Genomic DNA, 60,948 nt, shown 5'->3' with positions numbered 1-60,948 from the left:
TGCTATTGAATTGCTTTGAGCGGATTTCCTTTCACGTCTTATTGGGGATGGAGGCAGATATTCAAAACCCTTGCACCTAAAACTGAGACTATCTGCAGGGCACAATAGCACTATGGGTTTGTGAGAAAGATAGGGATTTATCTATAAATTGGGCAAATTGACCCTTTAACAAATACAGTGTACCTAATGAGGTCTTGACCTGATTAAAATGTATAGAAACAACCCAGTCAAGGTGATGTATTTGAAATGGTCAACAATCTGAAGTGCACCTGAACTCACATCCTTGTGTTTTCACATGGTTTGGTGTGGGGCCGGTGAGATTTCGTCTCAATAAGCGCCTCAGCAGCATGTTCTTCCTGGTGCACTCTGACATGACCGCCAAGCAGACTGTAAACACAGGACTTCCAGGTCTGGGCTCGTTCCCAGCCAGCGGTTATATAAGCCTATGCACCTAGATAGACTCTTGACTTGAACTCCGTCCAAGGTACAAACTGCTCCCACCAGTGTTTGGGAGTGTTAAATGTATATTTGTATGTGTGTATGCTCCAGGAGCCTCTTCCAAATAGCCCTGAGTTATTTAGATGGTGTTGCTGAGTACAAATCTGCAGCCTAATAAAACCTGGAAGGACTATTGTAAAGATATTCCAGATTCAAACAAGATTTAGGCCTTTTATGGTTGACAGATGTGGCATGTGCAAAGATATATTGAGTTCACTTCTGACCCCTTAAAAAAAAAAAAAAAATCAATGTCTCCCTCATCAACATCACAGCTTTTGACCTCAGTGTGTTGTGAACTGTAGTGATTTTTCCTTCTCATACTATTTAATACCCCAAATATTTTAGATCTACATCATCCTCGCTACAAAAATAGAAAGGAGGTAATATAAACTTTACAAGATATAAGGCTATGAATGATGTGTTATAATATTTCTACAAAACAGCCAATATGTTGGCTGAGTTCATTGTCTGCAGTGAAGTCATCCTGCTGGCTCAGTGTAACTCTATAAAAAAACAAACCAAAAAAAAAAAAAAAACACAACAAATCACAACAACAGAGTTCTTTTGACTTTTTATTGGCCTTGACACTGTGGAAAAGTTGACCCAAGCAACTTTAATAACAGGTTCTATACTTTCCAAAAGCTCACAGCCACCATTTGGTGAATTGCAAACAGGTTCAAGTAGCACAATTAGTTGTAGTACAATCTGAACGGGTTGGACGGAACCTGTACTGTGCAAATAGTGTTAACATTTCTATTAAATACAGAACCGTTGTTGTTTACAGCCAAATATTCAGTGATCCTCCGTTTTGAATCTAGAGTACAAACATGTACGAGGTATAACATCAAAATGTTGATAAGTAGTGTTTTATGACGACCACAATTCAAACAAAAATATAAAGCTTCCTTGTTATCAGTAGCATTTAATGGATACTCTATTACACTGGATGGTAGTGACATTTCACAACATAAAAATCAAAGGTGGGCTGGTGTGACAGGTGAAAAGCCTCAGTGTTGTGTGTGTAGGTTATTCCTCCACTATTTGAGCCAGTGAGACAGGGTACGAGCTACTGGGATGCTAACAGATAGGACACCACGGACAGTGCGGCTGCCTCGATGGCGAACAGGTGGTGGTCTTCCACGTGCGGGCAGCTGCTCCTCATGAACTCGGCCAGGCAGAGCAGGTACTCCAGGTTGTGGCCCGTCTTTCCTCTGCACACAGCGATCTGGGTGCCGATCACCTCAGGGCTGGCCGGCCCCAGGTAGAGGGGGTTGTCGGTGGTAGCGATGTACAGCAGCGCCTGGACCGGTGGCTGGTTCTCCCCCTCGGGGAAGAAATCCACCATTTTGGTGATGTAGCCGCCGCAGACCGTCTCGCGCACGTTGAGGTACTTCAGGGACTCCTCCACTTGAGAGCCTACCACCTCGAACGCAACACCCCACGTCCTCGCCTATGAGAAGAGGAAGAAAACACGTCATTATTACGCAGTGGGGATTACACAGTTTCCTTAAACATGGAAAGTCCGCTGTTGTCTCAATGGAATCACTTGCAAGCCAATCAGAAGAGAGCTTTACACTTACGTCATCATCCTCAATCAGCGTCACCACTCTTCCGGGCTGCAGAGGGAGGAAGAGAAATGGGTTACGTCACGGACAACGCCTGAAGCAGCAAACACAGCAGCTAGCTGCGCTCATACACTGACACAACTGTGGCAACACCAGCAAACCAAAAATGTAGTGACAAAGTAAACCAAACCAGCAGGTATCTCACCAATTCGTCGTTCCCTCGGTGGAAGTTGTCTCCGTGCCAGAAACGCCTCTTGTAGCCTTGAACGTAACCGACCTTGCGCCTTTGGTACTTGAAGTCAGGCTTCCACACCAGTGACCCGTACCCGAAGATCCACAGGCTGGTCTTCCCGGCGATTATGTCTTGAGGCTTCATTTTAGATCGATAGTGTTTGACGACGTTCAGATGGATCGATGGATAAACGTTACTCTTTCAGCGTCGATGCTGTTAGCTAAGGCGACTAGCTAGCTAGCGTTAGCTTCCTCCGGTCCAGGAGCAGCGGGACCGGCTGGCTCGCAGGTATACCGCGGACGGTATTTGAGCCCAACTGCTTGGCAGTTGCGAAGATGGAATTGCGCACTTTATTTTGCCTTGCACGATGCATTGCCGTTGCATTAGAGGTGCCGCATTATGCCTTAAAAATCCATGGCAGCCGCTTTGGCTTTGATATCAATGGGGGGAAAAAAATCAAAAACCGTTCCGGCCAGCTGCTCCGCCAGCCGGTGACGTTACGAATAAAAAACTAAGAAATGAAAAGATCGAGGTCTGACTGATGATGTTGCCTTGCTGTTGGTCTTCTCCCTGTCCGGGTAGGACGGTGATTTGAAGCTGTTCCTCGATAACATGGCGAAGCGGAGCTCACGTATTTATACAGTCATGGGCAGGTGGGCGGGTCCCTGCTTGTGTTTTTGACCAATCATATTTAAGGAAAACTTGTGCTCAACGCATTTTACCCAATCAGATTTCTGTGCGCCAAATAAGGCGGGACTTTAAACCAAACCGATTTCACCATTGGCTGAAACTTTACTGGAGCCGCAGACCCGTTTTTCAAAGTGATTGGCCGATTAACTGTCACTCAAACAGACTCGATTTGTGATTGGCCGCTTGGGCTGTCACTCTCGGTATATATTTCCATAGGGTTCAGACCTAATATGGCTGATGCAACTTCCCGCAGCATTTCAGGGCCTTAGCAGCAACCAGGCAACATACCAAGGCATTGCATCAGATTTGATCCAGGAGAGGGGCCTAGATCAGGCGATGTATTGTATTTCACAAGATAAAGATCGAAGAAAATAAAGGAAAACAACTGTTGTTAAACATAACATACATTTAATAAATAATTCTTCAAGGATAACTTGACATAAACACAGCGTGGGTGGGAATCACTCTTGACTCGTGAGTAAGTAAGTAAGCACCCGTGATTTGGGCTGTGATTTAGTCTCACAGCTCAAAGATCCCACGGCACTGACGTCAGAAGACACTCATCTCAGCCCTCTGGAGCCATGCAGACAACTTGTTTACAGGAGGTGGACAGGTACTTTTCTTTTCACATTTGTTTGTATTGTGCATAATCACGTTATTTGTTGGCACTTCCAGCAGGCAGGTCAGTTTGACAGGCCTCGTGATTTGTTCAACAGCAGGTCGGCCTGTTATGATTAGAAACGTTGTAAACATGGACTTAAGTCCCTTTTTATACACATAACTTAACAAACATCCTGCTCTGGCAGTCAAATGCAGGTTCACAGAAGGAACGGCTGATTTCTTAGTGAAATACCCAACCCAGGTTTAGAGTGTGTGTGTGCACACTCTAAACCTGGGTTGGGTACATAAATGCCCACAACTCCTGCTGGATCTGATATACTGTAATAGCAGAGGCTCATCTGTGCTCAATAGATAGATTATCTATAAATAGCTGGCATTATCTGCCTTGATAAGAGGCCAGACAACTGTATCAGCTCTTCATAAACCTAAAGCACCACACAATCCAGGCCTTTGAGTGAGCCAGTGTCATGCACAAGCTTCCATCCCATTATGCCGTGGCCTTTCATGTCCATCCACTCCTCGAGCCTGCTGCTACAGTATCTGTGGGCTGCTCTAAGCATGGGCCACTAAAGGCTTCACTAAGCCACACGGACTGCACTGCCTGTAATCTAATCTAGTGCACTCCTGCAATGTTTTGACTAGTGGATTTATCAAAGATTCACCTGTCTGTTTGCCTTTGTTGTCCCACTTGTTTCTGCTTCTTTTTCTGGCACATAAGATATGAAGTACATGCAGGCATACAAGCTATTGGCCTGGTGTAAGAGGAGGAGCAGCACTGCATATATGGCTCCTGCAGCGGTGCAGGCGGAGGCTTTTTTTTGAGTATGACGTAAACATTCTTTAGAGGGTCAGGAGCTTGTGGTTGGGTGACCGGGGGGCAGGTCAGTGGCATCTAAAAGTAGATCCCACAGAATGTGACTGCACTTGCAAGAAAACATCCACAATGCAGGTTTGTTTATGCTTCAGATTCAGTCTCAAATTCCTCCTGCAGGTTTGGGTGCCATCACGCATTTTAAATTTATGGTTGAATTCAATCTAACACAAATCAGAATAAGCCTGTTTCGTACAGTGTTCTTAGGTTATGTGCTGCCATTTTAATTATGTTGCTATAAACTTGAACTCGAGTGTACCTGGGGTTTTATTCTGACATGCACTGACCACTCGTTTCCTGTGCGTGGGTTTCTTACTGACACCTAGTGTTAATTATTGAGACGACTACAAGTGCAGGGCAAGCTTACACACCGCTGTAGGAGCGTAATCTGCCTACACATGCATGTACAAAAACATGCATGGTTAGTAGCCAAATGAGGCTTTAAATCAAGAGACAAAGAGTTTCAGCTACGAAAGAAAACTTCCACATTCCTCACGAAGAGACAGGAAGATTTGAATTTCAAATCTGCTTCCTGATTCTCCATTCATGACATCAGTATCACAGATCTTCCCTCTTCCTTCTTCAGAATAAATAATGCTGATTAGCGTGTTTGTCTGCGCTCACACTTGTTTTGAGGTTGTTTCCTGAAAACCGGAGTCATCTGTGTGAGCGAGGGGCAGACAGAAGAAAGCGATGCGTGAGAAAAGACGTTGGCCTGCGCCGGCATGTTCTGCATTTTTTAATCAGGGAGGAAACAGGAACTGATGTCACTGGGTCACAAACAGGATGCTGTGATTATAACACAATGAAAATGCCTGGCCATGCTATGGAGACCCAGAGGCCAAAGAGCAAAGTCCTAGCATGTGTTTGCCACTGCGATCAAGTGTGAATGAGGGTGTGTGTCTGCTTATAGGTGTGAGTATGATGATGGTGGGAAGAAACTCCAAGTACTATCAGGCTGGGTCAGGTAGCAGACCAAAGCATGGGGGCTTTAACTGGATGATTAATCGTTGTGATAACATGCATGTTTTTCTCGAGCCAGGCCGGAAGCACCCTTTTCCAAACTTTTTTTTTTTCACGTACACACAAGCGCTCAGATGAGGATGCCCAGGTCAACAGGCCAACAGGATGCGTGTGAGGGAAAAGCCATCCAGATTCTCTGCCGAGTGTTGATTGCTGCTGATTAGGGGGTGTTGACTGTTGCAGGATTTCTGTTAACTGGAAGCAGAAGAGGTTTGAATTTGATAATGCGGATGACACTTTTCCTAAAATGAATTTTCAGACGTGCTGGAAGGACTTTTAAGGCCGAGCCATGGGCGATATCTTCAAAGGAAATCTTCTATACCAGGTTGCTCTGATAACTGGACTTCTCTAAAACAGAGATCTTGTTATTTATGTGGATTCCTAGCAGATCCGCTGGCTTCCATCTGGTTTCCCCTCCCCACTGGTGACAGCCCCAGTGCCAGGCCCTCTCCCCAGCTTTGTTTGCAGGAGTGGATAGTACAGAACTGGGGGATTGAAATATTGCTCTTAACCTTGAAGGGGAGGCAGGCAGTTGGGGAGCCTGTAAGTGTGTTTTTTTTTATGGGAGGAGGTCTGTGCACTGCGTGTGTGTCATGCACACGGGGCGAGAGGCCTGGCATATGCTGCTGTTTTTATGGCACTACAGACTCACTCCGTGATCCCCCCACGGCATCTGTTTGGTTGGGCGTGTGTGTGTGTGTGTATGTGTGCGAGCATTATGAAGGGTGGAGTGTGGGGGGGCGTTCCCCTTTGCCCTGCGCCTGGCTTTGTTTTGCCATTTCTAGCTTGAGGGGGTGGTATCCGTGGAAACGGATTTGAATTTCAAGCCAATTTAGGGCCGGAGAGAGAACGAGGGGTGGGTGAGTGGGGTGGGAGCCAAAGGCGTTTCCAGGAATTACTCAAAGTAGTGATGCTATAGTCAGGGGGGGCTTTATGCCTCTACCTAATGTCCAAAACATTAAACATGATGTGTGAATGCAGGAGATCAGCTGGATTTCATATCCATAAACCTGCTCACAATTTAAAAGGTCAAGATGAGCGATACGCGTGTAGAGTACAGGATGACATTTTTAAGGTTAAACAACCTCCCTCTTAAATCAAACCCATGTAAAAAAAATAAATGCAAGACACATTTGATCATCATTTGTACTCAGTTTCATTATTTGAAAACACCTCAAAAATAATTTCCTTTTCCATGTACTGACATCAAATTAAAAACAGTTTTCAAGGAAGTTTTATTCTTCAGAAGTTTGGTCCTTATAAATATGCATTATATACAAAATAATATTATAAAACATATAAAGAGCAGTGTGTCATATTTAAATTAAACTCTGGAAATAATCATTTAAAAAAATTACATTATTGGTTCTGTATTTTTGAAATTTATTATAGGCAGGCAGTGGTGTGACAGTCTTTTCTCCTTGTTTTGAGTCTCTTTGTTTTTCTCAGTTGGGTTGCATAAAAAAAGCACTTTTCTATGCAAACTTTTCCTTTCTCTTGGATCATGCTGGCACAGCTCTGACTATTGCGCTCCTGTGGTTTTCTCTTCAAATCCCTGTTGATTAAAAAGTATTTTCCCCCGATTTATTTTTGTAGTGCAAATGATCCAAGAACAAGAACAGACAAGGGCACAAATTTAGCATTCAAACCCCCTCTTTTAAGGCTTCTAGTGAATTTGGGCTGCATACAATCTTCACCGTTGCATGGAAAAGTCCAACCGGCCATTTTCACGTGATTGACAGTTGAAGATTAGTTTCAGACATTCATAAACTCTCAGTGTTTGTGAGGTTGGATTGTGACAGTGGGTGAGTTCACTCGTCTCAACCCTGAGTCTTGCATAGCAGGCGAAGATGGCAGGAGCGTGTGTGTGTGTGTGTGTGTGTGGGAGGGAGGGGGCAGATTTGAAGGGGTCAAATCTTAGGCACCTTTTTTACAGATTGGTTGGCTCTCAAAGTCATCATGATTATCACACAAGGCCGGGTCAGATATGAGGGGGAATAATGGTCCATCTTCACCTCCTTCCACTGTCCAGGATGGCCGAGATTATAAATTAATATTTCGCCGATGCTCTGTCAGTCTTCACACCTTGTGTAGTCAGTCTATTCGCCAGTCTGCTTAACCATTGTCACAACTGAGAGAGGTCCTTCACTGTACATGTTTTGCATACAAACACTTGGTCAACATAAAGTTTCTCAGTTCTGTTCATGTTTTTTTTTTTGCAGAGCAGAGGTTTCTGCCCTCTCCAGTTCTCAAGTGTTCCAGAGCAGCAGTGGACATCTTAAACAATCTCCAGTCTCTTCTCAGCATTTGTAAACAATCCAGAATATTAGATTCTGCCTCGATTGTGTCTTTTCCCTCGTTCCCTCGCTTTCAGACCCCTCACATTTTATACCTGTGGGAAAAAAGGGAGAGGAAAACCAATTGAAGTAGAAATACAACAAAATAAAATAACGTAATAATTCCAAAAGCTAATAACTCTCAAGTATTTTCACAGGGCTTTTTGAACTGTTGCAGGTCACATGCTTGACTATCAACATTATATTTTCCTTGGCAATAAACATCTTAAAAATTCCACTAAATGCCACAGCAGTAAAACATAGCACCTTGGAGACCAAGCAGCGCCAAACATGTGTGAGGAATCAGTTTAAGTTCGAACTTTAGGTCATCACATGGCCAAGATAAAGAATATCCAGTGTAATTTACAGAGACCAACAATGCAGTAGACTGGGCTTTCCCCATCTCAGGTCCAAATACCAGAGCACAGACTTTCTACATGTAGCGCCATCCCCTGTCATAAATGTTGTTGCACTGGTGAGGGATGGCACACCTGGGAGGATATGATCCATTTTGAGGGGAGGATCTGCAGAAATGCTGATGAAGATGTTATTTTTTGGCTTACCTCAGTTGCTATGACGCATTCCCTCCTCTCTTCTGCTATAACAAATACCGACTGGTACATGGAGTCTCTTGAGGAACATATTGTTGATATCCTACACTCTGGCTTTTCACTGCAAAACACAAATCACAAAACTTTGTGTTAATACAAACTAGAAGCACATGGCGGAGCTATGCGTTAAGAGTGCACATACACAGTACACGGTGTGTAGGACAGCAATTGTCAAATATATATAAACAGATGGGGCTCATTGTAGAGTTCAAACAACTGAACTGAGGCCGTGCGTGAGTGAGAACACCCGTTAACACTAATTTCGGCTCCAAATATACATTCATGTATCAACACAATAAATAGCGGAGATGTACACACATTATCATACGTCAACATTACAGTTTAGTACAAGCAGAGTGAATATGGATCTTCTTACCTGTACATTCTACTCAAAGGCATTTTGTCTTCTAAACATTTGTCATAAAGAAGACTTTTATCCTCTTGTGACTTTTCATCCTTGAACTCTTTTGATTTAGAGTTGTAAGAGTCCAAGTGATAGTTTTTGTGGATAAAGTTCGATTTCTCTTCACAGTCCACCTCCAGGCCGATTTTCTGGTTGGTGTTTTTCAGCTGGGACGCTGGGATCACGTTGTCTCTCTGAACATTAGACAGGTTGTTCATAGTCTCTGTGTCTCCCCTCTCTCTCTGGGCCTGCCTGTGGATGTGCCTCAAAGCCAAGCCCACCATACACAACAGCACTAGCAGCGCCACCAGCCCCACAGCCAGAGACACTGCCGCCCACTGGAAGCCGTCTTGAATCTCTCCGGGGGAGGTGACGGCGGCGAAGAACTCGCAGCGAGGCCCGGTGAAGCCTGACGTGCAGATGCAGGTTGCTGGAGGCTTGCCAGGGCCACCGCCCCCAGTGCAGAGACCCCCATTGAGGCAGGGGTGAACGGCGCACTCGTCCAGGATTTTGTCGCAGTTGTGTCCGCTGTAGCCTGTGGGACAGGCGCAGGCGTAGTCGATGATTCGGTCTTGGCAGGTGCCACCGTTGAGGCAGGGGTTGCCGGCACACTCATTGATGTTGATTTCGCAACGCTGGCCGGTAAATCCTGCGAGGCAGCTACACACACGCATGCCACTGTGGATCCGACACAGACCACCTAGAGAAGAGGAGAGGAGGACGGTTAGTACCCACAGCTAACATTACATCCAAAATGACAGGCATTTCAAAATCAGAGAGAAGATGATCTCTATAAGCTTTCCCATGAGGCCCCTTCAGTTCACATATCTCCATCAAATCCACAGTGTGACCACAACACTGTATTGTTCTCCAAACACAGGCCGATCCCAGGGCCCTCCATGTTTACAAGAAGACAGAAATCGAGCTGCGCTGGATATTTGTCCCCTTTCATCAACAACCGCAGTGAGCTGTGGCGACATTTACAAGCTGCTGCTCTGAGCTGCCGAGTGTTTATATGGAGGACAATAGACACCAAGTTCCCACCAATTCCTGTTGTTCCACACTGCTTCCAGTTGCAGGAATTTGAAGGGGGGAGAAAGAGCGAGGGGAAGTTCAGAAAGGGGGGGCAAAGAGGGGAGGAAGACTGTACCATTAGCGCAGGGAAGCGACGTGCACTTGTCCACTCTCTTCTCGCAGTTGAGTCCGGTGTAGCCGCGGGGACACTCGCACATGTAGCTGCGGCCATTGTCCTTCTCCCAGCATTTGCCACTGTGGAAACAGGGGGAGTCGGCGCACGTCAGCAGGCTGTGCAAACAGTGGGGGCCCTCAAAACCTGGGGGACATGTGCACTTGTAGCCACTTTCCAAATTCTGGGGAAATGGAAAAAGAGAGGAAAAGTTAACAAATGTCAGACAGTCAGAACCCGGAGAAAGTGTGCACGTAAAGATGCATCTGTTTCCAGCTTACTGTGCATATGCCTCCATTCCTGCAGGGGTTGCTGTCACACTCCTGCATCTCCAGCTCACAGTTGACCCCTGTGAAACCAGGCAGGCAGGTGCAGGTGTAGCTGCCCTGTCCTGTGTTCATACAGGTGGCGCCATTAACGCAGGGATGGTGATGGGTGCAGAAGTTCAGGTCTGAGGGAGAGAAGAGTGTTTGTTTACAGGGCGCCTTCAGGGAAAAGAAAGAAAGAAAGGAAAGAAAGAAAGAAAAAAACCATGGATGTGCACAAAGCTATGAATGGAACACTTCAGAGGAAACCTAATTTACTAATGCTTTCAAGTTAATTCAAATGAAAACAGTGCGCAAGTAATATGAGAACATCTTTTAAAAAGGAACAGCAGCAGTGGTCCAAGTTGTCTGGTGTACCTTGGTCACATAATAGGCCTCCCCAGCCCTCCTGACAGTTACACTGCCACGGCAGCTGGCAGGTACCGTGCTTACAGGCCGGGTACTTCTTACACTCGTCACAGAACGTGCCTTGCCAGCCGTCTCTGCATCTGCAAAACAACAAAATAGAACCTCCGATTAAACACTCATTCCTCGTATTGTAGATCTTACAGTGGCCATGAATAACATATCTGAATCCGATACTTAAAACTGCTGATTTCTGTTCTATTACACATGCAATCAGTCTACTTCAGATGAAATGAGAGCAGACAGCTATGGTTTATAGCCCTGTCATGGATTAGCTGATGATAACATTAAGAAATCGGTCATCAATCATGTAGCAAGACATTAATAGCTGCAACACAGTTGAATACAATCATTTAATCCTCATATAAAAAATCTAAATTGTGTGACATTGTGCATCCGCACCTATAATTCCAATCTTTTTTTTCCCTATCATGACAAATGAGGTTTTTTTTGTATAGCCAAGAGTAATGATATAGGCATTGTCTACAGTACAAACAATGTGAATGCAGTAACTACAGGATAAACACAGATCAGTGGTGTGGGGGTTTGGGGGGGTATGTACATAAATATGGTGAAATACAGGTGAAATGTTGCTCTAAAGACTTCTGGCTGCAAGCCAACAGTCAGAGCATGTTTTCTTGTTTCCCATGAATATCTATTTCTTAGCCCAGTGTGCAGCAAACCGTGAGATTTTGGGACTTCAAATGTACTTTTAGGGTTCCAACATTTTTTCGCTGAGGGAGCAGAGGCATGGGCGCAGCTTTACGGTATTGGGTATCTAAAGGGTTTAACCTCAATTCGGGTCAGTTTTAGCGGTGGGAATGATGGATTTGTGTCTAAAAAGAGGGCAAAATAGGATTCAGGAGGAATTTCTCACAGCGAGAGGGTGAGTGTGACTTATCCTTGCTGGTGAGTGAGTGAGAGAGACAGAGTAGTGACAAGAAAGGGACATGGGAAGCAGAGAAGTCAGAGAGTGACGCAGGGAATGAAACGTTGTTGATTTAGTGAACTTCAACCTTTCTAGGAAGCGAGAACAGGCTGCGTGAATCCTCAAAGGATGGAATATCCCTCTCTGATTAGTTGCTATATACACAATTTACCGTAGACGGAGTTGAAAATGGATTTTAGAGAAACCCAACCAAAGCTCTCTGCGCAGATGTCCCATATGCGTTCCTTCCTACACAACAGCCATCACCTACTCCAACACTTCATGATTATTAATACTCACACACACTCGCCGGGTTTGGAGCAGTTTCCGTTCCTCTCGCTGCAGCCCTCCAGACAGATAGCTAAAGGAAAAAGACAAACACAAACACAGTCAGTCTGCTGCTCTTTTTCTTTTTTGCATTACAGCGCCTGAACACAACACTCAGTACTAACTTTAATACTCCACCATACTGTTAAAGGACCTTTAAAATAACACTGCAGGAGCCCCTCGCATCCCCCTTTTCTTGAAATAGCCCAACTGTGAGCTTGTATGTTGAAGTACATGAGGCCTCAATCTGTCTCAACTTTCCTCAAGAGCCTCCATTTGATCCAAACCTGTCCACCGCACCCCCAGCTGCCGCGCGGGGGTGGGGGAGTGGTGGTGGTGGGTGGGGGGGATCGGTTGAGGGTTTGTTTGTCCTGTTTTAAGTGTACCGGTCTTGCATGACACTGATTCGCAGGACAACATATCAGGCGACTGGCGGTAAGCGGCCGGTTTAGTCCAGAACAGATGCTTGCTCTCAATAGCAGACAGCTGTCACTATTGTTGTTTGTGGTCTGCCAGAACCATATTTGCAGCTGCTACTACCGCGCGCCCAACAATGGAGGGGACTAAACATCGGTGGCGCGTGGCGGATAATAATGCCGCGATTAACCTTGGCGCGTGCAGTCGGCCGGGCTCCTCCCATCACCCCCCGCGTGCGGATTAAGTTACCGGGCACGCGCGGTACAGTATTTAATGAAGGCACACAATTTTTTTATTATTATTATTTTTTTTTCTTTTCGGACAGTTTCCCGGTTCTAATTTGGATTTCACGAAATTCACCAAATGCACACCTGCATGAGGTAACTTTAATAATGACAAGTTCAAGGAAATGGTCGAGTAGCCATTACAGCTGTGCTCATTAGTCATTTACTTCCTGTTTAATTAGGATGATTTTGACCATTACTGCTTACCTCTGTTTATGTAAAAATTTATTTATTCTCCTTTTATTGTGCTTAAAAACTGGGTTTCGTCAACCTCCTAAGACGTGCAGGCCCCAATGACCAAACTTGTTTAAACTGATGTATGGGAGTGTGAGAGAAAGGGGAAATTATAGTGTCTGAAAGATGCCCAATCTGTCTTTCTCATGTATATTTTCTGTAGTCACAGACGATTGATGTGTCTGTAATTGCAACACGTGAGCCCATCTGGTTAGAATTTGGCGCCACAGTCAAAATAGCACATGCCAATTTCTCTTTCACCACCAAGTGACACGGATGACAGATCCACTGTCACCCATGTGGTCACATATCCAGCACATGGTAACTATTACTCTCACGGTGCCTCCTTCCAATCTACTCTTTGATTAATTTGTTTTGGTGAAAAGGGCTCTTGGTATTGTGGAGCCAAATGGCAGCGGGCCTCCTCGTAGGCCCATTCAGAGCTGTCCAAAACATGGGTGTGTTGGTCTATGATTTGGCCAAGTGGGTTTGCACAAGTATAATGTGCCTGTTGTCATGCTAAGCCGTCTGTCCCTCAACCCATATCCAATGAGTGTTCACAAACCCGCAGCCAATTACACATCAGAATTATATGATTACAGATCATGTGTGGCGAATATATCTGAAAAATGCATTCTACACCAAAATTGCCTGTCAGACTTGCCAGATATCATCATGTCATGTCTTGTTACGGTGCTCAACATCTTATGGCCTGATTGATGATGATCTTACAGCTTAATAACTCATCAAATCTGGGACTTATCTCTTTTTTTCTCTCTCCAAGATCTAAAAGGGCAGAGGTCAAACACCATGAGGAGACTTCACAGAAGTAGAAGGCCTTTTAAGGTAAGGACTGTGCTCCCAATCACACAAGGAGTTCCTATCATCTCAGGCTTCATAGCTAGGCCAAAACTGATTTCACTGTCTATAAGTCAAGGTGAACATCTGGATGAGAGCAACACTGAACAACAAAACTCTATGAACTGCTAAAAGAGAGCAAGGCCAGACTGCTGATGTACAGTAACTGAGCCAAATAGAAGATATTTAGTTAACTGCTTACGTTCTTCGCAGTATTTCCCCTTCCAGCCAGTCAGACAGGACAGCTGCCCATCGCGGTTGCAGGTGTAGTGGCCAAATCGGTCGTCCCTCGGCGTGCACTTCTTGGAACAACTTTCTCCGTAGTAACTTTCGTTGCAGATGAACCGGTACGAATATCTTAGCTCTGTCTGTTTTCCAGGCTGCGTAAACTGAAACCAATCAGTCCCTACACCCAGCTGTCTTCGGATGGCAAAAAAGCTAATCAAAAAGTCTGGGTTGGTGTTATCTGAAAGAGGACAAGAGAGAAGGAGGAGGAAGTCAGAATTATAGGCCATCTGAAGGTAGTTTATGTCCTGGGATGATTATGGTTTTTATGTCAAGAACTGCATCATAAAATGGCTTGAAGGTTCAAAAGCCATCGACTTTCACTTTAATAATCTTCCCAGTACCAAGCTGCATCCCTTATCAAATCCCATACAGCTTAGATGAAAGATAAACTCAGGTTGAAATTTCCTCTTTCTTTTCCGTCAGCAAAAACATTCCCAGGCCCAGTCCCCTCTTCCAAAGGGCGGAACAGAGTAAGGTGTAAAATACAGGAAGATGTAGTCAGGGGTTTTTGGCAGGCACTGCGTATTCTCACCAAAGCCCACAGCTCTTTCCCACGCCAAAAATAAACCAGAGGAAGTTCAATTGTATTGGGTATAAGAATGAAAAAGGTGTTCTGAAGTTCATAACAAAGGAGTGAATAGGCGTGAAAATGTGTGAAATCGTGAACAATTAAAAAGCGGTGAGAGAAGAGCATGTTGAGTGACTGAGCTGCAATTAATAACCCGAATTCAACTCTTTTTATGTGCATGTATTTGTGCAAAAAGGGGAAACTGGTTGGAGAGCCTGGTGTGTTAAATGTACAGACAGAGCTCCCTCCTGTGGTAAAAAATGTTGCACTTACCTACAGGTAGATTTCCATAAGGTGAATGCCAGGCTTCAATTATTAATGAAAATGACCCCTGAGGAGGAAACACATGCAGGTAATTAATATGCATTGTGCCACTCTTTTTTTTTTTTTTTTGTTTTTTTTACAGAGCACAAGATTTGGGGAGGATTGCTTACATCTTTCAGTTTCTATTATATGTGACTGACTGCTGATTTTTTTCTAAAAAGAGCAATTTTAATCACACATTGCATGGCTTTCTGGATTTTGAAATGAACGACGTGGTAGCAGTCCAATCTGTTTGTGGACAGAGCATTACCTAATGATATGGATTAGATGAACGGACCAATAACCGGTGCGCTCCCAAAATGCATAGCAGTTCCCTGAAACAACATAATAGCGGTCGCTGTAATAACACAAGTAAAGTGGAGGCACTGCTCCACGCTCTTACCGGCCAGCCGTACTTGAACGGTATTTGAATCGGTCTAGGTAAAGTGCCACTGTCCTTGGCGCTGAAAGAGTTTGTCCCCAGCACTGCTGTCATTGTACTTCCAAAGATGCAGTCACCTGGCGAGACCACAGCCTGATAGTTCTTCAAGCAAATTCTAAAATAAGTCCTGCAGTTGGGTTTGCACGCGTTTCCGTTTGCCAGCAAACCTTTGTGATTTTTAAATTCGTGGAGATCGAGCTCAAAAACACCGGATCCAAATACCTAAAAGAGAAGGAAATATCATTTAGGAAAACGTCGGTGCGGATACATACAGCTTACTCATTCAAAAACATGAAATAAGTGGCTCTCCGTTTGTTTTCGCCGAGGTCTCAGGACCACCGAGGAGATGCATTATCCTCCCTCATACCTGTGATATCAACGTGGTGCTGAATGCGATGGTAAAGGTGAACCAGGCTGCCATCCTTCTCGCTTCTCCAGGGCAGCCGCGTCACCAGCCAATAAAGCAGCAAAGCCTTCCCACTCCAAAGTATTTACACCAAGGTAAACAAATGGGGAAAAAAATATCTCTTAAACACGTATAAATCCTTCTTCACTCCCAGGGAGCTCTCCCGTAGCTCCTTGTGGGTGTGCGTCAAGAGCGTCCACAGAAAGCCAATCTCCAAGTTATCCAAAGGTGAGGGAAGACCAATATCCACAGCCGTGCTTCTTTCTGTCAGCAGGCGTCCCCTCCACGCGTGGTACTGTACTCCACAATGGTCACTCTGCTGTGTGTGCGCGGCTCAGAGCTTGTTTTGGTGCTGAACTTGGTGCGTCAGTGCGCTACGAACGTTCACCACTCGCCTTATTACTCGTGAATGAACCTTAGTGTGTCTCCTCCCAGATATATAGACTTGCACTGCGCTGCTCATTACATAAACCGTCAATCACTACACTGACACCGCCCACCTTACATATTCAACCCCCTTCCCTTCCAACCCAACAACAATTATCCAGATTTAATACCCACTGGCACAGCGCTGACTGACCACCATGGATACTGGGCGATTATTAACAAGCCCTAACATCTGTTGACTTATTTTTAGCGCACAATGCGCCGGACGCACATTCACACATTATGGACAGTGAGTGGGGACAATGAAGGAGAGCCGAAACTTGGAGAATAGAAAGCAAGAATTCAATTACTGCCATACTCCTTGCACCCTTTTGCCCTCGGTTCCACTCAATTGCACGCCTAATTAGCCCTCACTACAGCCGTGCGCACTATTTCCTCTCAGACCCGTCATTCCTCGGTGGGGTCATGTGTGTCTCTCCCTCGGGCTGTATCCCAAACAATGAAGCCAGAAATGCGATTAAAAGTGGGAAAAAAAAAATCTCCCCATCATTTGTTTAATTGCTGTTGGCGTTGAAATTCACTGTTTTACTATTTCTTTTTTTTAGGGCATTTAGAGGCAAAACAGATCCATAACCCAGACCAGATCCAACGTGAACAGAAAATGTTCTAATGTACCAAACTTACTGTCAATTATGTATTTTTTTTCGTTAATATCTAATTCTCTCGAAGACCATTACTAGACAAAATGGTTCCTTTTACGCACGGACACGCAGGCCTTACAGTGTGCCCAAGCTCACATTTTATTCCCAACATATTTTGGGTGTGTTTCAGCTCGTTGGTGGCGTGTGCCCCTTCATGCCCACCCATGCGTTTTACGGTTTAGAGGCAGCGTGCCTCCTATTGTTGCGGCGCGTGTCCCTCTCCCGCCCTCATGCGGGTGTAATGTGCGGGACGGGACACATAACTATTCAGCTGTATGCAAATGAGCTCTCTCTCTCTCTCTCTCTCTCTCTCTCTCCCTCTCTCTAACACTCACACTCACACACACGCGCGCACACACACACAATCACCTGCATCTGTAAAATTGGTTTATCCCTCCCTGTAGCCTTTAACAGCTAATAGGAATGACACAGGGTCTGCGCGCTGTCAGGTTCCCAGGATTGAGATAAAAGATTTAATTTGATGGCCTGAAATTGACAGTGGTGATGCGCGCGTCTCATAAACTGGCATCTACTCTCTCCCTAAATCAATTTGCCGCGAAGAAAGATAGGAAAAATAACTCTACACACTCACAAATATTGAAGCGTGCTATTAAAGCCTTTAGAATACACAAAGTGAGTTATAGAGTTTCTCTGTGCACTCTATTAAATGAATTAATTTTATTTTACGCACAAATGAATATAAGGCGGAACAGTCCAAAAGAAAATAGTCGCTAAATAAATAAAAGTAACGAAATTCCATTTGAATAAATACGATAACATACATGCTGTGGTGAGGGGTTTGGATTGTATGAATAATCGCTTTTTACTCAGTGTTTTTCCCCTGTGAACATGGGCTGTTTTTGATAATCTGATTGGTTGTATTTGTTATTCGATCGCCCGTGTCTCTCTCATTTACCATCTGGTGGGAGACTGGCAGCCCGACGCACCGTTTTGTATCGTCTGTTCACGGAGGGGACAAGCCAATTTTCTCCAACCTGTTCATCTAGATTCTGTTTGGCATCAGTGGTGCGTTTGTGAAGAAGAACTACAGTAATCCCGTAATAACATTCAGAAAGGATGTACTATTTCCCATGTTGTAGAAAGTGGAAATATCACAGAACCTGATACTGTGCAGCAACACCATTTGCCCACAGCTATGACACATGAAGTGGATACAGTAGCTTCTGTAAAATATGATAATTAGGTCTCTGAAGACATCATTACACTGAATAAAACTGTTATTGCTGTTAGTGTTATGAACTGTACAATTAAAAGAATATGAAAAACACCACTCTATTTAAGTGAGAGAACTGAACCACTTTAGTACAACCTAACCTTTTTCAGTCAGTCATGTGACTGATAGCTGCCTGCTGCAATTAGAATCTATTAAAGTTTTAGAATAAAGACAGTTCAAACAGACATGCAAACTATATGAATTATCCACAAACTAATGGGTGATAAAGATGCTCAGAAAGTGGCTGTAAAACTGATAACCGTTTTTCCATGTGAGATTTTTCCCTTGAACTCTGCATGATCTCTGAATGTTTGCCTTTCATCTGTTGTTTTTCGTATGGTAGCTGTGCACTGCTGAGAGTGAAAATGGCTAGCATCTATATTTATTCAGTGTTTATACGAGGCAGACGTAGTGGATTGGCTGAATGCTTGTCATATTGACACACCTGTTGTGTCTCCAATGGGTCCACAGAGACACAATGGCGTTGGCTCGGCGGGGCTGTATGCCACGCAGCTCCTCTCTGTGTCTATATGCCCTCGGCTGCTAATTCTGTTACTTGTTGACTTTACGGTGTTGATGATTCTTTGTGATTTAATGGAACGGCGTCTCATAACAAAAACAGAATCTTTGGTTGTTGGTAAAGCGCAGTCTCATTTGCACAGTCTGAGTGCTAAACAGCAACATTATTCATCTGCACTTATTGTGTTTGTTTTTTACCCTGGACGGCCGACTTGATTCCAGGTTCGCTCCCATTATTGCTCTGCCTGCCCTGCCCAGTAATGGTTTTTAATGGTGAATATAGCTTATCTCCTTTTATAACTACATCTCCAGTCCAGCTACCATTAAACTACCATAAAAAAGACTGACAACTGCAGTTTATAGTAGGTTCAACAGGTGAGCGCAGCTGATAACACAAAACCCTCCTCAGTATGAGGAATAGGAAATGACATGTGAGCCGTATGTTCTTTTCCACGCACGCTGGCTATACTTTGTCATAATGCTGTCAATGTCAGATGGCCTCTGCTTTTATTTTACTGCTTGTGCTGGACACACATCTCACATGTTGATTTACCATAACGGCCCATTCATTTTTAGAGAACTATGTGTTTTGTCAAAAGGAAAAAGAAAAGGGTTTCGATTAAAGTAGTTGAAAGTCATTTATTTGAATAAAAGCGTGGAAAAATCAAAAGAAAGCAAACTTCAAAACACAAAGTTTAGATACGTGTCATGTGGTGTCTATAGTCCCAAACGTTTCCAATGGAGGAGCTGAGGCAGAGCTGAGCTGCTGTCAACAGATGCTTTCTGTGGTTTTATTTATAACATGCCTTGCTGAAAAAGCATTGTATTATTACACTCTTATGCAATGCCAGGCAGCAACTGGAGCCTTCAACAAACCAACTGCTCTGGTGCGGCTCATACCGAGGCTATCTGGACCCATTCACTAAACCACAAGCTGGGACCCTGCATATATTAAGATGTTGCATCAAAGCTCTTTGATTCCCAGCAACACAGCGGGGCCAGACTGACCAGACTTTAGTTCGTACACAAGTCTTTATCCAAACACTTTGATGTTTGTGTGTGTGCGTGTGTGTATAGGCTTGCATGTAGGTGTCATGGAAAGATGAAGAAAGCATCTCGTTTTATGCCTCCTCTGCTTCCCCTCGCCTCGTACTCCTCAAAAGCAGTGTGTTTGCAGGTCCGCTTCAGATTGTTTCGTCTGTTCGAGGGATGCCTTTCACATTGTTTGTGGATTTGAGGAGAGAGAAAGCCACGGTTCCTGTTCTCACCATTCTGGCTCGTTCTCACGAATAAACTGATCTTCTGACAAGGAAGCATAAACAGATTGATTGGTCAGACAGCGGACATGAGAACATCTATTGTTGTCAGAGGAATGTGGAGAATGCTGCTGTATTAAATATGAAGCAAGAATGCCGCCATGTCGTCAGCCTCCCATTTTATCACCTGCGTTTTATGAGTCATCCAAAAGCTACTGTAGATTTACAACGTAACTTCAAATTAAGCATAAAGATTCAGAGAAATATGCTTTTGGATATGGCCATCTTTCATTGCCATGTCAATTATGATAAGGTAAAAGTTAAACCAGGTAAAGGAGATGGTCAGCCTCAAGACTAGAGGGAGCAGCATCATCCAAACATGATAAATATTCAGTAAAGTAGGTCCCAGAAATGGTTTAGCTGGCAGGGGGTCCAGGAAGCAGGTAAACAATGAGAAAGAGTCTCATAATTTGTGGGAACAAGGACTATCGACGCCTTAGTGATCATTCAATTCTCAGTCTGTAGAATTAACTTACAACAAAGAGCTTATTTTGATATCATCTATTATTCTGCAAAGATGTAAAAATGATCAGATACCTACCAACTCTGGTTGTCTGTCTTTGGAGTTGTTACTTCTTTGAGGCAAAATCCTTCACAAAGAGATCAAACTACAGCAAATTTTCTAACAGCAAAATGAATTGAAAAAATGCCAAAAAAGTTTGTTTAAATAATTTCTCCTTTATAGTACACATGTTACTTCTCTAGACATAGTTAAACTAATTTCATGCAGACCAAAAGCCATAACACGTTCATATTTAGGCTTTTAGGCTGAGAGGACGAAAGTGACAGTCTCTGCTTTTATCAGGTAACACATGGAATCGTTTGAACACTTTTTACATGTCTTCACTGCAAACAGGACTTGGATGAATGTTATGGAAAAGTACCAGAAGCTCAGCAGGTGAAATAGATTTAGACTTCACATCATTGGAATATGACAGCGGATTGAGTTTGCTCTATATACTACATGTCCGTGCATTCAGTCATATTTATCTGACCCCAGTAAGCCGGCTGATGGGCCACCTGTTACATTGATCAGGAGGCCCCGGCCATACTTGCTCTCCTTAATGCAGCTTATGTTTGAAGTCCAGCTGGGCTTTACCGTAAAAGTAATATAATTCTTGATTTAAGTGAAGGGAAGCCAATATGTTGTAGCAGATTGACAGTGACGTCGGCAGTAAGACCAGAGGAGGAAGGTAGATTTATGACCTGCTCCTCGGAGGCTCAGGTTCAGTTCCCGGCCGTACGCTGGGTCCCTCTGAGCCACACCTGAAAGAGCTCCTTTTAGGAAGTCACCGGTGACCTACATAAAAGAAAGTCAGAGAAAATCACTCATCAGGTTGGAGTCTCTCTGGATTTCTCATTTGCTTCAGTTGCAGGTGAAGGAAATGACCTGCAGAGGTCGAGTAGTTAAGATTTGTTAGTCGCTTTGATGTGGAAGTTAAATATTGTAAAGTGTTCTAAAACCTGAAGTCCTTTATGCTGTATTTGATCTGATAAAAGTATGTTTCTGGTCTTCTGTTGGGGAACCCAAAAGAAAACAGCTAAAATATAGTCTAGATAAATCCATGAATTGGTATTTTAATACAAATAGTCGTGACTATCACCTGCTGCATATTAAAGCAAGTAACAATTCCTAATTCCAATTGTTTCCTATTAGGAAGGAGCATAATGCCCCTTAAATCTCATCAGTCTGGCATGACAATGTTCTCCCCCATGCTCTGTTTTGGAACTTTACTTTTCTTTCTCTGACTTTTTAGTGTTTACTACAAACAGCGTTGCACCAGCACTGACCTGGCCTTTTGACGAGTACACTTTCAACACACACCAGCAGGGTTGTTTAGCGGTGCCGCAAACTACAGGGAGGGTGTCGTCATCGTCACTCATCGAAACTCACCTTTTTCTGAGAACATCATGACCTGGAGGAGGAGGGGTGTTGAGGTCAGCTTTACTAAATCCACCTGGGGTACGTGTGGGTAGTACAAAGCACAATAAGGGTCGGGTAAGAATTAAACATGTCCTGGTTGCCTGGCTATAAATAATGCATTAGATTTGAGTGTTATTGAAGAGGGGCTTTGCAGAATTCACTAAGCCCACTTTTAGTGACAATCAAACCAACCACAAAGCACTCACGGGTGTAGTGAATTGTTATAAGACCTGCACTCCATTTTTAGGGGTTGAAATTTAACTGAATGTTTCAATTGCAATCTATTTGAAATATAAAAAAAAAAGTATTTTCTGAAAAGTGGTTAAAGGGAGAAATGGGAAAACCCCTTTAAATTGGATGCAGCATGTGGGTCAGTTAATGACATTTAGGAGGGGCTGTATCATGGGACCCAGGTGGAAATGATTCAGAAGTCAGACACACATGCTGTGAATGCTGACATAATCTCAGAGTATATAGATTGTATAAATTTGCTGCCTTCACCACACTTCAACTGCTGTAGCCATGGTAACGTGGGCTATATAGGCTAAATTTAGTGACAGCAGCTCCTGAAGTTGATAAAAGCGTTGAATATCATTCACCGTGAACAGAGCACCTTCATTGTCCATTCAGATAAGTGGAAGGACTCGCACTACTCTCTGATAATGAATGCTCAGGATGAATTTATGAGCATGTTGTTCAGGATCAAGAACATAGATTAGTGAAGCGATGATGAGATCTTGGAGTGAATGAAAAATAACAGAGTTAATACCAAAATCAGCTACAGTTCCTCCTTGTTTTGTCTGTCTAATATAATAAAGGAAATCATTGGGAATTGATATCTTTTTAGGATTGGCTTATTTGTATCATATGTAGCTTAAATTGTGGTTTCTTCAAGAGTTCATATGCGACTCATTTAAAAATCAAATCAAACCACCCATAAGATGAGCAGTGAGTGAGAGAATCCACTACACAAATCCCTCCTCGGGCATAAATGTCCCAGCGGATTGGTGCCACAAATGCGAGTGTTTAGGAGTGAGAGTGAAGTGGGTGTACACAGTCTCTCCAAAGCCTTAACCACAATGAGATTAGTGTCAGTCGGCAGCATTAATCCCAATAGTCTCCCAGCAGCAGCACCAAGCTGGCCCACCGTTACCCGAGGACAACACCACGGGGAGACTAAAGGGAGTGGGCTGTAGCGACTTAACCAGATAATGGATTAATCAGATACAGCGAGAGGAGGAGACGTCTTTTTGCATAATGTATAAAGCAAAACAACTGCCGGGACGTCAGTGGTACAATAGTGTCGGATGAGGCAGACTGAGGAAGGTTTAGTAAAATGCTGTTTTTTAATTAGGGTCCAGTTTTGAAGGGTGTGACCCTAAAATAGGCTTAACAAATCCCATCGAGATGAATACTTCAAACACCCAGAAAGGGTAGTTTTGAGATGTGTGTCTGATGTGTGACCTGTTGGCTGGTCTTTTTATATATTACCCCTTTTGTTTTGTGTTTTGTTCCACATCCTGCAAAAATGAGTCGATTAATTGATTATTGGAACCGACAGAAAATGAACTGGTACCTAATGTGACAGTCGTGTCATCGTTTTATTCAATTTCAAGCAAAAATGCCAAACAATTACTGATTTCAGTTCCTCAGATATGACAATTTGCTGTTTTTCTTTGTCATAGATGACAGAAAACTGAATATCTTTGGGTTATGTAGTGTTGAATAAAAGAATTCATTTGAATACATCTCCTCGATCTTTTGAAATTATAATGAGCATTTTCACAATTTTATGACCCTTTTATAGACAAAATCCAATCAATGAATTGAATAAATGATCGACAGATTAATGGATAATGAAAGTAATTGTCAGTTGCAGCCCTTAAAGCATCTATTTAAGTCTCTTGTCTATGTGTCTTGGTTCAGATTCTTTGCTTTGAACAGCACTAAATACAGTTTAATACATGATCATGTGTTTGCTGAAGACCGTAAAATGTGGTTGAAAGCTCAGATGAGCCAAAGAGTGAGAGTTTGAGGTTACATTATTTAGTTGCACATATTGTTCTCAGACATCAAAAATGCATTTCCATGTACAAATACACTAATACCACATATTATTATCATTGGATTATTGGAAGATGCTAAAAAATATTTTGCTCTTTAGCCAGTGTTGGTGACCCACACCCTAGAAACACACCTATTTGCTTTTTCAGAGATTAAACCTGTTCTGCTCAGTAACTCTTTTGCAAAAACTCTTTTCTACACACTGATTCCCCACCAGAGACATCCCCAGGCTCCCGTCCCCTCCCTTCCCCTCCGACGTTGGTACGATCCAAAAGCCCGGCGGTTTGTTTGCTTGGGAAAGGAGAATATCCTCTGAGGTCAAGTCAAACAGGATGTGCTGGAGTGCAGGAGTGTGGTCCTTCGCTCCTATTGGCTCTTTGTAATAACGCTCTCAGTGGGGTTAACACACACACACACACACAAACACGTACGAACATGTGCATGTGTGTGTGCACACACATCTGAGAGGCCATACCCAGCAACCACAAACTTGGTTTTGTGAAATGCCTATCTGACAGGCTATCCAGTTGTATTTACCTTAAAAGAGGAGTTTGTGATTAGAGCAGCGTGCTCGGAGCAGGCTTGTTTGAGTAAGACGTTGTGTTGGGAAAATGTCAAACGCTAAAACTAATAAACAAAAACCGCTGCAAATGAAGACGCCCTTAGTGAGAGCAAGAGTGAGACAGTGCAATCAGAGGAATCGCTGCATCAGCAACTGGTTGCTCGAAGTCACAATTTTTTTTTTCGTTTAACCTCCAGAGCTAATCAGCAACCCTGGAAATGTTTGTTAACTCCAATGTATCTAAGCAAACATGAGATTTAGTTATTTTAGAAAGCATCCTGTGAAGTGTTATTTCTAAAACCCAGAAATTCTTTCACCCACTTCAGGCAGGGTGCCAATAGTGTAGGAGAAAGACAGAACAAGCACCAGTGTAGTCTGTAGTTTTGTACAACTGCACAATTGACAAGTTTTGCTGATGAAGCATTTTTTCATGGAGGATTATCTGCATCACTCTACTTTTGTTATTGCTTATTGTTACACTAATCCATAGAAAAATCCATAGAATGACACTTTATCCAATAGTGCTTTGAAATGAGCTCAAAGTGAACTTTCTGCTATTCACAAGTGAAATGATGAAATGCATCACTCGTCCAAATTTCAAAATGCAAACCATGTTGTTTGAATCATACTGACTTGCACATGCGAAACAAAACACTTCGCCTTGGGCTGTATTATAAAAATTCTCAAGTGGGATCTATTATCTCCAACAGAGGTTTTGTCAAATTTGATCGGCGGTCGCATAAACAAACAAATGTACAAAATAAACGAGTGAATAAACAGACATGAGAGCAACAGAAGGAGGCCAATCTGGAGTCCCCATAACTAGTTTAATTACCCTGATGTCATATTGTATTTACATGCACACAGAAACGGGTCTGACTTGGGTTGAGCTGTTTATGGGTGTTAACACCCATCTGACACGTGTATTTAATACATCGAAGACCTACTGTGGGACATGAAAACCAGAGACAGATAGGATAACATGCGCATGTCTTTTTGTCACAATTGAGAAAATGAATTAGCATCATTAATGGGATGTGACTGCTCAGTGCAGTGTTAAATGGCAACCATGCATGCATGTGACTGAAGAAACAAGAGTACGCACCCTGTGCTTGTGCGACAGTCAGCCTGGAGCCTTGAGTAGGCAATGCGTGAAGGCAAAATAGTGGTCAAGTGGTGCGTGCCACTGAATTGTCTGCAACATTTGACTCAGGGTTTGATGGGCGAATGATCAAATGCAAGTTTACAGTAATCTGATCACATATGAACATAGCCCTACCAAATCTACCTCATCTTTTATATAATTGTTTGGAGTCAAGGCAGTTAAGCAGTAAAGCCAGATGTATACAATGGCAGTACAGTACAGCAGACAAAGACATTGTTCCTGTATGCTGTCATTTAGCTCAGGTAAACTGGAGATGACTCAATCACCACATGCTTTTTTTTCCATTTGCAGTCCCACATCTACGGCGCTCTGCTTGAGTTCAGCAGATGACATCACAAAGTCACTGAAAGGTTAATCATGTCATGTAAAGGTTATTGGCGTTTTTGGAGTTGGGAACAAACATGAAGGGATGCAATTGTGCGTTTAACTGACATCACATGTTGATAGGATGACAAAGTTGGGTAACACAAAGAGAGTTCTCCCAAGTGGACAGCGTGAAAATGTGTCCCTTTTTGGAGACAAAGGAAGGAAGGGGGTATTGAAAATGAGCTATGCCTCTATTAGAACATCCTAATAGGAGACCAGTGGCTAGGAAATTGATCAATTAGGAAGAAGAGGTCAGAGGAAATGACCTCAGGGTCACTGAACCCCACCTCTTAGCTTCAGGAAGGGCTCTGTCATGCTGACAACCTGGTTAACTCAAATCTGCTGAAAGGATGTCAGCTCTTCATAAAGAAAAGCTGACATTAACTTACATTCAGCAGGTCCATAATGGACGGTCTTATGAAGTTTCACACCCCAGAGATCACCCTTTCCATATATGCTTGCATGCTGACACATTTCAGAAAGAGTATCAGATTGCAGATCTCATCCTGCTTGTGTAACTGTGAGGCAAAGCAAAACCTCACAATACCACTTTTTGAAGGAGAATTCAAAGTAAGGAAGCTATATGGTACATTAGTAGGAGACTGGACTCATCCCCCACCAGCAGGGACAAACACTGGCTGGGGGTTTCTGGTCTGCTGTTAAAGGACTCAGCAATATTGATTAGCTCACGGCCTGATGAGGTTCACATTTAGACCGTCTGCATGACTTTCCTGACCTGTGCGGGGACTGAGGAAGACTGGAGAGAAGGATCTGTGGAGCAATCACTATGCTGCTACTTGAATGAAGGTTTCCTCGATGTTGAGCAGCTGGTCGCAGAGTTGAGGATGACATAAAGGAAGCATGTAAGGAAAACTGTCCTGAGCTAGAGGATGAGAGTAATGATATTTCTGTTTATCTGCGGAGATGGTCCTGAGGTATTTTTGGATGGCCGTTGTTTTTTCCTCCGTAAATTCCAGGTTCCGGCTGTTTTTCCTTCTCCTTGTTCCCAGCCTGTGAATGCAGGGCCGCTTCCTCTCCCTCCTTCCTATTCTGAGCCTCTGATTGCATGGAGGTGGGGGTGGTTAACAGGCTAGTGTGTATATGTGTGCGAAAGCAGGAGGGAGTTGTGTGTGTGTGTGTGTGTGTGTGTGTGTGTGTGTTGTGAATCTGGGGGAAGGAATGTTGCACTATGTATTTTACCGTCAGTCAGTTTAAACTAATGAAAGCGTGTGTGTCTGAGTGTCTCGGGTGTTGGGTGTGGAGGATGTAACCATTAAAGAGATCAGCGTGTCAACTGTTCCCCAAGTGCTGCTTTCTCCGATCCAGCTGGTGATGGGAAGTGTGTGTGTCTGTGTGTCTGTGCACTCTATGCCCTACATGCTCCTCTCTGCAAGGAACAGACAGATGGATCTTTGCCTTGGCCAATGTTGTCTAAGTCTGGCTTCTGATCTAAGTGTGCAGTCCTGCTGCAGGACAAATTACACTGCAAATTAAGAGGCGTTTATCCAAGACTAGAGAGCTGCAAATACGTAAAGATAAATGCAAATGTATCCGCATTTGAGCATCGTGATATCAACTTTGCACTTGTTTCTTGTGGTTGCATATCAAGCAATAAACATCACATAAACAACATGCTGCTTTTTAGTTGCCATGCAATCACACATGCTGACACAACATTAATCTTGGTAAAGCATTTATCTGAACAGAGTTACTGGACTGATGCCTTAACAGCTGATGTCTTCATTTTATACTTTTCACTCTTGGAGAACTAGAAGATAATCTATATTTGGTCAAAGAACAAAAAATCTTGTAAGATTATTTTGTGATTTTCTTCCAATTGAAAAAATGTTTACATGTACATACACAATTTGATATTTCACCCAGTCATTGCTCTTCATTGGGTCTTCATTGCTAGATGATATTGTAAACACTTGTCTTGCACAGAAACACACTTCTCGTCCAAAACTGTGAGCTTGTTGGAATTCTTGAGGCTCAGTATCAGCTCAGCCTCATTTCTGTGTTTATTGCACAGAAACAAAAAATGATATATTACTCCCATTGCTTAGAGTAATGCATGATTCATGGTGTACGTAACACGGACCAAAGTACAACTGAATTTGTACTTTAGTTCCCAGGAAGTCAACCTGAAATGCAACTGAAAAAGGGAGAAGCACAGAAAGAAAACAATCATGCTTCTGGAATCTTACTGTGCTTTGGCTATTGTCTTTCCAATTTTCCAAGTAATTGTGTTGAATTCAAAAAGTAGAAGACTGTTGCCTGTTTGCTTTTTCTTGTGTAAAGTCTAATTCAATTGCATTTAGAATGCTAATATAAAGTGATATGATATCTTTAGAGGAAAAGTTTGACAGTTTGAGAAATATGCTAATCCACTTTCTTGCTGAGACTTAGATGAGAAGATTGATGCCACTCTCATGTCTACACATCAAGTACCGCTTGAGGATTTGTGTGCACCGTAGAGGGGCTGGTAGGTTGATTTTGTTACATTTGGACAGTGCCAGGCTAGCTGTTTCCTCCTGTTTCCAGTCCTAATGCTAAGACAACTTAGGCCGGTGCTGGTGGTAGCTTCATATTTACTGGACAACTGTGATAGCAGTAACAATCTTATTTAACTCTGAGCAAGACAATGAGTATTTCACAAGTCACACATATTTGGAGCAGGTGACATACACTAGTAGGTAAAAGGGGAAAGACAAAAAGACGTGTGTGTGTGTGTGTATGTGTGTGTTTGTGTATCCTCTGGTCCTCTGCTTAGTGTTGACATAAAAACAAAGTCACACTGCAGCCTGCTCCTCTGTTTATTGCACAACAAGACACCCAAATCACCGCCATGTTGGATTTTTCCTCTGTCTGCAGTTTTTTTAGCTTCATGACCAAGCTATGTTGTTTAATGTAGAGCGTAAACACACTGACATGAACATGAAAGCACCATGTCAGACTTGCCTCCCCATGGGGCTCTCACATTCATCTTATCTCTCCAAACTTCACTTGAGTGCGCTATGCAGCCTGATTTACCAGATTTTCAGTTTGATGAATCTCTCCTGCGCTTCCAAAGAGGATGTTTTCCCCCAAAGACTTGTGAGGTAAACTGCACAACGATGGTTCCCCACGTCTGCTTTTACTATCACTTGGCATTCGTGTTCAGGGAAGTGCAAGGTAAATTCGTAAAACTGTTGTTCGTATCTTTTCCATCTATCTCACATAGTAACTCTTACATTTTTGCTCTTTGTCTGCTTCCTCTCAGGGACTGTCAGGGATATTTGGGCCGACAGCTGAGACGCTTGAACTCTTTTTCATTCCAGCTATATCTAGATGGGAGATAGACACTGTAGCATTTGTTGGGGATTATGAAAAATGTTTCTTCCCAAAGCAGGCAAGAGCTTTCTGCTTCAAAAGATATGTTCTTATCCTTGTTCCCTATTGTGACAGTTGTCTGGAATTTCCAGCTGAGAGCAAAGTGATAGGGGTGCTGTTATCTGTGTTTAGACTATAAATGTTTATGAGGGATACATTTTGGAGTGTAGCAAAAAACAGACCTTGTGTGTGTGTTATTTTTATTGTATGTAAGCGTGCACGAAGGCCAGAGTTTCACAATCACGTTAGAAATGGATAGATAGGCAACTCACCTTCGCTAAGGTTTGTTTTACTGGGATAGAAGGAATTTGTCTTTTCCTGCACTCCTGCATCAATATGGCAGATGTTTCCTAAAGGATGGATCATGAGGCCTTTCAAACGGATTCAGAAACTACCTTAATTGCTGTTTGTTTTGTCTCCTTTCACCCCCCTCCCTTCGGTCTTGCGTCAAACATCTGAAGAGCATTTTCAAGAACAAAAAGGAACTCATATTGCCGCTGCCTATTTGGCTCTCGGACACATGGGGAACTGGGTATTGTTTCCAAGCTTTTATCCATCCACCATTTGATCTCCGCTCCCATCCACAGTCCTAAATGTGCTCCCGCTCTCTCTCATTTGAACTGAATACTGAATCCCATTCATGGTGTTTTTCCATGCCTGAGATGGGTATTGGTTGCAGATAGGATATCAAGCACACCTAAGTGCTTCCCTTTCCTCCCTCCCTTTATTTTCTTTCCTTTTCTCGTCGGCTTTTGCCTCTCTATCAGGCCCCCCACACATGCTCTGTGTCACGTCCTGTAGTGAACAACAACCCTAGCTTCCCCACGAGGCACGGTGATCGCTGTCATAGATCAATCCCCTACATGCATACACAATTGTTTGGAAAGCTTGGAGGAAGATTTATTGTGGATGTTTTTATGGAAGACAGCAAGATTAGTTATGTTTTATTCCTTTGACTTTCGTGTCCTATCTCACTCTCCACCCTTTTCCTTCTTATTCACTCATACAACAACACACTAGTAGGCTCTCTTACTCAAGGCTCTCTTTTTTTTTTAAGGAAATCACACTGAAATTGATGCAAGGACTCCAAGTATCTGAAGCTTACTCTCATTTCACCTCTGTCTGTGTGTTTATTGACCAGCAGCCATCTTGCAGCCATCTTTCAGCCATCACCGTCAACAGGTACGACTGTGTTTGTTGATGTTGTCTTGGTAACAACATAGGTTGCCAAGAGTCGTCCGACTGCTGCTGAAAAGGAGCAAGACCCCAAAGCATTGTGCTGTAGAATACCCTCAACTTTAGAAGAAATTGTTTGATTCATCTTAAACTCTCCATAACATAAGGAAACTACAGAAATGTTCAAATTGAAAGATCTGGTCAACAGTTCTTGGGACGGTGTCATCACTCAAAGTCAAGTGGCAGATTATCCTTGGCTTTCTTTTTTTTTCTTGTTTTAAATCCTGGCAAATGCTGTAAGACACAAGTTGTTACTACTTGCCAAGGTTGTACGAACGGGACAAGCTCCATCCTGACTGGCATCTTGGTTTCACATCCAACAGGGAAGGGGAGGAATGACCTCATGCTCAAGTGACTCAATATTTGTCTTAAGTAGTACTCTGTGTGCTGAGGAATATCAGTGAATGTAGCAGGATGATGAAATTAAGTCCTGAATGATGCCGTGATCCATGCGTCTAACGGGTATTGCTTTACATGGCATCAAGGCGAAGAAATTAGCTCATTGTACAATGAAAACTGTACTGAGTAATCTGACCATACGTGAGTTAGGAGTGCAGTTTATAGCTGCTTCCAGCTCCTCGCCCTCTCTGTGGCAGCGGTGATTCATGTGATTGAGAAGAGTGTGGGAGGGGAAGTGGGGTGGAAGGGGAGGAAGAGAGGCAGGAAGTAGGGGGGAAAAGCTGGTCTATCAACGAGGCCTGATAATGGAGACCCACAGGAAACCACTGAGGAGGATTTTCCACGATGTCGCACAGGAGCCCTGGCACTAGAGCCGACTAACACACACACACACGCACACATGCATTATTTTACCCCTTCCCCACCCCCATCCCACCTCTAATCCCACACAAACAGGGCCACCCACGCCCACATGGACGTCGCGTAATACAGCAGTGTCCCCAAAAGTAGCCTCGCATCAACCGTCTCAATCAGTGTTTTTAAGTTGATCGGCAGATCTGTCAGCATGTTCTCCTTATCTCCTATTCTGGCTGCACCTGCTCCAGCGGGGCACCGTGCCAGCTCCCATCCCAGGCCTGTCATTGGCTGACAGCTCCCAGGTCCACAGGGCATGTTGGCCAATAAACAAGATGAAAAGCGAGTGTACCCAGAGATAGACGTGGCCCTCATCTTCCTCCTAATTTGAAACTTAAAGCCTTGGACGCGTGGACGAGCTGAGCTGCACTGCATTGTGTCTGATCTAACATCAAAACATATTCTTCAAATATGAGACGTAGCCGACTAAGCACACTAAGAGAAAGGTGTCCAAAAGGAAATTGGCTCCCATCCAGATAAGCCTGAAAGGAGAGCAAGGAGTGTGTGTGTGTGTGTGTGTGTGTGTGTGTGTGTGTGTGTGTGTGTGTGTGTGTGTGTGTGTGTGTGTGTGTGTGTGTGTGTGTGTGTGTGTGTGTGTGTGTGTGTGTGTGTGTGTGTGTGTGTGTGTGTGTGTGTGTGTGTGTGTGTGTGTGTGTGTGTGTGGAACATGTTTGTCCCATACTCGGACAGGGAGGGGTCCTTGTTTTCCTTCTGCTCTTCCCTTTGGTTACACTGTTGTTTCCCAGGCCCCCCCTGTATACAACACATCCCATTAGGAAGGCTGCTGCTGAGACCTCTTTCATACACACACACACATATACACTCTAATGTGAACGCACACACACACACACACACACACACAGACACACAGACACACAGCATGGACCCAGGAGGAAAATCAATGCTGAGAAGACCTTGCTTCTCTTCCTATGGTGCAGTCGTTAGGGAAATGGAGAGGCAGTTCCATCTGCGTACGCCTGCTGCTAACAACATCTTTAGGCATCTTTCATAGTTAAAGCATCAGTCGTAGTGAATCTTCCAGCCATTAACACAAACAGCTGCTTTTTGAACCCTCATCATTAACTTATTGATATTTAATGTCTGTTTTTTAATGGATGGGACTTTTTTTTTCTCATCAGCTGTCACGCTGTTACGGTAGCCTGCAGGGGGTTTGTGATCATTTGTATTGCATGTGAGCTCTGTTGTGGCTTTATGTGGTGTGCGGCTCGTCCCCCTGTTTCAGAAGCTCGCCATTCTCAGGACGTCCTGTAGAGTAGTCTCCCTCCCCCTCTGCCGCAAAAAGAAAAAACACACACAAACAGACGCAAACAGACACAAACATGCACACACGTACTTCATCCGAGCGACCCCCGCCTCCTCTCTCACAGCTCCAGCTCCTTATCTTCAGCGTCCAGGCAGCTGCGTGTTTGTCTGCGTGTGTGTGAAAGAGGGAAGACGAGACGAAGTGTGTGTGTGTGTCTGTGTGTGTGCATCCATGTGTGTAAACGCTGTTGTGCGTGAAGGCAGAGAAATAGGTGTGAAGTACAGTCACCGAGGTTGCCTTTCAAGTTCTCCTTCCCCCTGTGACTGTGGTCAGTAGTTGGAGTTAGGAAGGAACAGGATTAACAGCTGCACAGGCTCGGTGAGTCTGTCGGCCACAGATGAAGGAAGGTCTACTCCAGTGAGCAGGATCATGACCAGAGTTCATCCTAGGACTTTGTCTGCCAGCAGAAGAGCCCAGAATGAGGTCATTTTAGAGACAAATGAAAAAGCTGACCATAAACAATCAAAAAACAGCTTCGCAGACTTGCTCATATATTAGAAAAACCTGGGAAAATGAATTTTAAATTAAATCCTTCATGATAGATATTCTTATTGGATTTTTCTTTTTTTATGTATGGTCATGTATTTCTTTTAGCTTCCGATGTTGAATGTCCATATCTTGTTATTAGGGTTGGGTATCATTTCAATTTTCTTTTATCATTTGAAATTGTATCTTTTTTTTTTTAATATTCCCTACCGTGTACATTGTCCTTATTTCTATACTTCGTCTTATTTAAATTGTACATACTTTTTTAGGGAATATCTCTGTCCACTAGTTTATTATTTACTGTTTTTATTGAACTTCTGTTTCTGCTGTTCTATTACTTTTGCTTAGTTGCTGCTGTAATAGTGTGAGTTTCCCCCCTCATGGGGACTAATAAGGGAATATCTTGTCTTATCTTATCTTTAATTGGAAGATGCTATTACCAAATGATTAGAATTTCAGAACAGATACCAAAGCAAGACCTTTTTTCCCCCTTGGGCTGAGGAGTATAAACCTTTTGTTTTTTGTTTAACAAAAGAAGCCAGACTTCTTAAAAATCACCAGGATTCAACCCCTGGGGATCATGAATATCTGTACAAAATTTCATGGCACTCCATCGAATATGAGATATTTCAGTCCAGACCATCTATAGCACCACCAAGATTGTACGAAGCAATTTTCTAGGTTAGCTGTATGTTACCTGCAACTATTTCGTATTTCCTAATGAAGAAGTGGGACCAAACTGAAATAAGTGCTTTGATAAAATGTGTGCAATTAATTCACTCATGTTTCTGGTCTGCACGGGGCTCAAGCAAGGGAACCCCAACAGTATGTTCCTGTCTGTCTGTCTGTGTTTGTAGTGCATTAAAACATTGGCTCCAGCTGTTTACAGGCAGAGCAAGAGGTTCATAGTGGATTTATGTGGCCTTGACACAGATCGGGTGGCAGAAGAGGGAGTCTTGCTGTTGAAATTAGGCACAAAGGCAGGTCTAACTGCTATTGGCTTCTAACAATGCAGAAATGTGATGCTACAGTTTAATATATTGGACTGAGGTACAATAAGCTGCAGCATCACTCTCTCAAGTCTAACAAAAGATGTGATACTGGCTCACAGACAGTTCTGAAATGTTTGTCACACTCTGCTTTGTTTACGCCAGTATTTATCCTTCTCTGCACACATCTTAAGTTGTTTCTACATGTCTGCGTCTCTGTTTACTGGACAGTTTGGATTTACAAGTCTTTGATTTTGTAAATTGGTGCGTTTCATGTTCTATTTTCTCTGTTGTTAGTATTTCTCCATCATGTTGCCTTTGGGGTTTCTGTAAGTTTGTGCAGAGGTTTGGGGTCGCTTGTCTTGTTATCTGTCACTTTGTGTCTTGCTGTGATTTGGGATTGTTTGTCTGTGTTTTTGTCTTGATTATTATGGGATGCAGCTTGCTGCTGAGCCACTTCCTGTTTATTGTCCTCATCCTGGCCCCGGGATCATCACTGACATCACAAGGTTGTTTACGGTGTGGGAACCAAGGTAAACTATATTTACCAGGAGTGTGAAGCCATCTCTTAACCTTTGACCTTAGAAAAGTCAGCTGTAGTATTTTTTTATATTAAAGGGGAGAGAGGAAAAAGATATACTCAGCAAATCTCGTCTGCGGTTTGTTTTTACATTTGCACCCATCATTTCCTTAAAACAGTGGATCTAAACACTTGTCAGCCTCTTTTATAATGGACCAGAAAACAGTGACCTTGCCAGTTGGCCCCATTCATCATTCACACCTTTCTTACACTGATAACCCAGTGTTGAAATGCCAGTCTGTTGAATGTTTTTGGAACATAGTACGTTTTATGAGAATGTCCCAGAGCAACATATTTTACATGTCTGAGTCCTGTTCAGACACTGTTCCTGTCTGGTCTGCATCTCTTCCATAAACTGCAGCACAACATATAAACATAAAGTGTGCCTTCTTAGCGCACTTCAGTAAAGTTTATAGACCTTTGACCACAATATATATAGGCGTATATGTCAAAGTTAAAAGCTGAAAACTGACACTTTGCATAAGAAGCCCACCAGCCATTATAAAGCCAGGCTTGTAAATATTATTTTGATGGGGTCAGTCACCTCAGAGTTTGGAATCTGTGTGAGCGTCCTGTGGTGCGGAGGGAGGCGTCGCAAATTTACAGCCCAAGTGTGTCAGGACACAAGCATACAGCCGGCAGTCAACCCTAAGAGAAATAAAATTTATCACTTTTGGCCTTAACTGGTGTGTATGGAATTTTTAGTGCAATTTTTAGTTCAATTAACCATCTCAGGAATAGTTTGACATTTTGGGAAACACACTTATTCACTTTTAGTGTCAGATGAGAAGATTGTTGCCACTCTCATATCTGTGTGCTAAATATTTAGATCCTGCTAGCAGCTGATTAGCTTAGCTTAGACGAAGACTGAAAACAATTTGAAACCGCTCGCCTGGCTCTGTTGAAATATAACAAAACACCACTAAAGCTTGCTAATTAACACATTAAATCTTGTTTGACTGTATGTGATGGTTTTACAGGGGGTTGTGTGCCAGGCTGTTTCATGGCTTGGTGCAGTGACGTCTCGGAGTCTCCTCTTGTTGCCTGATAACAGCCTGGCACGTAATCTCCCCGTAAAACCACTTGTCTGTTTTTACACTTTTTATAGATGCAATAAACAAGATGTAACATGTTAGTTAGAAAGCCTCAGTGGTAATTTTGTGGTGTTCCTGCCAGGCTAGCTTTGTACTATGCTGAGCTGACTGGCTCGAGCGTCACATTTACTGCACGGACATAAAAGTTTTATCATTATTCTCATCCAGCTCTCTGCATGAATGTTATTTCTCAAAATATTGGACTATTCTGTTTACTGAATGAACAAATATCCCAGTTCAAGGATTATATAAAAGACAAAGGTTTTGATACCAAACAAAGAGAAAAACAAGGACAGCTGTGCAGTTGGATGGGATGAGAATGCAGTGCAGAAGACAAAAGACAGACAGAGGTAATGAGAGAAAGTTTGGCAGTGCAGCGTTCATTCTGAGGCTTCGGTGGGGTGAGTCACTCTGCAGGGTGGAGACTGTTCTGCCTCTATGCCAACCAGGCTGGACACAGTGCTGCCAGCTTTTGCTAAAACAAAACAGAGGTGGGGGACCTCCATTTTCCTCCTCCTCTCCCTCCTTCAATGTCCTGCTTTCATTCCTCACTTCATTTCCTATTAAATCGCAGCCAGTTTCCTCTTTCATCTCTTGCCTCGTCCTGATCTCATCCAACCCCCCCCCCCCCCCCCCCCCCCCCCCCCCCCTCCCCCCCCCCCCCACGTCCAGGGAGGAAGAACAAATCGCTATTTAGCTGGTTACTTGGTTAATCTTTTGGAAGATTTTTCTTGTGGCACAGCGAAGGGCCGAATGATTAGTCGAATTCAAACCGACATCACAATGCAATAGAACCTAATTTTCAAATCACCTCACATGTGCACATACTGCCCTGCGCTCCATGTGACATATATGCGAGTAAGAGTAGCGTCAAGGCAAATCTGTTCATTTAAAAAAAGCAGTTTGGTGATTGCATGGCTAACAATCTGACTACCAGTGTGTCAAGTAGGTTGATTACCACCCAGCAGTATCACTGACTCTTTATGAATGAGATTCAAAATGGCTGCCCAAAATTTAGTTTGTGTGATTTGTTACAGTACTATTGCTAACTGGAAATCAGTAAGGTTCATATTTACTATTTAATAGTTGAATTGATGTTCACACTGGGCCTCTGGTGTATTAGCGTAGAGAGAATTGTAGAGATTATATTTATAAATTAAACCAACAGGGTTACTATTGGGCTTTTAGTTATCAAAATGTTTTTAGAGAGTTTCTAGAGTAGCAGAGTCACGTGTGATGATTTGCTCTTTCTTACATTTCTGCCCTTTAGTTTGTGTGGTTTTCTTATCGTAACTGACAGCAGATAATATCTATTTTTTATATATCACTGTTAACACCAGGCGGCCTGTCGTTCTGCAGTGCTTTGTTGTCCTTTTTTCAGATTTATTAAGACGTTAAGTCATGATGATTATATATATTGATTAAGACTTTAATCAATATTCTACTGTGATTGAAGCTACATAAAGATATGTTATCCATAAAATATTCATGCATCAGTTCACCTCATTCATCATAACATGTAGGCCTGGGAAAAAGCAGTTACATGGACTGTATCCAACATTGTGTTGGTCATACTATAATGTATTCCTGTATAGTGAATAATACAGAAGATAAGAAGCTTTTAAAAAAATCGCAACCTGAATCGCAGGCATAATCTTGGTCTAAAAAATTAGAATATTCTCCCATGTCGTTCAGCCCTAGCACAGTATGATGTGATGAGCTTAAGATGTTTTATCACATCGGCAGAGTTGCCCTTTCATTGTCAGTCATGCTTCAGTTTAAAGATTCAATGTTCAACAAATTAAAATACCAAGTAACCCTCTTACATTTCTTTCTTGTGCTGCCCTTATTGCCCATATTATTGTCCCAGTCAGCATGTTTCGTTGTCTGCCTCTGAAGCGTGTCTTTCAAGTGCTGGGCGCCGAACTCACAGAACCTGCCCTACCCCTGCTGTTCATGTCACTTTCACCATGGACAAGTAAACACAGAGGTATTGATTTTGATGCAGTAAATTATATTTAGTGATGTTAGGACAAATAACAGATTTACTCACCTTATTTCTCTCCAGTTCCCCATTGTGACCTTGCACAGCTCGTGATGGAAAATAACACCTCATTCAGCACAAGTCACTCTAAATTTCTTAGAATCATATCTTTAATCTTCGTCTAGGATGCATGCTACTCTAAATCCTCCCTGAGAGAGCCATGAACACACAGGGCCATGTTTCCTCTGCATTCTTTATGATCTTTCTACAAGATCAGCACAGATTTTACTGGAGTTTCATGCAAACACTCCAAGTTCACAAGGGCATATAAAATGGTTATTGTGTGAAGCAAGCAGCATATGCTGCACTAGGGTGCAAGGCAAGGTTATTAAAGCAGCATAATAGCATAGTTTTGTTGCTGCTGTAAATGAATTATTGGCCAATCCTTTTAACCTCCCTCTCTGCAGTGTTACATGAGTCAGTTGCTATAGTTTTCACCAGATCTAGACTTTATGGTAAATCTAAAATTAATCGGCTTAAAAGGAGATAAGAGATCAAGAGATTCAGATGATGGTGGCTTCCCTTGAAATACAAAGGGACATGAATTCTGGAGATGGAAAAAGTTCGTCTCAGTTTCTCATGGAATTCATACGTGACAAATCATGTTGTGCAATTAACATTAAGAGTGAAATCAGGTCTAATCCTTTTTAGCCATGGTGGTGCGGCGGTTAGCACTGTTGCCTCACAGGCCAGATTTGAATCTGCTGGCTGGCAGGTGTGTGATTCTCCTCATGTTTGCATGGGTTCTCTCTGGGTACTCAGGCTTCCTCCCACAGTCCAAAGACATGCAGTTTGGGTTAATTGGTGACACTAAAATGCCCGTAGATGTGAGAGTGAGTGTGCGTGGTTGTTTGTCTCTATATGTGTTGGCCTTGTGATTGACTGGCGACCAGTCCAGGGTTTAACCCGCCCATCGCCCAAATTCAGCTGGGATTGGCTCCAGCCTCTCTGCAATCCTTGAGGATAAGCAGTATAGACAGTGGATGGATGGATTTCTTTAAAATTTGAGTCTTACTTTTATAGTGTTGTGCCATCATTTCTATCTGTTCTGATAAGGCTGTACTCACCAGTTGCACTAGTATTGCTAAGATTGTGGTAAGATTGTCACAATACAATCTGACATGGCAAGAAACACAATGGGTCAAATAATCAGCCAAAAGCCAAACATCATTTTGATGACCCGACTAAAGGTCTTCAAAATGACCCTTTGGAAGTAAAACTGAAAGTGATTGCCTTAGGACGCCTGCTGATCAGTGTTTGAAATGGACAGCTTGGATAAGGACTTTGTCTATTGCTTTTGTTTTTCTCTTCCAAATGGGTTTAAAAGTTCCCATTTCCTAAACCTTAGCTGTTAGCAAGTAACAGCTAAGTCAGGAGGCCACCCTGGGTCCTCCCTGCTGGGTTCTGCTGATGTTGGCCAAGCACTACCTCTTTAGTGGCTCGCAGAGCTCAACATCCACACCAGTAGAAGATCAGCTAACTACTTTGCTATTTCTCTTTAAGCTGCACTTCCCTAATGTGGTTCTTTTAGGCCAAATTAGGGAAGTAAAGCTTTGCGTGCCAATATCACATCTTCTGTTACACCAGCTGATTAGTCTGATTAGTTTTTATACAAAGGGCGGGAAGGGGCAACAATGTAGTAATGAGCAGGGGAGTGAAGTGAAATGGGCTGGGGAGTGAAGGGGGCGGCACTGTGACAATGCAAGAAGCTGTAGTTTACTACAGTCCCCCAGTCTGCGCTCTCAGCTAGATGGTGTGACCGGCTGTTGGGATGCGACGCGTGATTTAAGGCCACACCTCCTCTTCCTCCATCTAACTAATCAGCTACAGGAGTCGTAGCTTAAGTCGCCATGGCTACAAATGCTGCTGGTAGCATAGGTTTCCTCTCCCCTCTTACCTTCCGTGCCATCACTCTCTCTCTCTTTCTCTCTCCCTCCCTGGTCTCGGCCTTATACCTCCAAGCCTGGGAGCGGAATTCTGGGAACATTTTTCCATGTGAAACAGCGAGGGTCAGTGCAGGGGTGTGACGCCACGGCATTGTTCCCGCTGCGAGGAGAGGAACCGTGCGCCGTGAGGCCAATTCCTGTCCGCTCCAAAAAAACAGCCACTTTCTCACACCGCTTTCCTTCCTCCGCCAGACAGCTCAAAACAATCCCAGAGTGTTTGTGGGTACGAGGTACAGCGATGCGGGCCAGAGAACAAGCGAACAGTGGGAGCGGGAGAGGGAGATGCAGAAAAAATGATGCAGATAAATTAAAAGAGGAGGAGAAAGAGGGGTTTTCTGTTTATCCAGACTGGTTATGGGCCATTGAAAACAAACAAAAGGGAAAAAAGATCCCACTGTGCCCAACTGACACTCACTCAAACAAACGGCGGGTTGACATCATATCACTCTAAGTGGGCCTGAACAGCCGGTTGGTAGCCTGCCTGCCTGGGTTTCAGCATAATCTGTTTTGTTGCAAAAACAATGAAACATTCTTGTCATAAAAATGATTGCTGCTCCCTTGGCTATGAGTTTTCCCTTTGTTCCTGTCACCCACATTCTCATAACGGTGCCTCAGGTTAAACTTTGATGAAATTTAATGTGTAATTGGAGAGTTTGTGCATGCATGGGAGTATGCAAGAGAATATTTAAATGAAGCTTTCCAGAGCATCTTCAGCTTTTTGGGGTTGGCCTCTTCAACCCCTTTTCACCATAAATAGTCCCCAGAGAGTCAAACTAGAGGCTGTAATGATATCTTGGAGTCATCATCATAACCCAAAACTAAGTGACCAAGCCCTGTTTCTGTCAAGCACTTCTGTTATCATATATAATTTGTTATTTCCTATGATTTGGCAGCACTGGTTATTTTTTATGCTTCTGCAGAGTTTTAGCGAAGCCTGGGGGACGTCTAGCCCAGTTTAGGTCGGAATAAGCAGTTGCTTGTCTTTGGTTGCAGCCCTCCTCAAGTCAGGAGTTTAATAAGTTCCAAATGTGTGTCTGTGAGTGCATATGTGCGCTGTGTATTTAATAGGGGACACAGCCTTGCATACGTGCACTGTCTCAGACTATCCCCCTCCTCCTTATTCTCATCCCTAACCCCTCTCACGACCCCCTCGAGAGCTGTGATGGTCCCATTGTTTTATTCCACTATGCGTTCTGCACGTATGGACACCTCACAAGCCGCATTCCTCCCTGCCTTATCATACTTAATTCACGGTAAGATGCTGATACAGAGCTGCCTGGCAGGAGTCCTTAACTCTGTATTCGACGTATCCTTTCCTGTAGACTGCAAGGAGGAAACATGATAGGAAGGATGAGCCATCCAAATCCCTCTCATACGTAAAACATTCCTATTTTGGTGCTCAGTTTCCTTTTAATACTTTCTTCAAGGTTTATTTGACTTTTTCATAGTGCTTCTGTTTACCTTTTGGGGTTTTGTTTTTTTTCGTGACAGTGTTTTTTTCCTACCTGTTTTGTCCAAAATGGAAACTGAGAGTATGGAGGAGGAGAGAAAATAGCTGTGGCTGCTCTCTAGAGTTTCCTGCCTGTTGTCAGGCTTGTCTGCGTGCGTGCCCTGTCCTCCGTCCTCCTTGGCCTGCTTGTCCTCCCCACCCCGCCTCTCCTGTCTGAGGATGCGTGTGTGTGTGTGTGTGGGGGGTGTGTGTGGGGGGGCTGGACGTCTGGGAAAGCCTCTGACACAGCTGAAGGAGGCGATGAGCAACAAGCCTAATATAGTTTGCATGTGTGTGTGTGTATTTGTATTTGTGTGTATGTGTGAGTGTGATGTGTATCATTAAGGAAGCACCTGTCCCGTGTGACCGTCAGTTCTGTTGCATTTATCTGACCCCTCTCACATCAGGTGGCTTCCTGGTTTGGCGTCAGATGCTGCTCCCCAAGGCCTGCTGGGATTGGCTGACATAAGCTCCTCCTGTTCCTTTGCTGCTGTTCATTGATCTTTAGAGGGTTGTTGCCTCCCGCACACGTCTTCTAAGGACGTAACTCTGAGGCCTTTTTTCACTCATTCCTCACAATATTGAAACTGTTGTATAAATGGAACATGGTTAGATTTACTACATTTAGCTAAAGCCATGGTTTTCTAGAGTCTGGATATAATTTTAGATTTAGAATTTAAATTTTTTTTGGGCATCTTTTTGCTTTATTTGAACGCTACAATAGAGAGAGACAAAAACATTTGCAACTAGCACATCCACGTCCACCATAGCATTTCCCCACAGTGTGAATTGTAATCCTGTTAATCCTGGACTAACTAGCTCAACACTGCAGTACAAGCAGTGCTGCGTCTTTAGTTCTGTATTTTTCTGCGGGGTCATCGACTAGTGTTGGATGATGACCCTTTCCTCTCGAGCCTTACATGAAAAAGTTTCCACTAAGAAGTCAGACAGTGTTTTCCACCATCACATAGAGCTAACGTTAGCTTATAAGAATGTGGTAGCAACAGCTCTCATTTCAACTGGGAAAATTGAAGGTTGCCAGCTACAAATGAGAAGCCTGCTTTTGTGTACCTCTATTTGAAATCAAGGACCCATTATTAAAAAGTAATACAAGCGGTAAATCTGTTATGCCTCATTTACATGGATTAAGGCAGATGGTAAATGGCAAGGTGGATATCATTTTAGTGGATGAGAGCAGGACAGTAGAATCAGGAGAGGCTGGCAAAGAATACCAGTAACAGTTGACGACATTTCTGCCCAAGTTAAACTATTTCAACTTACAACTGGAGGTTGCGTACACAGCTCCCTCACACAAGGAGAAAACATGCAATAATGCATAGTAATCTAAATGATTCCATATTATGATATAATAATGCAATGCATACAATTAACGTGGCATTATCAATTTACACGGCGTAGGTGTTGCACTACTTTTAGATAAACTAAATTGCCACATAGAAACATTGCACACGCTTTACTGTCTTACTCTAACTAGTCAATTTAAAAACCTCTTAAGACACAGCAGAGACTTCCTCGACCCCTGCGCTCGCTGAATCTTTACAACCTTCATCAAAGTCTTGTCTTCACCAGGTAAACAGGACACTCGTGTCCTATTCTCATCCTTTGTTGATTACTCTGCTGTCTGCCCCGCTGGTTCCCATATTATGCCTTTTAGATCCCGTGGAGTTCTGTTTCCCACAAGGAATGTAACGACCTATTGTATGTGAATCTTCTGGACCATCTAATGCTTTGTTTTTGTACTGATTGGGCTTTTTTATTTTCAGTATTATAAATGTAGTCATAAACTCTAATCTGTCTCTCTCGTCTGTGATCAAGCAAGTGAAAGACCTAGTGTTATCTTTCCTTCACACTCTTTCTTTCTTTTGTGTTATTCACCATGTGCACTCTTTCTCAGTTACTTTTCCCTTCTCTTTCTCTCCTGCTCTGTGTCTGCTTTATCGTCATATTGGTCCCTGTACACATTGATCTATGAAAGCCGCTGCAGTTTTTTCAAATTAGTCCTGCTTACAACAAATCTACCCTGTTTTTTAACCTCCAGCCAGCAAGGTTTTGAACTCTGTTTGTTCACCAGCAGGAGTCTTTTCCTTGATCCCTTCAAAGGCAGCCTACTGTATTCTCTGATCCAAGCCCAGGACGAGACCATCTGGGTTACTGCACACATCATTGAGGGAATTAAATGATGGTGGGAGCACAGAAACGGCAAACAGACTCAGCAGAACTTCCCCCCTCCTTCCCCCCTCCACCCATCAGACACAATCAGGTACTTGTGAGCCGGTCTGCTTAATGATATGGTACAGTATGAATCCCAATAATGAAATTCTATCTATTCTATATTCTCTCTCTCTATCTACTTGCTCAAGGACACAACACAATACTGTAGTGCAAATGGCTGCTAAGAAAGTCATTTCCTTGAAGAGCAACCAGTCGATTTATAAAGCCTCTCAGGATATTGTTAAAAGTTTCTTTTGTAGAACAAACTTCCACAGTGCCTTCACTGGCTCTCTGACAATATAAATATTAACCTCAGCCCTTACGTTTTCTTACAGTTGAGCTGCACAGAGAGCTTCAGACTGTTTGTGACGCATGGTTTCCAAGCAGGCGCTATAGCTTGATGCTGTCATTATGTTAACGTCAAGGTCACACTAGGAGAGAGCAGCAGATGTGAGTTCAAGAGGCAGTGAAAATAATTTGGTTGAAAAAGCACTTTTTCTTCACTGTCCTTGCCTGGACAAGGACGCATCCTCCCCTTTAATGACTGGCAATGTGTAAAATGCCACTGTGACACAGTATTTTGACGAGAACTGTTCACTGACAACCCCACATTGCTAAATCATACCTACTGTTATTCCTTAAGAGCATCCTGACTGCCACTCTGACCTGATAAAAGGACCCACAGGACAGCAAACCTAAGTGCATTTATGAGTGGCAGTAATCAAATGTGGCTTAAACGAAGTGATTCAATTACTTTTGTGCGTGACACAGCGTGCCCTCGCTCTTTTTTCTCTTAGTCTAATGGCGTGGTGCCTGTAAAGAATGCAGTCCGAATAACTCTGTCATTGCACTTAAGGAGGACTGTGGGATCTATATTTGGGAACCAAAGAATGCCTTTCAATAGTCTAAAGTGCCCTGAACCCTGTCTCTCCTTTTAAAGATGAGTAAATGCTAATTCCTTGTGTGTATTGATCATGACAAATTGGCATATTCTCTGCGTTTACAACAGCCTTAAAGCTGTTACTCTTTAAGTGAATCAGTTGCAGCTTGTGTGACTCAAGGCTCTGTGGACAAGAAGATCACGCACTGATATCTCCAACTCATTGGTTGATGCAACAGAAACATTTTAATTATTCTGATGTATTATATATACTATGAATAGTATTTTAGAGCATTTAGGTTTTATTTGACAGTACATGGGAGAGTGGTAACTGGAAATAAGTCATCTTGATATAGCCCTGTTGAGCTATTTATATTTCAAAATAGTTTTTGAAAAACTGCTATATATATTTATATATGTAAACATATTTTAATATGTATCTAATATCTTAAACTAACTGGTGTCTACCTCACATTGTTGATGTACATTAAAATCATAGGGAAATATTTCTTATTCACTGTCTTGCTGAGAGTTAGATGAGATGATTGATGCCACTTTCGTGTCTGTAGAGTAAAATCTAAAGCTACAGCTCAGTAACCAAAAGTAAAGTCACCAGTAACTAAAGCTGTCAGATAAATGTAGTGGAGTACAAAGTACAATGTTTGCCCTGAAATGTATTGGAACAGAAGTATAAAGACTTATACAGTGGAAATACTAAAGTAAAGTACTTCATTACAGTACTTGAGTAAATGTAATTTATTACTTCTGCTTTTACCAGTATTTGTCATGTGTCATATTCTCAGTCGTATTTCAAAGAACTGATGTCATTCTCTATAGATGCCTGTTGCTACTGTTGTATTTTTGTCCTGTTTGTATTGTTGCATGCAGTGCAGCACACAAATACATGAAGTAGTTATAGCAGTACTGTCCCCAGGCAGACTGTTGTAGTAGATAAGAGACAAGAGAGAGCGACATGTTTGGAGCAGCGCCTGAACGGAGCCTTATCACATCTAGATAGATTCTGATGTTGTCATTAAAGTCTGGTTTTTAACAAAGACTCACAAAATCTCCCGCCACAATCACAGCAGCCCTGAGCTTTGTCAACATGTTGCTTTCTGTTTCCAATCAACAACTCGGATACGTCGTACAACAACAAGCAAGTTGCTCCCTTCTTGTAAACTGGCCTGTTTTCTGGCACTTTCCACAGCAGTCAGGGTTGTTTCCATGTTGTTATCCAGCAGGTGTTTCACAACAACCCCCACTTCTTTTTTGACATTTTGACCTCATGTGACACACAAACTGAAACGAGTAACTGTTAAAGGTGGTTCCCTTATGGTACCCCACCCCCCCAATGCTGAAGGAAAAATAATGAGCCCAATTGACTATGGGGTAATTTTCGAGTAATTTCCGTTTTAATGGGCGACGGTTTGATGCCATTTGTTTGGTAAATGGCATGTGCCCTTAATGGTCTCTCTGTGAATGAACCCTTAAGTCTCAAGTGATCTTTAGATCCTCAGAGGGCTTAAGTTTAAAAAAAGTGAATTCAAAGCTGGGCTGTATATTCACGTGGGACAGCAACAAATGTTGCAGTGACTGCTGATAATGTGCGACCATTGGCTTTGGATCAGATTTCATTTCAAGCCGAGTATGAGTCGAGGTGATCACCACGGCATCTGATGCTTTGCGTTGTTTGTCTTAAACGCAGATGAAGTGAGGTTTAGACGGCCTCTGATTGGTCTCCTGGTTAAATTTGACATTATGAAACCAAAATTTGTGATGTAATTCAGTTTTTTTTTACGCCTCTGTGACATTTGGCGCAAGGTTTGGAGGTATGTGTGTATCCATGTGTGACTTCAGTTGTAGAGGTTTTCTCATCAGGGGCTTGGTTCCCAGGGATATTTACTCCCTAAGGCAGAGGAGTGACATTGGCCAGTGATTTGGTGGGAGAAACACAGCCCCTCCATCATACAGTGAAACACAGGGCCTCTCATAAACACGCACACACACACACACACACACACACACACACACACACACACAGCCATCTGGGCAAGGCAAACGTCAATTATGTCCAATTTACCTCATGTCACTCACGAATTGAAGTCATACTGTAGTATGATTAAAACAATGATGCACACTGTACTGCTGTGATGTATTGCAGAGACAAATGAGCTATAAATTTCTTATCAGCTTACTTGCAATAAATGAAAGACGCCTCCTCTAACACTAACAGAAAAGTCTGAAAATGTGATGACTGTTGGTCCACTTAGATGAATGGTGCGTCCGTCTTCGGCCTCGCCTCAGCACTTCATTGGAGGAACTGCGTTTGCTGATGTATTGGCTCAATTATCTCAAAATGTTTTAGCTGTGAGAAACAAATATTTCACCAGTTTCATGATGTCAGAATTATGTATGCGGAGGTAAACGCCCGTTTCCTTGAGTGCTCTGGGAAATGTACATCTAGAGGAACTAAAGGTTTTAGAGTTGCTGTTCATGGGTAATTTGGCGACACAAATTAATTTGAATCGTGTCAGTGGAGATCAAACAGACCTGTGAGCAGTGGGGGCCTTTGTGATGAATGCCACTAAATGGCCCAGGGAGTTTCAAACAGAGAAGTGATGTCATTCGAAGTCCACAGACTTCACTCTGCAGTGCTATAGTAGGCCCATTTTTAATATGAATATCAATCTTTGAAAGCAAATGAAAATCTTATGCTGTGCTTTAACCTGACTGTCTACATAATCCTTTCCTCAATAGATCAAATCAAGATTAAGTGAAGGGTCAGGACTCCATGCATTTTAATTATGCATTTGACTTTTTATACAGAAAAAAGTATATATTTTTAAATACAGGAAACCCAAACACATATTTATAGGTATATTATCAGTGCATTGTTTCACCGTATCTTTTTTTAAGGTATGTCTAAGGGCATTGTGTGTTTTTATTAGACAGACGACAGGAAATGAGGGGAAAGAGAGAAGGACAATGACATGCGACAAAGGTGGCTGGCCGGACGCAGACCGGAGATGTTGTGGTTCATGCTCAGCAGCTTGCCGGGCTACTTTCCTACTAACATGGTTGCCAGTATGTGATTTGTCACTTCCAATCCTCTCTAAATTCAAATTTCATCCGGAGAATTTTGCGGGCACTTCTATTTCCCAGGAACTTCGAAGTGCTATAAAACAGCAGAAAATAACAACTATGCCACGAATAGTTTAATTCTACTTATTCAAAGAAAATATCTATAAAACCTGTGTAAACTAAAAAAAAAATCATCATGGCTTATAGCCGGACTTCTGATACATTTGAATACATGACCGGTGGTTCTGAAACTTTTTGACCTTCACCACTTGTGACCTGTTCAAGCACAGACTGATTTGTATCCTTGTTTTGTTTGAATCATTTTTTGATACCTAAAATCATCCAGTAATTCACAAGAAAAGAAAAGATTGGATGCTTTTTGTTAATAATCTTGCGACCCCCCTTAGATAAAACATCCAGACCCCCAGGTTGGGGAACCGCTCACTCAAACAATAATTAAAAGCAATATGTGGCTAAACACTGGACTCTTTGCATCTAGTTTTGAAATCACTCATAGAGTCATATGAATGTACTGTTTATATATCAGTCAATCTCTCTGTTCAACGGGACAGATACACACAGACACACACGTAAGCTTGATTCTCTATTTCTCATTAAAAGCTCCCATCTCTTCTTTACTCCACACCATATTTCTGTTTCTTTTCTTCTTTCAGCAACAGTTTCAACATCAACGCCGCCATCCTGCACTGACTTGCACCGCGTCTGCATGTAAGCGTCACATCAGCGTTGTTTCTATCTGATTGATCGTAGAGCTGTGTCCAGGTACTTTCCTCATTCCCTGTTTTGTCAGAGTCCCACACATGCAGCTCAGTATGGACAGTCTCCTTATCTCATGTCTTGCATGTGCGATCTTGTTTTGAAGCATTCTTATCTGTGCCTCCCAAACCATGGACTGCACAGATCTGCAATCTGCACACAGCTTGAGGGACTTTGTTGAGTTCAACGAATTTCTCCAAGGAGAAATTCAATTAAGTGCATGGACAGCTCTGTTCAGTCTGACTTTACTCAAGCAATGCATGTCCCCTTGAGAGCTGGCATGACAGGAAGATTGATAGTTTGTTTATTTCAATCTGGCCCCCTGAAGTAAAGCACTTTACAAAGCTTCAAAACTATATTAGAAGCCTCATGTGAGCAAAAAACATTTGGCAGATATTTTCTTGTATTGAACTTTGAGATATTCAAACATAGAACTTGAAATTAAAGTTATCCATCATTTTTGCAATGATTTGTGGTATGTTTGCACGATTTTAAGTAGTAAAAGTAGTATGTCACGGCAGCAGCCTGAATGAAAAAGTGTAAATGAATCGTGTGTGGCAGCAGGCCCTCGTCTGCAGCCCCATAGTCCCGCCTCTGGCCTGAATCAGCCAAAGTCAAAGCGATAAGTCCCCTTCCTGTCTCCCACTGTGTTTTTTGTAGCAGTATTTCACACAGTAATGTGGATGACATCGTCTCCTAATCAATCTCAGCCATAACTCCTAACTGGGGTCCATTTGAGTTGGTGCCAAAAAGTCACAAACAAAGCCATGCCATTTTTTACGTGTGAAATCAGCAGGAGGTTTTCAGACATTCCAGAGGCTGAAAGAATGACAGCTCGCCTGGTGATTGTCTGGATCTGGATTTTGAGTGGAGGAGAGAGAAAAACATAGCAGGCCAAAAGAGCAACAAGGGAGGAACCTTCAAAATGCAGATTTCTCATTAGATGAAAGAAGAACAAGGAGGAAAAAAAGCTCGTGGCTTTGGGAAATTCACTGTCACGTGCAATATAAATCATATTTAAGATGCATTTAAGGTGCAGAAAGATTGAACAGAACTCCTTTGAGACAAATGAATGAAATTACTTCTAGGAAAGAAGATATTTGAGAATGTCCTTTCTCTGGCTTGACAATAAATGGTATTCCATACAACATGTTGCAATGTGTAGATGACTTTAGAGCAGTGGAACCATCCATTTAAATAGCCTTTTCAGCTTGAGTCTGTGATCACTGGCCAAAATATTTCACATGCCTGGAGAAACATTAAAGGAATTTTCTCGTAGGCGAACACAGCTGCCTAGAGATCTTGAGTGGGGTCCACTTGTTTATTCATTAATATTTTTGAGGGCTACTTTTTTTTTATTGTATTAGACCCTGAATCCTGGCAGTGTGAACCTTGCTCTGACCACTGAATCCTCACTGATTCCCAGTGACTCGCTGTTTTCCAAAAACAAGTCCGACTAGTTTTTAGCACACTATTCTTTAAAGATGCAGTATGCTGCTTTGTGAGCTAAGTGCAGCTGCCATCAGTTGACGCTGCTGTATGGATGCATGTTTATTGAGAACAGTCCAAATAGTTTACATTGTCCCTTATCGAAATATCGCATGCACATTTTCGAAACGCTCTCATAAACTGCTCTCTGCCACTTTCTGTTCCCTCATGCATTGTTGTTCTTATCTTCCTGACACCGTGCCCCTGTGACAAACAGACTGTGGCACAATGAGAAAATAAAAAAACAGAGTGGAAACAAATATGATCTTTGAGTGCCCTTGAAAACTGTGTGTGTGTTTGTGTGTGTGCATTCTAGGCTTTTCTGCGTACAGCATTGCTGTTGGTGAGCATAAATTAAAGAATGTGTCTGTATGTGTACTGTACACCAGTCCCCCCATGGCAAGAGCAGAAAGGCTCAACCTGTTGACGGTGATGACAAGATGACAGGTCAAAGCAAAGTTTATTTTTCCACTATTTTATCGTAAATACAGCTTGAGGCTGCAGAGAACGTACTGAGACAGGCACCTGGAAAGAAAACCTGGGGGTGGGGGTGGGGGGGGTGAACCTGAAAACGTTCCGCTCCGTCAAACAGCCACGATGCAACTCCTCAGTCAATTGAGAGTTCAGCGTTTTTGGCAAACACGGGGCCACAGCAACAATGATTAAGTTTCAGCTTTTTTGGCAATCTATGCGACTCTATGAGGTGGATTAAAATCTTAACAGTATCCACACTTCATAAAATCTTTCCCTTAAACACCTTTTTTTTATTGCGCAGAATGGCTGAAGTTTCTGAGTAAAACTGAGCTCATTTACTTCCAGGATCACACACTTTTCTGGGGCTACAACGTGGTAGCATGACTGAAACACCTTCTTTACTTCAGGTGGCTCTCCTGTTTAAACCATTAGTCTAGAAATGTGGTAGAGCACAATAAGCAGAGGGAGACACAATGGTGCCGCCATATGTAGACAATAATGGAGTGAATTTATATAGCACTTTTCCAGCCCCTTGAAGCTCTTTACATTGTTAAAGAGGGGGAACTCACACATGGCATAAAGGAGCTCAGGTGGCTTATAGAGCTAGACATACAGCATTGTTTGATCCTGCAGACTAAAGCTGACGTCTGGAAATCATAAGCCTTTTAAAGCTGTTTAATGTTACAGCACAGGTCAATGTTCTCCATTGAATGAGGCCACTTCCTTTAAGAGCGGTGACTTATTTTCAGGGAGAATAGGGAAATTGTAGTTTTGTTAAGTTCAGTGGTCTTACAGTAAGAAAAGTCTGCTTCTTGTCTTTCTGAGGCTAAAAATGAAACGTACCCACTTGACTTTTACACCCCACGCAGCAGCATTTGAGGTGTAACCTGTGCCTGACCTGACTGACCTGCCCAGCTGTAATATGATGCACCAGCACGCGGTTCAGCTCTCAGTGCTTGTTAAGCAACCCGGGCAAAGAAGAGACGCAGCAACTCAGGCATCAAAAGCTGTCTTAAATAACAAGCTGAGCAAGGAAAAAATCGTTTGCATCCAGAAAGCCCCAAAATGTCAGTCAGTCATAGGAGAAACCGAGGAAGAGAAGCACTCGCCGTAGCAGTTTTTCAGCTGATCTCTGGGAATTGCATTGTTCAAATCAAATATGTTATTGTATGGATTGCCATGAAATTTAGTCCACACAATCACATGTCACTCAGGATGATTCATAATTTAACTAATAGTTTAGTGATCCTTCAACTTTAGCGGCGCCATCAGGTCCAAATTGCAATTCGTTAAAGACTAATGACTAGATACTACCCGTGTTTCCATCAGCCCCAGGTTTACTTTGTGTTTAGTGCAAAGTAGCAAATAGTAGCATGCTGAAACACCTAACCTAGGATGGTGCTGCACATGGTGAACATTATTCCCGTTTAATATTTGCATGTTAACCTTCTTGTTGAGAGTATGTTAACATTAAGCTCAAAGCAGCACCATACCCAAGTACGTAGCACAATTGCATCAAACAAAGACAGACATATTCTTGGTTGGTTCCTAATAACCACAGTAACAACACTTGGTCTTCAAGGAGCTAATAAAAAGGAAAAAAAAAAACAAGCCAAGCAAAAGAAACTCGGACGCGGCAAACAGAAACATGCTCTCGAATGTTTTCCCGCGGTCATGACTCATGACTCAACTAGCGTTTTCCAAAATGAGTGGGATTAACACACACTCCCACTACAAACTGCTCGCCCAGTATGGTCCCCTTCTTTCTCAGGTACTTTCCTTACCCATAGTCGAGCGTTTTTAGAGGCAGGTATATAGAAAACAGATGCTAACTAACACACAGGAAGCATTTTAAAGGTTTGGGTCTAACCGTTTGTGACACACTGTGTCGATACGGCGGGCCGGCCAAGCCAGCTGTGTGCTTTTGTCGGGGAATGATAAAGGGTGCAGTCGGTGACATTGCGTATATCTTCACCTGTGTCCAATATAAGGATGAAGTTTCTGATGAGAGCTTCCTGTTGCAAATGAGCCGTGACCAAAACCAGGCCGCTAAGTAAAAGGAGTCTGGCTTAAAATGATTGGTTTTGCTGGAAGCAGGGATTACTGTGGGTATATTTCAAGTTATTAAAATTTGCACACAAGCTTTTTAAAGTTTATTAAAGTTGTTCTCTGGGGCCGATGTTTTTGTGGATAGAGTCATCTAATTTCCTTTGTGGGTGGAATACAGTGTAAATGTGTGTGTGCTGAGAGACAGTCTGTGATGTCTGTGGCTGTGTTATTATGTTTGTGTATGTAGCTCTGTTTGTCACTGCAAATGTGTGTATTTGACCGAGCTTTTATGTTCTTTTGTTGGGTGAGGCGGTCATATTACGATTTGGGAGTTCTTCACTGGCCACAGAGAGCAGCGCTACCATCAAACAGCGATACACATTGTTCTCATTTAGCTTTGCATGGGAGAGTAGAGGCTTGGCAGAAAGCAGAGGATACAAAGGTCATTTAATATAATGGTCTTTAACTGGAAACATTTGACAAAAGACTTATCAGTGTATGTAAGTGATGGGTTCAATAATAAATAATACATTTGTGCACTTTTCTTTAATCAACATACTAAACTGTGAAACACATCTTGGTCCAATTAGATCATTTTACTTGAAATAATCGCAGATCCTTGATCTAATCCCAGAAACAATAAGTTTTCAATATTTGTTAAGTGTTTGAAAACAGAAAGTTTCTTCATCACATAATCAGCGACAGCAGCCTCATGTTGACTTTTACTAGATATAATTCCACTCTTTAATTAGAAAATGTGTTTAATAAAGAGAGAATGCTTCAATGAATTGACAGCTGTCCAAAAATCACAGCATATAGGAATTTTCTTGTAATTTATTTTCTCAGGTGAAGAAGCAGAAGCTACAAATTAATTAGCAGACTGTCTGAAATGGAAATTATTAGTTTATAGTTGGCCACTGTGAGGTCTAAGATGTGCACTATGTACGAGTAACATCACTGGTTTGAACCCAGAGGAGTGTGTCTCTCTCCACAGTCGTTCTCTACTACCTGCTACAGTGTCAAACAGAGGAAAAATACCCTATAAATACTGATAGTTATCAGCTAAATATGTCCATATAATGCATAAAATATGATAGAAAAAGCAGGGTTTGTTTTTGATGAAATGATATAACCGATTTCTCTTTCTTTCTGGCTTTTATGATTTTGTACAGCGGTACTCCTGCAACAGGAGTATGGTTAGATTTCAATAATGCAAATACCCATGTAAATATTTATTGTTAGGAGAATTGCAATTGACAGATAAAAAAAAGTGGTCGAAATTGAAGCAGCAGAGATCCTGAGATTTAGACAGAAACACTGAATGTAAACATAACTTTGTTTGTTAAGTCTTCAACTTTGCCAATAATTTTGGATCCTCACCCTCGTTTTCTTTTCTTTCTCATATAAACTGTTGCATTATAACCATTCAGTAAAATGTCCAAGGCTAGAGACCCCTGTCAAGGCTTGCTTGTAGGCTGAGATTAAAAACGAGCAGCATAATCCCTCTGTGATTACAGGGGTGAGTGTGTGAGTAAATGTGAGAGAGTAGATGGAGTCTGCAGTAACAGTGACAGTAGTGGCGTGGTCTAGAGACAGCTGGCGTACAGTCTGACTGTCTGACTCACTGAAAAGGATGCCCTTGTGGTGATGCTCCAAACATTTAGTACTTTATCTCCCAACATGATTCTTTCCTGGATGTTTCACTGAATTCGGCTGGAATGGTAGCTGAAAAAACTCGCAGCAAAACGATGAGGGTCAAGTTGAGTGATTGCTAGTATGCAGAGTAGTGGTCCATATAATTGGCTGCTGACAGTGGCGTCCACTACAGAGCCACTGAGCGTAATTGAGTGGAAAAGCTGGTTCATGCAGTAGTGTGTTTGTGGTGTGCTGACAGGTGACAACAGCAGGAGTTTAGCTCTCACTTGGGCTTCTAACGGGTATTAGTGCCCCACTGCTACGTCTACACCTGTTCCTGCAGTGCAAAACAACTTCAACAACTACAGGTGTTTGCAAAATACTGACTGACTGAAAACACTGTTCTGTTTGTGGTGCCGCTGATCCTCTCAGTACTGTTAAGACTGTGCTAATTCATGTGTCACTAACAGTTTGGTTTTTGTGCATATTGAATAAACGATATGACATGAGTGAGCTTTAGAGGTGCTGGTACCGTTGGACTGATCTGAAACATCTATTTCCCATGTTCCAGTCTGTATGCTAACTGGCTGTTGTCTGTAGCTTCATGTTTAGCACATGAGAGTGGTAGAGATGTTCTAGTCTTAACCAGAAAGCAGACAAACATGTTTCCAAAAATGTGGAACTCAACTTATCTCCTTACCTATTTAATCAAACAATAGACACCTTGTTCCTCATTAAAATCATATTCCACTGTAAGTACCTGCTGCATAGAAGGGAGAAACCGATCTCTGTTGACTGCTTAGTCCTGCCCCAAGGGCCCCTCTGTGAGCTGCTGATGGAAGAAGTAGTCTTTACTGCAGTGGGCAGATTTTACACCTCATGCACAAATAAATATCAGCCTAATGCAATCAAACTGAATAGCTGACCTGCTCCTATAGCTCTGCTGACGGAGCTGATTTTTCAATCCACATCACAAACATGTACAAACATGCTGCATGCTCAGATGAAACAAACAGCAATAACAAGCTAAACTAAGATTAGCTATGCTAACTGGCTGCTTCAGTAGCTTCATATTTGTGTTTAGACATGAGCGTGGTATTGATCTTCTATTTTAATTGGCAAGACAGCAAATAAGCATATTTCCCAAGATGTTTTAATGTGTCCTGTTCAAACCAAAATCTGAAACACAAGCAAAGTTTCTAGTATGAGTTGGATTTGCTGTAACAAGCCAATGATGCTGGCCAAGACGAGGAACAGCGGGGTAGATAGAATAATCGCAGAGGGGAATTTTGTTGAAAGCATGTGAAAGAGGTTCCAGAAAGATCTGAGGTGATGAAACATAGAGTTGTAAACTACCAACATCCAAGTCATGCCGAAACGTTCAAATGTCTTATGTCATCGAGCCCCTCTCCGTGTGCCACTGTTATACAAACACGGCCTTGCCAATAAATCTCTCCCTGAATCTTGCTGCGCATATTCTAAGGAGTGTCCTAAAATTGTTCAGTTCTCTTTGTTGAGCAACTGGCAGACAACATTTGGCACTCCAGACCCACAATAGCACAATCTGTCCTACCCCAGAAAACCACAGAGAGGTCACAGTGAGGGCTCAGAGGGCCAGAAAGACACAGGCTGCTTTCTCACTTATCATCTTTGCAGTACACCCACCATTTTCCGTTATGGTGTGATTTAAAACCATTGTGTGGGAATGAGCTTTTACAGGTCACAATAATGCCATAATATGATTTGCAGCTCGAGAGCGAGTACGTTGTAGTCGCTAATGCTCCCATTCACGCGACGTGGAACTGTTGTGCTTGGATTCACAGGGGAGCTGTTTGCTGTGGCACCACTCATTCTGGCCATTGTTTCTGTACTCTTAATGACAGACTCAGCCACAATGAAAATCAAAATGGAGACTCTGTGCCAATGTGATATGCATGCATACTGAAAGTTCATGGGGCCAGAGGTGACGAATCAAAAAAGTTATAAAAACGGAGTGATTTAGATTTGAGTAGATTCAGATGGATTTGTTGCCTTATGACATGCAACATACTGTATAAATATTATGAAATCACATTCACCTCCTGAGTTTTAAACCCTGTTTCATATACACTGTTGCCCATAAAGTTGGAATAAAATGTTTTTTTACCTCTTCTCATGAAATGATTGTGACAATGTGATTTATTCTTGATTAAAAAAAGTGGATATCTTCTCAACTTTATTGGTCAAACTCTTCCAAACACATCACAGTGAAACTTAAACCACAATTAACCTTTGCAAACTGTGTATTCAGGCTTTAACAAAATTGGGGGTATTGAACAATTATTCCAACTTTATGGGCAACAGTGTATATATAGATCACAAAATATTTTTCCATTGCTATATGTCATCAAATGTGTGGTAACAGATGTCTACTTTCTTCCATTGAGTGATGACTATAATTAGCCAGATCACTGAGGTCTGGATTGTCCTTGTAATCTGCTCTGTTCGGTCCCTGGGATATTTACATGGACCTATAAGTGAATCAGTCAGCACATCTGCAAATTAATGAGGCATGCTGCGTACAATTTCATGGTTTCCTTACAGATGCAGGCAATCCAGAGTGATTTTGAATTAAAGTTTGTCATAGATGATGATTGAGGGCTTTGCCTTGAAGGAAACATAATTGACAAACCTATATATTGGTATAGAGTGTGAGGCAGGTTGTCAAATTTAGAACATGTGTGTTTTTGTCGTTGTAATAGTAATGATTACGTTTCAATTACTGTCTTATTTGTCTGTCTTGTCAAAGCCAGGTAATGCAGTCTGAGGGGTGAATTTCATGGGGGAGTTCCTCTATTTTAAGGCTATTAAAAACACTGCTCTGACAGGCAGGTTTTCCCTGTAGGACTTGTCAGTTACTCAGTCCAATCATGTTCTCCAGCTGCTGATGGAGCGCCAAAGCTTACGGAAAACAAGTGGTGATTTTGTAAGACAGGTTCCAGTGACCCTCTGTCCCGTGTTTCTTGGTAAATCAGTGTTTGTTTTTCACCCAGACTGAGTTTTAAGGACAGACAGTGCGAAGGAAGGCAGAGCGGGGAGGAGGTGCGACTGCTAGCTAGCTAGATAAAGGCTTGTGCCAAGGCCTGAGCAAATAAACAAAGGGGATGATTATTTCAGCACACATGACTCGGCTAATTCAGAATGAATTAAGAGTGCCCCAGCTCACTGCGCCGATAAGCCAACCCCTGTCGCTCTCGGCCCTCGCCTCTGTTTTCTTAACTAATGCCCTCCTCGCTCCCTCCTCGGGCCTGTTTAATCAGTTTAAGATCTGCGCAGGATCTGCTCACCATTCAGGAATGAAAATGTCAAAGCAAATTATCCGAATGAGCCTATTCACACATCCTGTGTGTCCATTGTATATTTATTGTAGCTTTCTTGGTGCTAATCTGCTATGTAGTCATTTTATTTGCTAATACCCAAACCTGCAAGTGCACGACACTCTGACTTGGATAAAGTTGGAGTTCCTCCCCCCTCTTCATCCACAGACAGTATGAGATTTTTGTGGATTTACAGCCAGTTTCTAAACTCGAAGCCAAACTTCTACTAACTGTCAAAGTGACATTACTTTTTAAACATACTCCTGGCAAGTGGGATCAGGATTTACTATATGAGATAATACATTGCAGCTTTGCAGCATTGCAGTCTTGCACAATATAAGGAATGATTCACGTAATGACTACAGCAAACAACTACTCCTCGAAATAATCCAATTAATCCTCCTCTTTTTGGGCAAGTTTCCCCTATTTTGAGACTCATTCCAAGTGGATGGTTTGCAGATGTTTCATCAGTAAATTTCACCCCAGCCCACTGCAGTACCAGGGCTTGGATTACACTCTTGGTTTTTCTCATGGTGAGATGGAGCTAAAGGTAGATAAAAGAAGGAGTGTTATTCTATGATTAGAGCTGGAGCAGCTCCTTAATGACAGCCCCCCCCCCTCCTCCTCCTTCCAGATCAGTCATCGGTCGTCTGGTCTCTCTGGCCAGCATCACGTAGACCACAGGCCTCTGGTCCCCATTAGTGCCCCCCCTTCCCCGTACAGTATCTCTGAGTCCGATGGTTAAAAGACCCAGGCGGGTTCCGTTCCACATTAGTTTTGGCCTGGTATCTGGCCTCAGCAGTGTGTTTGTGGCGCTGCCCTGCAGCACTCCTTGATGATTGAGCGGTGCTGAGTTTCCCCCGCTTTGATACCCAAAGTCCCCCGATAGAGAAGGATAGACTGTGACATTTATATATTTCCTTCAGGCTCAGACGGTGGCTGATACAAATACAGTTTATTGGAAGAGTTAGCACGTGTGCTCTTATGTGCTTAATAAGGGTGTGAATCTTTGTATATTACCTTGTGTCTTGCTCTCATGGTCCAAAGGCACTGAGTCAGAGGAAACAGAGCTCGGGGGAAATGAGACTGTTAGTCAGGTCCTGTTCCTGTTGTCGATGCTGTCACCACGACCAAAAAGAAGCAAATAGGAAGACGTGATTTCACCACTATTGCACAGGAGTAACATCCACACGTTCACAGGATCTCGATCAATATTGCAACCTGCATACAGACATGATTATTTAATTCCTTATTACTTTACACTTATCACTCGTAATATTTATAAGCTCCAAAGACACTAGATCCAACAAGATTTAAGATTTATTTTTGGGATTTTGCCTTTTTACAAAAGTTAGGAATAATGCTATATTTTAACCAAAGGACTTTGCCAATATAAACCATTTAGCTTTATAACCATTTAGAGATTTTTTTTTAAAATTTTCTGTGGGCCAAAAATCAGATATTAATCATTAATAAAACATGCAATTTGAGTGAAAAATGAAAAATTACAAACAGCATATAGTCAATACTCGTTCAGTTCACTGGAGGTGTTGTGACCCAAGAATAACACTGGAATTGCTCCTGTCAGCATTAAGCTGCTCGTTATTTTGGAAAATCCACATTTCCCTCAGGATATTATGTTCACATTGCAATTCACAGTTATTTATTTTAAAATTCAGACTGTAATTGATATTGAAAAAATGTGTACTCTCTGTGTTGTTTATCGCTTTCCTTTGGTGACTCAGCACTGTGGTTTCACTTTAATGTTTTTCTCTGGTTATCCCCTTGGCAAAAGACGAGGTTTTGTGGCAGAGACAAGTAGGTATCTTATCAGCTGCCTTTGACAGACATGTCTGATTGTTGATCAAGTGGAAAACCTCGCTGTGTGTGGTATCAAGTGCTGGTAACGTTTCATTCTCTCTTCCTCTGTGCCTCTGCTTGTCTCTATTTCCCCTTTATCTCTAACTGAGCTCTAAGTGGAACTCAGGTGTTTTCACCCTGGTGATTGCACTGAATGTTTTGGAGGAAATGCCCCGTAGACATAATATTGTGTTTGCTTTTTTTTTTTTGTCTTAGTTAAAACACCTTTCTTTGTCACAGATAACACCAGTTCTTTCATTGGATTTTTAAAAATGCTCTGACATATAAATTCTCCAATTTGAGAATTTCAGTTTACTTATACTTTCACAGATCGTATGAGGGAGCACATGGTGTTAATTCATGGTTTATCTGTAATGCAAATGGAGGAGAAATACTACAATTTGCCTTCACCGACTTTTGCTGACATGCCTCCAATTTAACAAGTAAGCCCAGCCAGCATTCACAAATGTGCATATTCTAATTGTTCAGTTGCATAACAACAGTGTCTGTGATTGTTGTGAGTACTGGTCCTGTCTCTGTTGGTCAAAATAGTACAACAACCAATCGCATAGCTCTCTGTATCTTTTTCCATCCTTGGAAATCTGCTGAGTGACAGTGGCCATGGCAACAGCCCGGCTCTGTGCAGCTCCCTTGCACCCCCGCTGTGCAGCGTTTGATGGCAGTTAAATGTGTTGTGGAGTAATTGGGTTGTGGACCGGATGAGATATGTCCCCTAAGGTGTGACAGAATGTGAGAAATGGAGCAGGTGGTGGAAGCCCAGAGGCTCCTCCGAAGCCATCGCGGCATTCAAGCCAATGGTTCTTTCCTTACCAGGTGTAAACCACTCCGCTCTGTCATCCTGTCTGTGTGACAGCATGGAGTGTGCACAGGTCGGGAAAAGAAAAACCAGTAAGTCATAGTGTTGGATACAGCATATTGTTTGTATGCATATTACAATATTAACGAAATCTGACTAGTTAGTACTCATTTTTGTTTGCGGGCATTAAAGATACCAGTGAGTGCAGTTCAGTTACACTCTCAATTGCTGCCGGATTAAACTGGAGTTTGTAGTGAGCTGAAACATTTGAAGGATTTTTCTCCAGCAAAGCTCAGACATTTGCTTTTTATCCCTACGAGGGCAGTTTTATCAAGACATTTTCATTCTTCAGTTCAGTATTTATGTGATAAAATATCTGCTTGTAAAGAAGTGCCTTTATCTTTTCATGTAAGACATTCTGTTATTGCAGCTTGAACATGGCTGATTCTTTACAGTGGAAATAGCAGTTGAAATAGCTCAAGGTCCATTTCCTCGTTGCTATGTAGCTTTTGACTGAATTGCACACTGGCTTAATTGTCATCTGACTGTAGATGTTCAAATTTTGTGTGATTCTTAGCCCTTCTCCAACATCTTGTCCATGTTGCCTTGAAAATACGGTGCTTGTTCATTGTAGATCTAAGGAGCGCTAAATAAGGAGTGTTGTGCTTTATAAAACCTGTTTTCTTCTAACTTGGTTAAGCATATTATGAGTGAAGAGTGTATTGAACTTTGAACTTTGAGCTGTGTTGGGACTTGACTGGCCTGTTTCATGACATTCGCTGCATGAATTAAGGTGATGAACAACTCACAAGCCACTCGCAGCATCTCCTAAGCAATGCATACATCAACTTAGCATCCAACGGTAT

The 60,948-nt window shown here is 42.6% G+C and overlaps 2 protein-coding genes across 2 annotated transcripts; both read right to left on the bottom strand.

The window, feature by feature from the left end:
• Nucleotides 1–1,057: 1,057 nt before the first annotated feature.
• Nucleotides 1,058–2,889, bottom strand: chac1 (ChaC, cation transport regulator homolog 1 (E. coli)). The gene is made up of 3 exons (XM_070849896.1): nt 2,269–2,889; nt 2,079–2,114; nt 1,058–1,948 (listed from the first exon to the last, which is right to left on the bottom strand). Exons 1-3 carry the CDS (start codon nt 2,437–2,439, stop codon nt 1,565–1,567), a joined length of 591 nt encoding a protein of 196 aa, XP_070705997.1. The 5' UTR covers nt 2,440–2,889; the 3' UTR covers nt 1,058–1,564.
• Nucleotides 2,890–7,705: 4,816 nt separating this feature from the next.
• On the bottom strand, nt 7,706–16,212 carry dll4 (delta-like 4 (Drosophila)). The gene is made up of 11 exons (XM_070849693.1): nt 15,784–16,212; nt 15,378–15,638; nt 14,945–15,002; nt 14,018–14,281; nt 11,996–12,056; nt 10,720–10,850; nt 10,318–10,487; nt 10,001–10,220; nt 8,824–9,550; nt 8,400–8,508; nt 7,706–7,892 (listed from the first exon to the last, which is right to left on the bottom strand). Exons 1-11 carry the CDS (start codon nt 15,835–15,837, stop codon nt 7,887–7,889), a joined length of 2,061 nt encoding a protein of 686 aa, XP_070705794.1. The 5' UTR covers nt 15,838–16,212; the 3' UTR covers nt 7,706–7,886.
• Between the last annotated feature and the right edge of the window lie 44,736 nt (nt 16,213–60,948).

This window comes from Pempheris klunzingeri, chromosome 18 (assembly GCF_042242105.1).
Source record: "Pempheris klunzingeri isolate RE-2024b chromosome 18, fPemKlu1.hap1, whole genome shotgun sequence".
NCBI lineage: Eukaryota > Metazoa > Chordata > Actinopteri > Acropomatiformes > Pempheridae > Pempheris > Pempheris klunzingeri.
The sequence above is the reverse complement of the archived record's forward strand: the minus strand, read 5'-3'. Positions and strand labels throughout refer to the sequence as shown.

Bases quoted from the DNA above. Each gene is read 5' to 3' on its own strand.
- chac1 (XM_070849896.1), bottom strand. From the start codon at position 2,439: ATGAAGCCTCAAGACATAATCGCCGGGAAGACCAGCCTGTGGATCTTC. The intron at 2,115-2,268 runs GTGAGATACCTG...CTCCCTCTGCAG, and splicing joins ACCGAGGGAACGACGAATTG to CCCGGAAGAGTGGTGACGCT. The intron at 1,949-2,078 runs GTAAGTGTAAAG...CTCTTCTCATAG, and splicing joins CGCTGATTGAGGATGATGAC to GCGAGGACGTGGGGTGTTGC.
- dll4 (XM_070849693.1), bottom strand. From the start codon at position 15,837: ATGGCAGCCTGGTTCACCTTTACCATCGCATTCAGCACCACGTTGATA. The intron at 12,057-14,017 runs GTAAGCAGTTAA...TTTTTCCTTTAG, and splicing joins GGGGAAATACTGCGAAGAAC to CTATCTGTCTGGAGGGCTGC. The intron at 10,488-10,719 runs GTACACCAGACA...TCTCTCCCTCAG, and splicing joins AGGCCTATTATGTGACCAAG to ACCTGAACTTCTGCACCCAT.